We start from the raw sequence: 72,089 nt of genomic DNA on the forward strand, positions 1-72,089 counted from the left end.
TCATGGGCCAACTGCTGCAGAAATGAAGTAATAAATTAAGATAGTTTTTGATGCAAACAAGGATTACAATTTTAAAACTACATTTTTCAAACTACCAATTAAATAAAAGTATCAGTTTAACAAACCATCATTATAAATCAGTCACTTAAATTATAAAGACACTGACAAAAGCTGTTTGATGTTTACATACCTACCAAAACTCTTATTCGAAATTCTAGAATGACGAAATGTTAGAAGGCAGAGGAATTTCTTGTGATCACCTTGCAGACACAACATGGCCTGTAGCCCAAATTTGGTTCTAATGTCAAGGCTGCTGATACAACAACACACATAGCAAGAGAGTATGGAAATGTTAATTACTTCCATGATTGAGATTTCTGAGGTGATTGAGGCAGGCTTCCCAGGAAGATCCAAAATGGCTTGAGAGAGCAGGGAAAGGCAACTGGCTCAGCATTTTTATTGTGGCTGTGGACGCCATTGAGCTGTGAGTTCCATGAAGGGCCAAGGGCTTGCATGTTTTAAATCTCCTCCTTGCACCAAGGAAAAAGCACCCAGGGTTTTTTATCAGCTTGCCCAGATGTAGGGCAAAAAAGAAAGCAGTGGGTCTAAAAAGCTTTAGCAGTTGAACATAAAAAATGGGGTCAGGCTCTTTGTGATGGAGTTCTAGCTAAATTAAGGAGGAGTATGTAGAAATTAGGAACGTGCAAATGCTGGAATCAAACTTATTTGTTTTATTCCCTTTTCTCCCGCGTGCTAGATATCTGACCTTGGGAAAATTACATCATGTTTTTGTATCTCTGGATCCTCATCTGTATAATTTTTATAATTAGAGTATTTATTTTTTAGAATTTCGTTAGGAGTAAATATTTGCAAATTATCCAACTATCTGAGTTGTTATAAGTACTGAAAAAAAAAAAAAAGTGTTTTTTTTTCCAAAACCCATGAAGGCTAAGTTATTTGCCCAGGGAATATGGTGGCAGAGTTAGGCTAAAAATTAAATGTTGGATGTTCTAGTCTATGTTATTGTTACTACACTGTGAAACTATTCTCCAATCCCCAGAATTAGTCTCAAAGTCACCATTCTCCTCAGAGCAAAAAATATACCACGTATCTGTGACTCTAAATCATTTTGCCTGGGCTACTTTACTCATCTTTGTGACTTCAAATAATACTTTCTGCTGAAGAAATCCAAATCTGTATTTTTACCCCATACCTCTTTACTAAACTCCTAAACCATATATAAAATTGCCTATTGTAATTACCATTTTTATATTTTTTCTACCCCACAGGCTTCAATCTTAATATGTCAAAAACAGAATTTATTATCTCTATTCCTTGTTCATTGCCTCTGAATCTTGTCACACAAGTCAGAAATCTGGGAATTCTCCTAGAAAACTCTCACTTATTGTTAACAATATGGATTTTGCTTAGATTATTTCTTCATAAACTCTGTATTAATTTTAAAAATTGTATTCTAGTTCAGCTTTCAAACCCACCTCTGTCTTTTATTCAAAGCTAATCAAAATAATAATAGCTATTATTTACTATGATTAGTTGGGTCTTTCTTAAGGTTTTATTTTATAAACACTTTACCTCATGTAACCCTCTCAATATCTCCATGAGATGGGTACTATAAATGTCTACATATGACATATGAAAACAAATCCAATACAACCTATTAGGCCATATGACAAGAGTTACAGATAAGTCCAATTGTAGAGCTAGGATTTAAACCAACTGCACCTCATTTCTGCAACAGTCGACATAACATTCTGCTTCTCCTTGTATATTCCCTCCACTTAACCAATCTAAAGTTTCACAGTTTTTATACAATCACACAGAAACCTCTTGATACGATTGATACTTAAGGCCCTCTAAGCTGTGACCTCTGTTTGACTCTCGGGCTTATTTTTAGCTTATTCACAGATTAAGTTTAGTTATATTGAACTCTTTCATATCTTCATTTCTTTGCCTTTGCTTCCTCCATCTCCAACATGATGGCTGCCTTGAGGGCCAGCTACATAATTTGTGGGAATCAGTGTAAAATAAAAATTCAAGGCCCCTTGTTCAAAAAGCTAGAAAAGAGTGCTCTTAGTAGTATTAAAATATAAAGCTTTTTTCTTTCTTCTATGGTATTTTTCTAGACATGTCAAGTTTCTTTTATTTTCTATTTAATTTCATTCTAAAACTATTTAAATTAAAAACTTTTAGCAAGACTTTTCTTCATTCATCTTTACATTGCATAATGTCAGTTTTAAAGGTAAAAGAGCAGTATGTCAAATCATCAAAAGTATACAGTTCACATTTTGTAGCTCATATGTGCATTATGTATTTCTTTCTTATCAAAACAGAGGAAATGCTTCACAAAAGTAATTCAACTGCATTTATTTTACCTCTTGATATGCAGACAATCTACCAACACTCTACCTTGGACTTGGTGATGAGTAGGAAAGGTCCGAAAGGAAAAGGACGTATGATTTGCCCTATCTTTTGTTTCCTCTTTATGTCATCATTTTCAGCATAAATGATTGGAAGTAGCTTCAGTAATAAAGGAAGTAGCTTAAGTAATAAAGGATACAGGGTTCTTTGGTCATTTGTGTTTCTTGAAACATGATTAATCATTTTCTTTCTGCTTTTGAATGAAGTTTTGGTTTAGAAAGAAAACAAGACAACAATGTCATATGCTTACTTCTTTATTCAGAGTCTTGCTAAATTCTGACCATGGGTTCGCTAGAATGCAGTATTCATGGGGCATTGTGAACTTCATGTGAAAATTGGGGTGCAAAGAACAGTGGGCCTGGTTAGTATGAATATCTTTGACATATGTGCTCTATTGTCACTTTGGATTTCACTTACAAAATGTAAGTTGAAAGATATAATTATTAAGAATTTTAAGATGGTCACAGCAGATCATTAAACCAAGGGCAAGGCCCTTGAAATCGGCTCTGGCTGCCTGGTTAAGATCTACTTCTTTTTGAAGATTCAACTTAGCTCAAACTTTATTTTGTCTTGGAGCAGTCCCTGAATTCCCATTTGTAAAATTAACCACAATCTCTTTGATCCCAAACTGTACTGTAAGTAGTCATCTGTCTTAGCATCCATCATTAATACGTTAGGTCTACTAGCCACTCTTCCTACAAGATTTGAAGACCTTGACAGTGGAAAACTTGCTTTATTTATAGTTGTAATTTTCCTCTCAGCAGAAAATGTGTTGAATAAATAAATAAATTGATATCTAATTGTAGTTATAATGATATGGTTTGGCTGGTGGGAGGCAATTGAATCATGGTGCAGGTCTTTCCCATGCTGTTTTTGTGATAGTGAATAAGTCTCATGAGATCTGATGGTTTTATAAAGAGGAGTTACCCTGCACACATTCTCTTTTTGCCTGCCACCATGTAAGATGTGCCTTTTGCCATCTGCCATAATTGCGAGTCCTCTCTAGCCAAGTGGAAGTGTGAGTCCACTGAAACTCTTTTTATTTATAAATTACCCAGTCTTGAGTATGTCTTTGTCAGCAGCATCAAAATGGACCAATATATATAGTGATTTGTATCTCAAGTCCAAATTCTTAGATCTATAACTTTTTTTCTATATTAATCTTTAATACTAAGCAATATTATGTTTCCAGGCTGTTATTAGGCATTCTCAAAAATGTTATGAAGAACTTATGATATATGCTATGGACTGAATGTGCCCTCCCAATATTCTTATGTTGAAGCCATTACTCCCAGAGTTATGTTATTTGGCTGTGGGGTCTTTGGGAGATAATTAGGTATACACAGGGTTTTAAGAATGGGGCCCTCATGATGAGATTAGTGTTTTTATTAAAAGAAGAAGAAATGAGAGCATGTGCCCCCAACCCTGCCCACAAAGTGAAGACGCCACAGGAAGATAGCCATCTGCCATCTACAAACCAGGAGGGGTGCTCTTACCAGGAATTGATTCTGCTGGCTCCTTTATCTTTGACTTTCCAGCCTCCAGAACTGTGGGAAATAAATTCCTGTTGTTTAAGCAACTTAGTCTATGGTATTTTGTTATGGCAGACTGAGTTCATTAATACATATATAAACTTCAGTTATGGACTGAGTTAGATAATAAGTAAATATCATTGACATACTATCTGTATCAGTCAGTTCTTGCACTGCTGTAAAGAAATATCTGAGACTGGGTAATTCACAAAGAAAAGAGGCTTAATTGTCTCACAGTTCTGCAGGCTGTATAGGAAGCAGGATGCTGGCAACTACTCAGCTTCTGAGAAGGCCTCAGGAAATGAACAATCATGGTGGAAGGCAAAGGGGGAGCCAGATCTTCACATGGCCAGAACAGGAGGAAGATAGAGATGGGGGAATGTGTCATACACTTTTAAACAACCAGATCTCATGAAAACTTACTATCACGAGAACAGCACCAAGGGAATGATGCTAAACCATTCATGAGGAACTGCCCTCATGATCCAGTCACCTCCCACCAGCCCTTACCTCCAACACTAAGCGTGATAATTGAACATGAGATTTGGGCAGGACACACATTCAAACCATATCACTCTTTGATTCTTACTTTATTGTCTTATTCTGTTTAAATACCAAATTATTTTAGTTCTTAAACAGTAATTATCTGCTATTCTCCCATTTTGTTACTCAGTGGATATACATAAATGGTAGTGACAAAGTGCTATTTTGAAAGAGTCATAAAATTTGCCAAGATTGTATACACACTCACATTCACATCCACATTCACCACCCTTCCCACACACATGTTTAAATTCCATGGGTTTTAGTGACGATCAATATGATAAATAAATTATGTGTGGGTTTAAAAAATCTTCAAATGCAAAAATAATCAAATAAATTTATTCAATTCTCAACAAGAGTTTTATAATTCAAAATATCTTTAGTTGGGTGCACAGCACAGAATTTATATGTATGTAAATGTATATCTAAGCAAATGCATGTATGTATAAATTATGTATATACACACAAATATGCATAGGCATACATACAAATCTATCTATCTGTCTCTCTACTGATTGATGGAGAAAGAATTCCATAGTATTTGTTATTGTTTAATGTAATTATTTTGGTGGAATTATTGATTTTTTAATTAATCAGAAACATATACAATAAGATATTTTTGACAGGTCTTATAGAGAGTGGCCCAAAGAGTATATTTTAAGAAGAGATTCTCCTTTATCTTTGTGCCTAGAACTTTATTTACTAGAATTTCATTATGTTATAATTCATTTAGGTTCATAGATACAGCAAAGAACATGTATCCCTGAAGATAAATACAGAGATAAATGTAAACACATATAAACAAATTTTCTGTCAGGTAAATGTTTCTCTGTTTAAACCTGAAGATGAATGATTTTGAAACATAACTCACTCATTCTGCCTAAAAAGCCTGGTCCACTTTGAATGACACTTGTTTTTCACACACAGTTTTACATTTGCTGGCTAAGTGTAAATATATAATCTCTTAACAGATTGGATATATTTTTCATCCAAAATGCTTCTTTAGTGGGAAACTCTATTCAGAGTAAAAGAAAATCTCACCATATTGTGGGAACACATTTCTAAATACCGTGTCAGACAAATATTTTCAAAACACATCATGCTGTTAGTTTAAAATTAGGCCTGGCCTACAAAACTGTAGGAAAGTACAGCTCTTATCATTCAGCTCAGTTCAATCTGCCCCAAATTTCAGGTTCAGTTAGGCCAATCGCCTGGCAGTTCCAGCCAAAACTTTCCCACCTTCCACCTCTGACATAGAACAAGTCTCTCTGCTCAGATAGAACTTATTAGATTCTCCTAAGGTCACACTGAAATTCTTATCAAAAATTAGATGTGCATACTTTAATGAGAGTGACCAGTAATTGAAGTCATTTTCTCAAGATGGTGCTACCAAGTTACCAAAGGAATTAGATACCGGAATTATCAATGACTTCTCTGACCTGAAAAGGAAGTTGAGGATTGATTTACTTATTTTCATATGACAGAGAAATAAGTCCTTCTGTTGAGGGGGATAAGTGACAAATATTTATATACTTCTACGACCATCTTATAGATATGCAGAAGTGTTATTTGTGTTGTTCTACTGACATAATGAAATAAAGTTGGGACATTAAATTCGAGTCACTGAAAAGAATGACCAAGAATTTGGTATGGCAAACTTGGATGGAATCTTGGCAAAAGAAACAAGTATCTTATCACATAAGCAGACTTACGATGCCTTTTCCAATCCCCTTTTGATGATGCCAGAGTGGAAGACCCTCCTACTGCAGCATTTTCTCTTGGTTGTGTAGATGCCAGCAGTAACTTTAGCATGTTGTGAAGTGTCCTCAGCTGTAGAACCTGATCTTGCTGAATGGCTGCACATGCAGATATGCAATGAAAGCTTGTTGAATGAATTTATTCATATTTGGCAAGACCAGCAATCCTAGGCTATATCTTTTTTAAAAAATGTAGGTTGATAATTTTATCAAGCTACATGTCAAACTAATAATATTTTCTATTTTTCTATAAATAATATCAAAATGAAAATGAATCAATTAAAAATACTAAGTAATATTTGGCTATTCCTTAAAGTATGATTAAATTTTATTTGATAAACTGTCAGTGTTCAGCCTTTCTAATTTATTGCAGTATGAATACAAAAATTATCAATTTTCTATGTTGCATTAACATGGATGTTTTCTTACATCTGTCTGCACTAAGAAGGTGTAAATGGTGTATAAAATAAGTCAGTAATATTCTAAACATTAAACCTGTCTGAGAGAATTAAAATGTAATAATGCTAAATATTAGAGCAGTACATGAATACTGAAATATAGTAAACATACATGAAAAACAATGGCCTGGTAAGATGACGATACATATTATTAGCAAGAAATAACAAATCCTTATGTGATTACTATTCAAATCTTTTGGAAGATTATAGATCTCCAAAGGTATTTTTAGTTTATTTCCGTAGAAAGGTATCTTCACACCCACACAAAATTTTTCATGTATCTGAACGTATTTGTGAAATTATATGGTGCAATGAAATTATAATGCTAAAATCTTAGGTTCATGTTTTAATGGAAATAACAGCAAAATATAAAACATTTGAGGAAAAATGCTAATTTTATATAAAGTTATGAGTCATATATCAAGAAAGTCTATGGATTTAAAATATTTATATATGTCAAACATGTATTAAAATCAGTTTACTCATTGAAAAATTAATATTCACTAAACTACCATATTTTTTCCAACAGAACAAATTAATATCCTTGATTAGAATAATTATCTGATAGTGTAGTATAGTCTTAGTGTACTGTATAAAAATTTGCATCTCAAAGAATAATATAATATGGTATTACATAATTTTGCATAATATTTATCTTTTGTTATAGGTTTATCAACTGGTGAACAAGGGAAACTTGCTTGAAAAAAGATTTCTTAAGATAATAGTATGGAAATGATAATATGTCCATAACTTAAGCCACCAGCTTTGCACCATGGTTTCCTTCTTTTAAAAATAAAACTATCCTGCATTTGCTTTAAATTATTCTGAGGGCAAATATTCTTTTCATGAAAGCCAGCTGTGCTGAGTAAATGAAAATATGTGTCATATCACAGTTTACTGAAGGGACGAAGCCAAAAACAAAACCTTTTGCTGAACTAATTAATTGTGAATCAAAGCTTCATCAGAGACTATTCTCTGTTGCTATATGAAAATCTTCTAAGTACATGGAATAGTTTAACAGCATGCCATTTTAAAATATATATATGGCATATATATATTTGGAATATATATATAAAATATAATATATATATATATATATGAGAGAGAGAGAGAGGTGAAAGCAAATACAGCACCGACAAACTATAATCTACTGAAAAATGGTCATTTTTAATAACTGAAATACTTCAAATTAAGAGCTTGTGTATGTGTAGATTACAGTCTAGTTGCAAATCAGTCCCAATGGCCTTGAGTGGTTACATCATTAAGAGGACATATTCATATTGGCTGTTAAGTGCTACTTCCTTCGATTTAATAAGTCATTTCAGCAAAAATTCAATTTCAGACAATCTAAGGCATGTTCTGTAAGTGAGGCATGATGGGAAAATACAATATCAAGGTTGCTGTGTTACAAAGCTTCAGGGGGCACAATTTATATACATTATTAATGTGACTCTTTAATCATAATATATAATCTTCTCTGAATAAAGTCCCCTGAGGCAGTGCACTACACACTCTAGGTAGTCATATGTAGTGGCCTTTTTCAACAAAAACAATAATTGCTTAGAAAGGACACTATGGGAATGCAGGGATGGGGAAAGAAAAACTTGACATTTCTGGGAAGAGTCAAATAAAGTTTTATAGAGGAGGTAATCCTTTTGCTTGGCGTTGAACCATAACAAGGGATTTTTTTTTTTCTAGGATGAGATGGGAAAGATATATTCTGGCAGAAAGGACATGTGCAAAGGCAAGAAAGCTGAAGTTGTATGTTCAGAAAGTGACAAGAGATTAAGTATGGCTCTGGTAGGGAAGAGTGGGTAGGGATTGATATTGGTTAGGGATTGATATGATAGGTAAGGGTTAATATTGAGGGATTTTGTGGAATATAATTGGGAGAATGATGCCATCATTTTTGTAGTCTGGGAAAAATATCAGTCTGGCCACAGTGTTAAAATAGAATGGAGACACTAGATACAGCGAAACAAATTAGGAGTTTTGCCATAGTTGAAGCAATAAACGATAAGGACGGTAGCCTTGTCTGTCTTTTTCATCATTATATTCCCAGTGACAAGAATAGTGCTTGGAACAGAGAGTTGAACTAATGTGCAGACAGGAGGAGGGATCCAAGATGTATCTAGAAAAATAGAGCTGACAAGACTTGAAGTTCCAATGGATTGGTTCAGAACACTGCAAACTACATTTTATGCCAGCAATATTAAGTTAAGTGCGACTGAGATTTGGCCCAAAGACCAGCTGTTGTTTCTGGTCAAATTACAGTGGCCCAAACACCCAAACTGTTCAAACTTAGTCACTTTCCACAAATGTTTACAATGTATTTCTGAGTGTATCCAACATGAGCCAGCTTTTACTGATTCACATACCCTTTTGTGTTCACCTCTTCAGAACTCTGTATCAAACTACTTCATGTTGGTAATTTGAAATCGCCTATATGGGACCATTTACACAATGAAATTTGGCAAATGCCACAAACTAGGGTTTTGTTTTTTCCCCGAAATTCAGTTTTTAGACATTTATCAGCATATCATTGACTACATGAAATCTGTGCTTCTCCTTTCCTGACCTTCCTTCTGCTATTACTCAGCAATTTCCACAAATTATGAAGCCTCAGCAACCATACATTCAGAGCTCTTATTGCCCAGTATTCCAAAGCCACCAACTTCAGAGTATCACAGTAGTTCAGGATTCTGGCTCAAAAAATATGCTTTCCTTTGATGTTTAATTTTTTAATTTTTAATTTTTATGGAGGCAAATTGTTGTACATACTTATGGAGCAATGTGATATTTTAACACCAGCATACAATTTGTAATGATCAAATCTGGGCAATTGGGATATCCATTATCACAAACATTTATCTTTACTTTGTGTTGGAAATATTTCACATCTTCCCTTCTAGCTATTTTAAAATATACAATGTTACTGTTAAATATAGTTGCTCTATTGTGTTACTGAACACTAGATCTTACACTTTCTGTCTAACAATATTTTTGTACCCATTGATCAACCCGTTTTTATCCTTTCTCTCTGCTACATTTCCTAGGGTCTGGTAACAACCATTCTATTCACTATTTCCATGACACCACTTTTTTTTGGTTCCCACATCTGAGTTACAACATGTGATGTTTGTCTTTCTGTGCTTGTCTTACTTCACTTAACATGTTACCTTCCAGTACAACCCGTGTTGTTGAAAACGGCAGGATTTTATTCTTTTTTATAGTGAAATAATATTTCATTGTTTATACATTCCACATTTTCTTTGTCTATTCGTTTTTTGATAAAAACTTAGGTTGATTTCATATCTTTCCTATCACGAATAATGCTACAATAAACGCTACAGTGCAGAAATCTCTTCAATGTAGGTATTTCCTTTCTTTTAAATATGTACCCAGCAGCAGGAATGCTGATTTATATGGTGGTTCCACATTTAGTTTTTTGATGAGCGTCCATACTGTTTTCCATAATGGTTGTACCAATTTATAATTTCACCAACAGTGTATGAGTTTCTTTTTCTCCACATCCTTGCCAGCATCTGTTGTTTTTGTCTTTTTTGATAAACTGGATATGCATATATCATATGCATTTAGCCATTCTAACTGGGGTAAGATGATTGTGTTTTTGATTTGCATATCCCTGATCGTTAGTGATGCTGAGCATTTTTTTCACATACCTCTTGGCCATTTGTATATCTTCTTTTTGAGAAATAGATATTCAGATCTTTTGTCCAATATTCATCAATTTATTTATTTTTTTTTTTTGGCTACTGAGTTGTTTGAGTCACTTATACATTTTGGTTATTAATCCATGTCAGATGATTAGTTTGTAGATATTTTCTCTTATTCTATAGATTTTCTCTTCAATGTGTTGATTGTTTCATTTGCTGTGTGGAAGCCTTTTAGCTTGATGTGATTATTTTGTCAATTTTTGTTTGGTTGCCTGTTCCTTTGAGGTTTTACTCAAGAAATCTTAGTCCAGACCAATGTCTTGAAGTGTTTCCCCGATGTTTTCTTTCAGTAGTTTTATAGTTTTGGGCCTTACATTTAAATTTTTAATCCATTTTGAGTTCACTTTTGTATATGTTGAGAGATAGGGGCCGGGTTTCATTCTTCTGTATATGCATATCCAGTTTTCCCAGCGTCATTTAATGAAGAGACTCTTCCCAATGTATTTTCTTAGTGCCTTTGTTGAAAATGGGTTGGCAGTTAATGTGTGGATTTATTTCTAGGATCTCTTTTCTGTTCATTTGTCCATGTATCTGTTTTTATGCCAATACCATGATGTTTTTGTTACTATAGCTTTGCAGTAAAATTTGAAGTCAGGTAATGTGATTCCTCTAGCTTTATTCTTTTTGCTCAGAGTTGCCTTGGTTATTCTGGATCTTTTGTAATGTCATATATAGTTTAGGGTCATGTTTTCTATTTCTGTGAAGAATGTCTTTGGCATATTGAAGGGATGGCATTGAATCTGTATACGACCTTTGGTATAGACATTTTAAAACTGTTGATTCAACCCATGAGTATAGGATATATTTCCACTTTTTAAGTTCTCTTCAATTATTTTTCATCACTGTTTTATAATTTTCATTGTGGAGATCTTTTTCCTAAGTATTTTTTGTAGCTATTGTAAATAAGATTGCTTCCTTGATTATTGTTTTCAGATTGTTTGCTGTTAGCATATAAAAATGCTACTAATTTTTGTATGTTGATTTTCTATCATATAATTTTAATGAACTTATTAGTTCTCATAATTTTTTGTTAGCCTTTAGATTTTTCTAAATATAAGATTATATTATCTATTAATGAAGACAGTTTGACTTATTCCTTTCCCATTTGGATTCCATTTATTTCTCTTACCTAAGTGCTCTGGCCAGGATTTGAAAGTCCTTGGCCTAGTTTCATACTTCTGCATATGCATATCCAGTTTACTCAGGGCCACTGAATAGCTGGTGAAAACAGGAATTTTTGTCTTATTCCAGGTTTTAGAGAAAGGCTTTCCACATTTTTTACATTTAATATGAAACTTGCTGTGGTTTGTTATACATGATCTTTATTGTGTTGGCATACGTTCCTTTTATACTTAGTTTGTTGAGAGTTTTTACCATGAAGAGATACTGAAATTTGTTGAATATTTTCTCTGAATCTATTGAAATGATCATGTGGTTTTTGTCCTTTATTCTATCAATGTCATGAATCACTTTTGCTTCTCTGTATACGTTGAAACATCTTTGCATCCCTGGGGTGATCCCATTTGATCATGATGAATGATCTTTTAAATGTGTTGTTAAACTCAGTTTGCTAGTATTTTGTTGAAAATTTTTGCATCCATGTCATCAGTAATTTGCCTGTAGTTTTATTTTCTTAGTCTTTGTCTGGTTTTGAAATCAGGGGAATGCTTCCCTTGATAGAACGAGTTTGAAAGTATTCCCTCTTTGATTTATTGAAATAGTTTGAGTAGAATTAGTATCTATTCTCATTGATTTTTTTTTTCTCCAGAATTCAGAAGTGAAGCCATCAGGTCCCAGCTATCCTTTGAGGGTAGACTATTATTGCCTCTATCTCATTACTTGTTATTGGTCCGTTGATGCTTTAAATTTCTTCATGTTTCAGTCATCATAGGTTGTATGTGTCTAGGAATATATTTATTTATTTTAAATTTTCCAGCTCATTGGCATATAGTTGCTTATAATGGTCTTTAATGATCATGTGCATTTCTGTGGTATCAGTCTGCTTTTTCATCTCTGATTTTATTTATTTGAGTCTTCTTTTTTTGTTAGCCTAGCGAAAGGTTTGTCAATTTTATTTTTCTTTTCATAAAGTCAACTTTTATTGTGTTTTGCCTTGTATTTTTTAAGCCAATTTCATTCATTTCTGTTCTGATCTTTATTAGTTTTTTTCTTCCACTAATTTTGTGTCTGGCTTGTTCTTTCTTTGTTCAGTCTCTAGGTCTTTAAGGTATAGTGTTAAGTTGTTTATTTAAAGCCTTTCTACATTTTTATGTAGGAGTTTTTTGTTATAAACTTTCCATCTTTCTTTGCTTTTGTATCATAGCTCACACTCCCAAGTTCTACTTGTTCCAGAGTTTTCTAAAATAACTCATATTAAGTACTGCATGAGTCTTTATACCTCGTCCTTCAAACCATAATGACTCACATTTTATCCTAGTGGCTTAGAGATAGGCAGACATCATGAAGGTCCCTATTGTCCTTCTTTCTCAGACTCTGCTGCTCAACATTTACACTCTGCAACCACCACCGCCACTTTCCATAGAAGCAACAACAAATCATGTCAAACACACACACTCAAAAATCATTTTTAAAAAAATAAGGCTGTTGTAATAGGAGGGTAACAGCTCCACCCCAGCCAGCTAAATGCCTTCTCATGTTGTTATTATGAGGACTCCGGTATGTTATAAACTACAGTGTTGACCACAGTATGGGCTTATACATACTAAGTATTTAATATGGCATCATATACTGTAAGCCTTAATGAGAATTATTTCAAAACCATTAATGTGTGAATAAGCTATTTTATCTGCCTGATAATGTAAACTCTACTCCTCTGAGGTGGATAAAATATAAAATCAAGTGTAAAAATTATAATAAATTTAAATTCTGCAAAATTAAGCCTTGACACAAACTAGGTGATATCCTTGGAGAAGAAGCAAAATCTTGAAATAAAAGTAATTTACTTTTACTTCTGGGTGACTTTTACTGTTTTGAGACCTCTTCTTGCTCATCTTTGAAAAGTTGAGAAAAATTCACTCTTCTGTTCTAACACAGATTTTGTGAAATTTAGGAATAAATGCATGTTTAAAAATGCCATAAACTATAAATGCCATACATATGTTATTATTGCAAAATTCATTGCAAGAATTTAGTCAAGAAAAAATATTGTTTTAGAAAATGAAACATACAGCTTTCACACCTCATTAGGCTTTCCCAATGTATTTGACTTTTAAAAAGATTATACCATCCCCTAATATGCTCATTTTGCATTAAACGAAAAAAGTACCTTCTTGCTGGAACTGCCTATTCACGTCAGTCTGAATGTAACCGTGTCTGGTTTATCAACAGTCTGGTTAATTTTATTTGACCAATGCAAAGAGCTATCAAAATAGTCCAATGTACATTAAATTTACATTAACTGCTTTACTTCTACAAACAGTCAAATGAAAACTTCCCTCAATACTCAGACAGTTTAAGATGTTTAAAATCACTACACAGGTTTACATTCACAACAGATCTAGAGTGGAATACTTTTCTTTTTATTACTTAATGGAGAAGTTCTCAAATGAGTCTGATTCCTCTGTTTTGAAGTACAAGTAATATTACCCTCCTCAATTATTTCTGTGAAGGTTTTGAAGAAAAGTTTCAAAAACTTGAAGCATATCACACATACTAGTTGCTGCATGTACATAGGCAACTTTTACCAAAGAATGACAAAAACATATCAAATCTGTTAATGTTCGTAATCTACATTCTATTGTTATAGGTTTCTAATGTAAATTTCTGATTTACTAAATAAAGATCATTAACAACTTGTCTTTTGTTTGTTCTTTTTACTACTGGAGTTCAACAGAAGAAATATGATTATTTTATGACTGTCTGAGATGTTGAATAAATATAAAGTTTAATCTAGCCACATTCATAAAAACTTCATCATATTTTTCTGTTGGTTGAATAATTTTATGCTAATTAGATTTATGCCAACACTATCTAAAATTTTTTGTTAAATATTGTCACATTGTATATGTGAAATAAACCTGTATCCGGGAAAGGAAGTAATTGAAAAAAATCTCTAGATTATGCTCAAAATATTTGTGATTACATAGAACTTTTACTAGTGAGTTTTTGTCTGAGATAAAACACAATTCCTAATGTGGGTTTGATAAATTAAAACATGAAAAATGGTACCATTCAATGATTAATATAAGTAGTATCTTTCATCATTGGAATTGGCATTGCTTCTGAGATCACTATACAAATAAATTTTGAAATGATATAGTTCAACAGACCAATAAAAATGGTTTTTTCTTGTATTATTGTCTGCAATGGTAGCAGCGATTATAAAAATTAAAGATTGAGACCAGAAAAAAATTAATATAATTAAGAATTTCATGAATTGTATACATCGTCCAATTTATTAAGATTTTGCTGAATCACTTTGTAATTTGTATTCCTGTCTATTGCTTTTAAAATAGTTGCTCATTGTATTAGTCCATTTCGCACTGCTCTAAAGGAATACCTGAGATAGTAATTTATAAAGGAAATACGTTTATTCGGCTCACAGTTTTTCAGGCCATACAAACATGACATGAGTATCTGCTCAGCTTCTTTTGAGGCCTCAGAAATCTTACTCATGGTGGATAGCAAAGCGGGGAGCAAGCATATCATATGGCGAGACGAGGAGCAAGAGAGGAGGACGTGACAGGCTTCATTAAACAACAAGCTCTTGCACGAACTAACAGAGTGAGAACTCACTTATTACTATGAGGAGGGCACCAAGCCATGAATAAGGGATTCTTCCCTGCCATGACTCAAACACCTCCCACCAGCTTTCACCTCGAACACTTGGGATTGCATTTCAACATGAGATTTGGAGGGGACAAATATTCAAACCATATAAATTGTTACATCAACAATTACAAACTTGCCAACAATTTATAGCACACATAGTTGTAAAGAAAAAAACAGAACACTAAATTTTGCCATACAAATATTCCAAAATTAATCGTACCAACTCCTCTTTGTATCTCTGGCAGAATTCAGTGAATCCGTCTGGTCCTGGGCTTTCTGTGGTTGGTAGGCTTTAATTTCTGCCTCAATTTCAGAACTTGTTATTGATATATTCAGGGATTCTTCTTCCTGGTTTAGTCTTGGGAGGGTGTACGTGTCCAGGAAAGTATCCATTTCTTCTAGATTTCCTGGTTTATTTGCATAGAAGTGTTTATAGTATTCTCTGTAGTTTGTATTTCTGTGGGATCAATGGTGATATCACCTTTATCATTTTTTTATTGTGCCTACGTGATTCTTCTCTCTTTTCTTCTTCCTTATTAATCTGGCTAGCAGTCTATTTTGTTAATCTTTTTTAAAAAAACAGCTCCTGGATTCATTGATTTTTTGAAGGGTTTTTTGTGTCTCTATCTCCTTCAGTTCTGCTCTGATGTTAGTTATTTCTTGTCTTCTGCTAGCTTATGAATTTGATTGCTCTTGCTTCTCTAGTTCCTTTAATTGTGATGTTAGGGTGTCGATTTTAGATTTTTCCCACGTTCTTCTGTGGGCATTTAGTGCCATAGATTTCCCTCTAAACACTGCTTTAGCTGTGCCCCAGAGATTCTGGTACATTGTGTCTTTGTTCTCATTTGTTTCAAAGAACTCATTTATTTCTGCCTTAATTTTATCATTTACTCAGTAGTTACTCAGGTGCAGGTTGTTCAGTTTTCATGTAGTTATGCGGTTTTAAGTGACTTTCTTAATCCTGAGATCTACTTTGACTGCACTGTGGTCTGAGAGACTGTTATGATTTCTGTTCTTTTACATTTGCTGAGGAGTGTTTTACTTCCAATTGTGTGGTCAGTTTTAGAATAGGTGTGACGTGGTGCTGAGAAGAATGTATATTCTGCTGATTTGGGGTGGAGAGTTCTGTCGATGTCTATTAGGTCTGCCTGGTACAGAGCTGAGTTCAAGCCCTGAATATCCTTGTTACCTTTCTTTCTTTTCTTTCTTTCTTTCTTTCTTTCTTTCTTTCTTTCTTTCTTTCTTTCTTTCTTTCTTCTTTCTTTCTTTCTTTCTTTCTTTCTTTCTTTCTTTCTTTCTTTCTTTCTTTCTTTCTTTCTTTCTTTCTTTCTTTCTTTCTTCTTTCTTTCTTTCTTTCTTTTTCTTTTTCTTTTTCACAGAGAGTCTCACTCTGTCACAGGCTGGAGTGCAGTGGTGCAATCTCAGCTTACTGCAACCACTGCCTCCTGGGTTCAAGTGATTCTCCTGCCTTAGCCTCCCAAGTAGCTGGGATTACAGGCAACTGCCACCACACCTGGCCAATTTTTGAATTTTTAGTAGAGACAGGGTTTCACCATGTTAGCCAGGATGGTCTCGATCTCTTGACCTCATGATCTGCCTGCCTTGGCCTCCCAAAGTGCTGGAATTACAGGTGTGAGCCACCACACCTGGCCTATCCTTGTTAATTTTCTGTCTCATTGATCTGTTTAATATTGACAGTGGGGTGTTAATGTCTCCCACTATTATTGTCTGGGAGTCTAATTCTCTTTGTAGGTCTCTAAGAACTTCCTTTATGAATCTGGGTGCTCCTTTATCAGGTGCATGTATATTTAAGATAGTTAGCTCTTCTTGTTGTACTGATCCCTCTACCATTATGTAATACCCACCTTTGTCTTTTTTGATCTTCGCTGGTTTAAAGTCTGTTGTATCAGAGACTAGGATTGCAACTCCTGCTTTTTCTTTTTTTTTTTTTTTTTTTTGCTTTCCGTTTGCTTGGTAAATATTTCTCCATCACTTTAGTTTGAGCCTATGTATGTCTGTGGACGTGAGATGGGTCTCCTGAATACAGCACACCAATGGGTCTTGGCTCTTTATCCAATTTTCCAGTCTGTGTCTTTTGATGGGGGCATATAGCCCATTCACATTTGAGGTTAATGTTCTTATGTATGAATTTGATCCTGTCATTATGATGCTAGCTGGTTATTTTGCCCATTAGTTGATGCAGTTTCTTCATAGTGTCGATGGTCTTTACAATTTGCCATGTTTTTGCAGTGGCTGGTACCAGGTTTTCCTTTCCATATTTAGTGCTTCCTTCAGGACCTTTTGTAAGGCAGGCCTAGTGGTGACAAAATCTCTCAGCATTTGCTTGTCTGTAAAGGATTTAATTTCTCCTTTGCTTATGAAGCTTAGTTTGGCTGGATGTGAAAATCTGGGTTGAAAGTATTTTAAGAATGCTGAATATTGTCCCCTACTCTCTTCTGGCTGGGATGCAAGGCTGTTCAACATATGCAAATCAATAAATGTAATCCATCACATAAGCAGAACAAATGACAAAAAAACATATGATTATCTCAATAGGAACAGCAAAGGCCTTTGATAAAATTCAAAACCCCTTCATGTTAAAAACTCTCAATTAACTAGGTATTGATGGAACATATCTCAAAATTATAAGAGCTATTTATGACAAACCCACAGCCAATATCATACTGAATGTGCAAAAGCTGGAAGCATTCCCTTTGAAAACTGGCACAAGACAAGGATGCCCTCTCTCACCACTCCTATTTAACGTAGTATTGGAAGTTCTGGCCAGGGCAATCAGAGAAGAGAAGGAAATAAAGGGTTTTCAAAGAGGAAGACAGGAAGTCAAATTGTCTCTGTTTGCAGATAACATGATTGTATATTTAGAAAACCCCATCATCTCAGCCCAAAATCTCCTTAGGCTGATAAGTAAGTTCAACAAATTCTCAGGATACAAAATCAATGTGCAAAAATCACAAGCATTCCTATACACCAATAATAGACATACAGAGAGCCATCATGAGTAAACTCCCATTCACAATTGCTACAAAGAGAATAAAATACCTAGGAATACAACTTACAAGAGATGTGAAGGACCTCCTCAAGGGAAACTACAAACCACTGGTCAAGGAGATAAGAGAGGACACAAACAAACAGAAAAACATTCCATGCTCATGGATAGCAAGAATCAATACCATGAAAATGGCCATACTGCCCAAAGAAATTTATAGATTCAATGCTATCCCCATCAAGCTACCATTGACTTTCTTCACAGGATTAGAAAAAACTACTTCAAATGTCATATGGAAGCAAAAAAGAGCCTGTATAGCCAATACAATCCTAAGCAAAAAGAACAAAGCTGGAGCCATCACGCTACCTGACTGCAACCTATACTTCAAGACTATAATAACCAAAACTTCATGGTACTGGTACCAAAAAAACAGATATATAGACCAATGGAACAGAACAGAGGCCTCAGAAATAATGCTACACATCTACAACCATCTAATCTTTGACAAACCTGACAAAAACAAGCAATGGGGAAAGGATTCCCTATTTAATAAATGGTGCTGGGAAAACTGGCTAGCCATATGGAGAAAGCTAAATCAGACACCTTTATTACACGTCATACAAAAATTAACTCAAGATGGATTAAAGACTTAGATGTAAGACCTAAAATCATAAAAACCCTAGAAGAAAACCTAGACAATACCATTCAGGACATAGGCATGGGCAATGAATTCATGACTAAAAGATCAAAAGCAATGGCAACAAAAGCCAAAATTGACAAATGGGATCTAATTAAACTAAAGAGCTTCTGCACAGCAAAAGAAACTATTATCAGAGTGAACAGACAACCAATGGAATGGGAGAAAAATTTTGCAATATATCAATCTGACAAAGGGCTAATATCCAGAATCTACAATCTATATCCAGTTCTATAAGGAACTTAAACTAATTTACAAGAAAAAAGAAACAACTCCATGAAAAAGTGGGTGAAGGATATGAACAGACACTTCTCAAAAGAAGACATTTATGCAGCCAACAAACATATGGAAAAAAGCTCATCACCACTGGTCATTAGAGAAATGCAAATCAAAACTAAAATGAGATACCATCTCTTGCCAGTTAGAATGGTGATCATTAAAAGTCAGGAAACAGCAGATGCTGGAGAGGACATGGAGAAATAGGAACACTTTTACACTGTTGATGGTAGTGTAAATTAGTTCAACAATTGTGGTAGATGGTGTGACGATTCCTCAGAAATACCATTTGACCCAGCAATCCCATTACTGGGTACATACTCAAAGGATTATAAATCATTCTACCATAAAGACACGGGCACACGTATGTTTATTGCAGCAGTGTTCACAATAGCCAAGAGTTGGAACCAACCCGAATGTCCATCAATGATAGACTGGATAAAGAAAACGTGACACATATACAGCATGGAATACTATACAGCCATAAAAAAGGTGTGTTCATGTCCTTTGCAGGGACATGGATGAAGCTAGAAACCATCATTCTCAGCAAACTAACACAGGAACAGAAAACCAAACACCACATGTTCTCACTCATTAGTGGGATTTGAACAATGAGAACAAATGGACACAAGAAGGGGAACATCACACACAGGGATCTGTTGGTGGGTGGGGGGCTAGGGGAGGGATGGCGTTAGATGTTAATGTAGATGACAGGTTGATGGGTGCAGCAAACCACCATGGCGCATGTATACCTATATAACAAACCTGCACATTCTCCACACGTATCCCAGAACTTAAAGTATAATAAATAAATATATATGTGTGTATATATATATATATAATTCATTCAATTATCACAAAATGAAATTCAGATTTCTACCACATGTACAAAAAGAATATTAGTTCTGCTTGTTTTTGGCTTTATAAAAATGGAGCCATATAGTATATTTCCTTTTGTGTCTAGCTCTTTACCTAAACATTATTTTTAAGAGAGTCAGCTAACCTGATGAGTAGAAGCTCACTAATTTTCACTGAACTCTTTCATTACAAGAATATACCTCCATGTTTTATGCATTCTTGTTTTGACGAACAATTGTTTCCAACTTTTTAATGTTAAAAATAACACTTAATGAACATTTTGCAATTTCTTTTGAGACAAATGTGTATTTCTGTAAGTATAGAGTACAGTGGAAGTACTGGGTTATAGGAAATGCACAAATTCACTTTCGTAGATATTGGCAGTTTCCGAGGTGGTGGAATCAATTTGTATTCCTACCAACCACAGTATATGAAAGTTTCAGCCAATCCAAACTTTTATTAATTTTCTTTATTTAGACATTCTACACTAATAATAACTCATTGTGTTTTTAATTAGTATTTATCTAATGAACAGTCAGAATAAGTATCTACTTATAATTGTATTGGTCAGTTGTTCAATGATTTTTTTCTTATTGATTGATCAATTGATTGTATGATGGTTAAGTATAGGCACAACATTATTCAGTAGATTAAACTTATGCATCTTATGTAATTGAAACTTTATACTCATTTGACAGCAACCTCCCTTTTCCTCCTCTTCTCAGCCTCTTCCCAAACTCTACTCTTTCTCCATGAGTTTGGCTATATCTAGATAACTCATTTAAATAAAATTGTGCACTAGCTCTCTGACTCGTTTATATCACTTAGCACAATGTTCACCCTTTTTTGAAGGGCTTGTTGAAGTTCCTTGCCTATTCTAAAAATTGTTTTCCGGCCAGGTACAGTGGCTCACGCCTTTAATCTCAGCACTTTGGGAGACCGAGGTGGGCGGATAACCCGAGGTCAGGAGACTGAGAACAGCCTGTCCAACATGGCGAAACCCCATCTCTACAGAAAATACAAAAATTAGCAGGGCAGGGTGGCATGTACCTGCAATCCTAACTACTCAGCAGGCTGAGGCGGAAGAATCGCTTGAACCCGGGAAGCGGAGGATGCAGTCCGGTGACATCACACCACTGCACTCCAGCCTGGAAACAAGAGTGAAACTCTGTCTCAGATTAAAAAAAAAAATTGTTTGCTTTTCTTCTTGTTATTGATCTTTTTGTTGTTTTAAATATTGTAAATCTCTTTTCTCATTCATTTCAGAAGTTTCTACCCTTAATGTCATCCAATTTATTTATAGCTTTGCTTATGGTTAGTGCTTTTTGGAGCCTATCTCATAGTCAAAGAAATATTTTCCTATGTAGTCAAGAAGATATTTCTTATTCTAACACCTTGATTACCCCACTTTTCACTTTTTTTAATCAACAATTCATCTGAACTGATTTTCAAAATAATGTAAAGACATTACATTTTACTTTTTCTCTATATATCTCACAAATTCACCCAATAACAAACACAGAAAAGGCTATCCTTTCACCACTCCTCTGAGTATCTATGTATCTATCTTTTATTAACACTTTATTTCATTCCACTAGTCATTTTTTTACACTACTTATACCAGTGCCACATAGTCAGAATTACTGTTGATTTATAGGATTTTCAATTGCTTACACTTTTTCCGTGTATTTTTTCCTAGGAAAGTAAAAAAAAATTCCGTATAAGAAAAGCTGCTCATATTTCATCAAATCTTTAAATAAATTAAGGGAGAATTGATCTATTTTTAATATTGACTCTTTATAATTGTTGACATCATTCTATTTATTGAGGTCTTCTTTAATATCTTTTAATAATATTCTACAACCTGTGTAGAGACCTTACACATTCTTAATTAGGTCTACTCCTAGGTTTTTAATATTTTTCTTCTAGTCTAAAAGCTATTTTTTAAAACCATTATTTACTAAGGGTTTGCATAGAATACCAATAGATTTTTATATATTGATCTTGTATCTAGTAAACATATGATAGTAAGTTATTAACTTTAATAATTTACTCATATATTTATTTGGAGTTTTACTACAAAATAATAATAAATACACTCAAATTGTTTGCTTACTATGACAGTTAAAATTCTTCATTTCCTGCCTGCATACAATTTATTTATTTTGACTGTCTGATTGCACTGACTACAATCTTCAGCAAAATTTATAATAGAAAAGATGATAGCAGACATCTTTACTCATTTAAAGCATCAAAGAAAATGCTTTCACAGTTTACCTTTAAATAGAAAGTTTAGGGGAGTTTTTAAAGATATGCTTTATCAGATTTAAGGAAGTTGCTTATAGTCCCAATGTAGTAATGATTCTTATCATGTATGGAAGTTTATCATAATGCTGTTCGGAATCTGTTGAGATAATCCTGTATGTCATCCCTTTTATTGTGTTAATGTGATTAATCATACGATTAATTTTTATATGTAAATAAACTACAGCTTTCTAAAAAAGATTAACTTGACAAAACTGACACAATGTTTCTTGGGTTTTTTTTTTTTTGAGACAGAGTCTTACTCTTGTCGCCCAGGCTGGAGTGCAGTGGTTCAAATCAGCTCGCTGCAAATTCTGCCTCCTGGGCTCAAGTGATTCTCCTTCTCAGCCTCCTGAGTAGCTGGAGTTACAGGTGCCCACCACCACGGCCAGCTAATTTTTGTATTTTTAGTAGAGATGGGATTTCACCATGTTGGCCAGGCTGGTCTTGAACTCCTGACCTCAGGTGATCTGCCCACCTTGGCCTCTCAAAGCGCTGGGATCACAGGCAAGAGCCACCGCGCCTGGCCAAAGATTTTAAAAAAATATTTATAGTATTAAAATACTCATGTTCAATGTTAAGTCGATGTACTTGGTTATATTAATGTCATTCTGTATTAATAGTATTAATGAAATTGAAAAGCAAGAATTATAAATATATGTCAAACATAGATCAGAATAAGAAAATACATTAGAAGAATTTCTCTAATCTTCACTTTTTCTACCAAAAGCATTCCTAATAAACTGCACTATTTCAGGTTTAGGCATTGAGAGATGTTAAATAAATTTTAGATATTTCTATGTATGTATCTGTAGGTATTAGTGATTGAGTAAATGATAGGGACAAGTAGGAATAAAGAATTAGTGATTGATCAGGTGCTAGGAATAACTGAACCTAATTCCTAGGTTTCTTCTTCAGCAGCCATGAGAAGGGTAAGGACATGGGCTGTGTAGGACAAAAAGGTAGAAGGGAGATAATTAATTCCAGTTTGAACATTTTCTTATGGTGATCTGAGACATTAAAAAGTTATTTTGATAACAGACATGCAAATAAGTTTGTCTTGTTTTTATATTCATATTTCCTATTATTTTCCACAATTCTACAATGAGCATATATTATGTTTACATCTAGAAAAATGATAAAATATGTCATCCATGATTACTCGAAGAATTTTTATATCTGATAGTGATTGTGAAAGTCAAATCAGATACACCAACAATAATAACTCTTTGCTTTTGCCTATTGATATTTAATCAGTAAAAAATCATAAAGAGAATAATATAAATGAATTTTTTATATTTCCAACTTCCTAAGAAACACTAAAATTTTAAGATTATTACTTAAAAATTCTTTAAATCCTAGACATTACTTTTCTTAGTACTATCTAGCCTGCTAATAATTTATTAAGAAGATTTTTACTTTCTGTAACCACTATTTTATTTTCAAATCCATCTACACTAACAGTGATTAAGAGTATGGAATGCACGTTTCTATGGTATAAGAAAGATTGTATCCCAATACTGGACAATTATGTATATATATTTCTATGGTGATTTAAATCGAGTTTTATCTTGAAATCCTATGAGGTATTTCCCAGTCCCAAGGTTTAATACACTAGAGATGGAATTTCACCTACCATTACACAATATCCTTTTTATTGTCTCTTTGAAACAAAATAGTTCTGTTTCCTGAGCTAAAGTCATGTAGTGTTCTAAAAATATATTCAAGAAATAAAATGTGGATTCTATTTAAGCAAATATTATAAATAATATAAAACTATTTTATTTCAAATAAACATTAAAATTTTAAGAGAATTATAATATTAAAAAATTTGTTTCTACATATGTCAAATACACTGTTAAGTCTGAGGGTACTTCTAGACCTTGGGGTTGCCAAAATAATGATGAATATTTTACTATAATTGAAAGAAAGTGCTGACTTGAGAACATTTTATAGAATACCATATAACATGGGTTTACCATATTTTGTCATTTGGGCATGTAATTTTTCTTTATTTTGGAACACTATGAAAAGTAAATCATACCACTGAATTTGGAGAAAAGCATAATGTAATGGTTGAGATGGAGCTATATTGTCTGAACTTCAAGTGATTCTCCTGGGCTCAAGCGATCCTCCATCTTCAGTGTCCTGAATAGCTACCACTACAGGTGGTTGCCACCACAACCATCTAATTTTTTAAACTCTTTTTTTTTTTTTTTTAAGAGATAGAGTCTTGCTTTGTTGCCCAGGCTAGTCTTGGAGAATGCATTTTGCTCTTTAAAAGATCCCTAACATGAGGTGTGTTTAGGCTGAAGTGGGTATGTGCATGCTATTTAAGATTACAATAGTGAAAGGATGTTGGGTGCCAAATTAGGCATAAAGTTAAAAGAGATCTCCAACACCTACAACAATATTGAAATTCAGAAGTAGAAAAATCAAAGCTCCGCTCATGCATGTCAGGGAATGTATAACATATTAATAGAATCCATGTCAATACTAATATTTAAGTTTACATTACCATTATTGACTTAACCTAATGCCAGTGTCACAGTGTTGTTATTTTATGCAGTAAATGCTTTAGAAGTGGTTCATGGCTGGCGGTGATTGGAAGAAGATAATATTGCCTGAAAGTAAAAATCTATATTCCATTGTGAAATCTCAGCTAATACACCACTTTGATCCATTATTTAAGATCATTCTATAAGGAAATATGAAAAATAGCAACAAATTTATAATTTTGTTATATGTAGTAGGATACATCAACTAGAAAATATTTAATGAATTTTACAACTTTGTACTTCTGTTACTTTGTTAGATATAATTTTCACAGCAGTTTTGAGTTTTATTTTTTGTTATACGTAACTTATTACAAATGACAGCCACTACTGTGGATTAAGCTTTTCTGATTCTTCCATAAAATGTTGTTTGAAAACAATTTCATATCCTTTGTGTTGGGAATAGAATTAAAGATTTAATAAAAATCCTGTAGAGAATACTAGATAGCAGATAATATTTATCTTTACATATATACACATGCATTTGTTTTTTTATTCTTAGTTACTAGGATTATTTCGCTACTGAGAGATTAAAAAAATAGTAGGTACTATTTATTTGAGGGCTACCATATTCCAAGTGCCTTATGTGCATTTTCTTGTCACAACATCTCTGCAGGCTAGTTTTATTTGACACAGTTATAGATGAACAAACAAGCTCAGTGATATTAAGCAACTTGATCAGGCTTAGCTTCTAAAAGAGTTCTTGCTTGTATTAGTCTGTTCTCACTTTGCTAATAAAGACATATCCGAGAATGGGCAATCTATAAAAGAAAGAGGTTTAATTAACTCAACAGTTTCACATGGCTGGGGAGGGCTCACAGTCATGCTGGAAAACGAAGGAAGGCCATAGGGACATCTTACATAGCAACAGGCAAGAGAGCATATGCAGGGGAACTCCCCTTTATGAAACCATCATATCTCCGTGACACTTATTCACTATCACGAGAACAGCACAGAAAAGACCCGCCCCATGATTCATTTACCTCTCACCGGGTCCCTCCCACAACAGCAGGGAATTATGGGAGCTACAATTCGAGATTTGGGCGGGGGCACAGGAAAGCCATATCAATGCTATTTCCAGATAGCATGTTCTCTTTCTAAAACACTGTGCCAATCAAAATCCTGGCGAGTAATATATGGCACATTCAAATAGGTAGTTTGAGGACAGCTTAATGAAGAGATTATTTACATATATGTGGATGGGTTTAGGACAACAAGACATGAGTCAATAGCCTTAGCCTCATAATGCAGGAATGAACTGCATAGTAAGAGGTAACACATAGTAGCTATAGCCATTAAAGGAGGAATGCAGCAAACCCATGGTCACTTGACTGGGAGACAACTGAGAAAATAAAGACCCAGAGCTTCATCTTCTATTGTCCTCAGCACTTTTGCCGGTGCCTCATATTTCCAAGCTGGAGCATACAACAGCCCACTAATGTAGTCCAATTGTGGACATAAAATATTTTGGAGACAATTGCTAGACCATTTTTTAATTAGAAGGAAGTCTGTTCTTACAACATATGCAAATTATTAACCATGTTAGTTTTGGTTTTTCAGACAGGGAATAAAGTGCTAATTAAATCTAAATCTCATATAAAGTGGTGTGTTTGCTAGAACTGAAAATGCATTATAATCATTGGGAAAAAAAAAAGCAGTTGACAGATTTGAAGTCATACTCTGAGGAAATCAAAGTTGCGCTTTCCCTTCACCACTTGCTTTTTCATCCATTTCTCACTTTATTTATTTATTCAGAAACTGCCAATCCCAAAATGTAACATTATGTTTTGATGAGGTAGTGAAGATACAATACTTGCTTTGTCACCCAGGATAGAGTGCAGTAGCACCACGGTAGTCTCAAACTCCTGCACTCAAGAGATCCTTTCGCCTCAGCCTGAGGAGTAGCTGAGATTATTTGCAGGCGCGAGCCATTAGGGCCAGGCTTATTGCATTACGAATATGTTTGTATTTCAGGTAAAGTTAAAGACCTGGTTTGATGGGGGTGAACGGGAAGCAATCAAGCTAGAATGCTCATTCTTTCATGTACTACGTTGCACAGTTGTCAGGGGGTCCTAGCAGAAGAGACTCCATCTTGAATAAAGGCTGGATGAGGCCAAACCTGCCGGGATACATTCTCAGAGGGGTTAGGCACTCTTGGTCACAGATGTTTATGGTTGAGGGAAGGAGTTAATTATGTTAACTAAATAAATAAAGACTCAGAACTTATGGAAACTTCTTGATATTTTATGAACAAGAAGCATTTAATAATTTAAGTTTTCTTAAAAATAATAGTACACTCGTAAAGTCTTGCTAACCTCGATAGTTACACAGGAAAATAACAATACTAATAGCCTGTCACAAGCTGAGAACAAGCTTTTATAATGAGGTACAATATTCTTAGCCTTAATATCCTATATAAGCAAGCATTATCTTTAAGGTAGCGGCCTTCTTTCTCTTGCTTTCTGGGGATGCCTTACTCTGTAATAAAGTGATTTCTAATAAACGGTGTTAACTTTACTGTACTCTGCGACTCACACACGCGAGATCCAAGAACCCGCTCTTGGAGTCTGGAAGAAGACCCCTTTTTCGGTAACACAGTGAAAACCCTTAGACTTACTCCTACTTTCCAGAATTGTTCATGAATCTGATAGATTACGACGTGATTTTACCACACTGTTGCAGCTGTACACCATGTGACTATTTATATGAGAAGTTATCAGGTTGCACAAGTACACCAATGTACGACCTGATAGCCCTAGTTGCATATTTGAAGGAAAAAACACAAATCCGAAATATATATATATATATATATATACACACTTGTGTAAGATATAGGAAAAATCTCCTTGACCTATGAAAAGATTCGACAAGAAACAAAACCTAGTAGGACTTTTCTTGAATACTGAGAAAAATATCTTTGAAAATAATTTTGTCCTGAAAAAGGGTAGGTAAAAGTTTAGAAAAAAATATATATAATTGTTTTAATAAAAGTGCAAATAGCTATTCCTTCTATAAATTAGCACAAGAAAGCAGGTCGAGGTATATAATAAATGAATGAATGTCATAAAAAGAAGAAAAATTAAGAGTAGAATTTAATAGAATTAAAATATGCATGTAAAAGGTAAAAGTAGAAATATAGGGAAAAATCTAGTCTATGATGTGGAGGAGAAACATGAGAAGTTCTCAGGTAATAGATTAAAAAGTGAAAGAAATGTTAAAAATTGAAACAAAAAAATTACAAGTAAAACTAAATGAAGAAATAGAAATACAGTCTAACATTTATAAGTGTGCATATAAAATATTTTCCTAATATAAAAAATATTCAAGATGTACTGAAAAACTATGACTAAGTTAAAAAGTCCTAAGTCAAGGACCCTGAGCAGAATAATGTATTCAATGTTTAAATTGTTTAAATAAAGATTTAGTTATAGCCTGTAAACTTAGTGTTAACATTTGTAAATGTTAACATTTGAAGAATGTTATTCTTATATTGTTATATTCATATTGACTACAAAATATATATGCTCACCTAGTTCTCCTGTAATATAATAAAAAATAAGATGCTACAGTCTAGAAGTTTTGAAAGGACAAAGATTTAACTAAAGAATTCTAAAGGCCGGGTGCAGTGGCTCACACTTGTAATCCCAGCACTTCAGGAGGCCGAGGCGGGCCGATCACGAGGTCAGAAGATCGAGACCATCCTGGCTAACACGGTGAAACCCCATCTCTACTAAAAACACAAAAATTAGCCTGGCGTGGTGGTGGGCGCCTGTAGTCCCAGCTACTCAGGCTGAGACAGGAGAATGGCATGAACCCGGGAGGCGGAGCTTGCAGTGAGCTGAGATGGCGCCACTGCACTCCAGCGTGGGTGACAGAGTGAGACTCCGTCTCATGAAAAAAAAAAAAAAAAGAATTCTAAACTCAGATAAATTTTCATACACAAAGACAATCAACAATAATACAAAAAATGCAAAATTCAGAAAACTAATTTTATTCTAATTACAAAAGATATACTTTCTAAAAATATATTGTTATTTAACAGTAATTAACAGTTCAGAACTCAAAAATATTATGTTATTTAACTGTTATTTCACAGTGCAGATCTAAAAAAGATCATGCTGTTGATGCAGTTGTAAGATTTGATATCAATTAGCAGAAGCTTAAATATTTTTAATGTTTAAGAATATGGCAAAAATTAGTTCTACATTCTAAATACTGTAAACTCTATAAAATATGGTAAAGGAATAAATAACTGAAGAAAAGATTTGCAAGCTTAAATATAACTATATAATAAAAATCTATTCCATACCCCAAATAAAAATTTCAAATTTCAGATATTTAATAGGTGGTATATAGATAGATATATAGAACCTGAATTCCTATTTAACCTAGACAAGTGTACAAATCACTGTTTTATTCCAAAAGTGTACATTTTGATACATAGATCATAAACATAAATAAACCATTAGGAATGAATAAAAATAGGTTTAGTTTCCCAATAATTGCAGAAGACAAAAGCAAACAATATGTAATTTTTGTGACTAACAAAACAAAACCACAGGAAACATAAAATAAAGACATAAATAGGGGAAAGCTGTCAACTCAAAACATAAAAGTTATTACAACTTTTAACATCCTCTATTTAAAGGAAAGGATGTTCTGATTAAAAGCAAAGTTTGAATTGATACTACTATTAAAATGAAGTTTTTATTTTAAAAATAAAATGAAATCAGTAAAGAATAGAATATATTCTTTAATAATGCTGAAGCAGAGTGGCTCCCCACAAAGTGTCATGGAGCCTCAGAGAAGGATGTCTTATATGACTCTGTCATCCTTATTATTTTAACTGATGACAAAACATTGGCATATATGTGTGTCTAAATGTACAATTTGAGGACTATAGCTAAATAAAATTGTATTGTATTAGATTTTTGTTAAATAAGTAGATTTTAGCTGTTCTATTTGTTTTACCATAGTAACCACTTAAATAAATGTAATCCACATCATGTTGTAAACCTCAAATATATACAACAAAATTTATTTTTGAAAGTCAAAAAATAAAACAAATTAAATTTATGAAAAAATAGAAAATGGCCAAACACACAAAATTAGGAGGCAGGTTTGAGAATAAATAATAGAAGTGTTTATTAGGCAAATGGGATAATTTTATATTGATAAGAATTTAAATCCATAACAAAGTAAAAATAGTTATTAATCTCCCTTTACCTATAAACTCAGAATATATATTGAAATTTTATAAGAATAAATTGATAAAAACATTTTATTGACAAATGCAGTGTCATTAATCTATAAATTCATAGACTAGTTAATAGTCAGATAATAAATAATTTCAAAGTAGATAAACATCATAACTCTAACAAGATTAGCCTAAAAGAGGGAGAAGAAATGAATCTATTCCCCATGAGTGTGGTTTCCGTGATGCTCGGAAAACCAAGTAAAAGTTACCTCCTTTTATTCAATAACTTTAATTCTAGGTATCTATAGAAAGGCAATCGTTAAAAATGTAGAGAACTTAAGAGACACAGATTTACAAAGTTGTCTCTTTCAGCATTTTTTACATGGCAGAAATTGGGAGCAGTATACAAATATAACATTAGCGGAATTAAATAAATTATGATATACATGCACAATAAGAAAATTATTCATTAAAATTATACATAGAAACAAAAATATTTAATAGCCTGATAGCACATTAAAAATAATATTTGACCAGGCACGGTGGGTCACACTTCTAATCCTGTCACTTTGTGAGGCCAAGGCAAATGGATCACTTGAGGTCGGGAGTTCGAGACCAGCCTGGCCAACATAGTGAAACTCTGTCTCTACCAAAAAATACAAAAATTAGCTGATCATGGTGGTGTGCACCTGTAATCCCAGCTACACTGGAGGCTGAGGTGGGAGAATCATTTGAACCAGGGAGGCAGAGTTTGCAGTGGGCCGAGATTGTGCCACTACACCCTAGCTGGGTGACAGAGTGAGACCCTGCCTCAAAAACTAAAAATAAAAACAATAAATAATAATAATAATATTAAGTTAAAAATCAGGATGTAACAGCGTAATCTCACCTAAATAAAGACAAATTTATATTTACTTTTTTAAAGATTTAGACAGAAAAGGCATTATACTGGCATGTTATATTGATATTACCCAAATGTTAGGATTTTAACATCTGTACTTTCTTACACTATTTCCTAATTTTCTATAATGAATGGATCTTTCTTTGATAAGCAAAAAGAAAATTGAAAGCAACGGGGTAATATCCTTTATTTAAATAAAATAATATAGACATATAGATCATATAGGCATATAGATGTTTATGTTCATATAGACATGTAGATATTTAAATATGATTTGCTACAAATGAAATTTAAGGAAAAGCCTCACCATTGTGAATATAACATTTGTTCCTGAAAATCACTCATACAGAGATGAAAAACCCAGTTTATTGGGGAGTGATCATATATAATTAAATGTTCACACACACACACACACAAATAATTGTTATTTATGATCTCAAGTCTCATCTGTAGTTGACTTTTTTAATCCATCATATTTTAAATTAAATACAAATAAGTTCTTAACAAATAGTTGAACCAATCACTTCTGTTTGGTTTAACAGTCATACATACTAAGCATATTTTTTGTTTGTTTTTCAGGTTAGGGACAGTATTTTTCTTATTATAATATGACTCTTCAATTATTATAGTAATTATCAATCTCTCAGTTATTTAATAAAACTTTATTGAATAAATGAATTAGTAAATTTAATACATTGATAAATTGGTATCATTCATTACTCACTAAAATTTATAGATATTAAAAAAGAAAAATTTCAGATATAATCATTAAATCAGTAGGATCATATGTGTAATGGTGGCAAGGAGTATATGAATGTATCTTTTTATGATGTGTTTTCCAAAGTAGGCCTGAAACAAAAAATAAGTTGCTTATCTATTACCTTTAATTTCTAATATAAAGTACACACACACTAAAATTTCAGTAGAGAATTTCAGATTACATGTATTATTCTACCAATTTACCTTTCCAATTTCTTCTGTTTTGTCCATAACTAAAGATATGAATGGTGTTTACAACTGACAATTCTATTTGAATCTCACTTTTTCTAACTAAAGCCATAAAAGATACATTCATATAAAATGTTACATAATAATCAAGACAGTTTGATTGCATATTCTTTTCAAATTCCACATGCATGCACACTTTCTATTACTGTTAATGAGAGCTTTGCATGTGTTTTGATGGTGACTAGCATTTGGTAATTTTAGGAAAATGCACATATTGTTAAGTTCTCTTTTTCTCTTCTTTTTTGGTCCTTTGTTGGTTGTTGAGGGAACAAATTCATGGAATATTACAATCTTCATCCTTCCAAAAGGATCCTTTCAGTGCTTTTAAAATTTAATTATATAACACATAATGTGTTTAAATCACCTCCTCTCATAATGTAACCCGTTAAAAAACAGTTGGTTTAGTAACTTGTTTTTATTGTGTGAAGATGAGCAATAGTGTATCATTATCTGTTTCAAATTTGGAATATCGTGGAAGACACTGGCAGCACTCAACATTGAAAACTTCTTAAGAGTTACTCTTAATACATCTCTTTTGAAAACCAATACTGTGGACTTATTCATTAGGAAAGAAAAGAACGTTTTCAAGTGTGGTTGCAAACAAAAGAAAATAAAATTTTATGGAAACTTTTATGCAGTTCTCAGCAGTGGCTGCTCATCAGAATAATTTGGGAAAATTACTTTAAGAAAATATTAATACCTGTCTGGCCTGAGTATCTAATCAATTAAATCCACATCTGAGTCCTACTTTGCATGAGTAGGCTCCAACTTATGAGCTCTTAGCAATCTAGCTCACAAGATTGTGGTGAGAAATTATATATTAATTTACCCATGTAGAGGATAACATTATGATAACTGTTCACGATAAGAAAATACTGTAAGTCTTCAATGTCATAATAGGTTCTCAGAAACTGTAACTTGAAGTAAAATGACATATAATGAAGCCAATTTCCCATAGGTGAATTGGTATTAACAAAATTTAAGTTCTTACAATATAGTCTGGTCATAAAAACATCACCAAACTTCCAAACAGAGACTTCAAATGCTTCTAATATTAAACTTCGAAATAAATAAGAGGTATACATACATTAAAGAAAGCAGAGAAGATGATTACCCAAATTTTGTTGAGTCAGTGAGTGACAGTGGTCATAGTGGTGGTGGATTAAATAAAAAAGCAAATGTTTGCAAAGCTAAAATTGTCAGGAGTATTTCCTACTACCACACAGTCCACAACCAAACATGAACAAATATGGCCCATAGAACGTTGTCCTACCACATTGTTTGCTGTTCCGCGTCAGTGTAATTATCCTATACTCTCTGAATTTTTATCCAACAATAATTTGTATTCATTCATTCATTCCTTTTCTAATCCACTCATTTCAGCTCTGAGTCCCAGATGCCTAGAGTCTATTCCAGCAGCTTAGGGCATAGAGCAGGAAACACACTAGACAGGATGCAATCCCATGGCAGGCTGCACTCACACCTACCCACTTACACTCAGAAGAAACCATGTAGACAGGCCAATGAACTTAAGGGACACGTCTTGGGGATATGAGAGGAAACTAAAATACCTGGAGAAAACCCATGAAGACATGGGGAGCACATTACCAACTCCACACAGACAGTGGCCTCAGCAGGAATCAACTATTTTTCTCATCAATGTCATAATATTGAATGAAATGATGCTATTCAAAACCTGCTATCTCCCTGTATATGACTTTGGCATTCTTGTAATTCACAGATTGCACATGGGGACTGAAAGCAAATAACTGACTCTTTTTACACATGAAGGGGGGTTCAAGGTAACAGCAAATACACCTATCTATGTAACATGAGAAAAATGCACTTGATCTAGAATGAAACATGGGCTGATTCTTTAAGACAATAAATAAAATAAAATAAAATAAACAGTGAAAAACTTTCCTTTCCTTCTATATTTGTGAAATTACCATTTCTATGCCTAGAATGGAGGATACAGAAGAATATTTATTTGAAAACCTTGTTTCTCGCCTCTCTTTTCAAGTCTAATTAGCCATTTTAATATTTTTTTCATAAAAGCCTTGCAACTATTTCAGTTTATCCTTTTCACTCACAAGGAAAGAATTGCTATTCATCAATCCCAATTTAAAGCTAAAATTGTGTATATTGGTTAAATTCATTATGATTGGCAAATGCTTTCTTTTTCCTTTCTACTGTATTTTCAGTGGACATAACAGGTATAAAACACAAATTTCCCTGCTTTTAAGAACACATAGGGTTAGAAACAGCATTGATGGGAGTTGTCAGTCTGTGCTCATAAACTGCTTATTGACCTGTAATTTTGATATGGATAAAGTTTCTTGTCATGTTCATACATGTTTTTAGGTTTGTGAAAGTACAAATGAAAGTTCTATCTGCATCTGTAAGATGTGGCTTTCTCACACTGTTAAATTTAGCTCTTTTTTATTTAGAACTGATTCAATTTATACTCCTATAATCAGAGATGATTAATTCTTCTTTCTAACCACTCACAGTCTGTAGCACAGTTGACTAAGACTTAAATATCTTAATTATTGCTTAATTTCTGGTAAAAATGTTATTGAGGAAAACTGGTTATTGTTATTAAGAATTCATTCTGGAAAAGGTAAGAATTATTAGGAGGTCTGTTCATGGAGGAATTAAATTGCAACACTTTCGAGCATCATCATGTTTCCTCAGGAAATTTGCTTTCCCTTTGCGATCTTTCCCATCTTTATTATAATCCATACTGTGATATCAAATAGCATTTTTTTCTTCAACTCACTCTTGATTGACACCTCAATTGAGAAATGGTCACTTCATACTCTCATTTCTGGCTCTGATTCCTGATTCCATTTCTTGTATGTTACATTTGCTCCCAGCTCCAAACATACATCTATTTTTGAGCCTTGTTATTGTCCTAATAGGTTAACATTTCTCTTTCAAGACTTAAGAATGTCTCTATTCTTAAAATGTGATTATCTAGTAATTATAATATAGTAATATATTATGTATCGGCAACTAACATTTGTATCTATCCTGTTGTGGTTAGAATGAAAACATGTATAGCATTTTTATTCTGTTAAGATCGCAATATTTGTATTATAGTCACCAGTCCTTAAAATATGGTTGTAAGTACACCTAGTGTAGAAAGGCTTATTATTAGCAAATTAAAATCTTTCCTTATTTTATTCTCCAGAAGCCCCAAAGCAAAGAAACTTACTTACGAAGCATATATTTGAAATCATTTTCACCTTTTAGTTTTACTTACCAAGTGCTGAGGTAAGAGCAGGCAAACAAGCAAATAAACTCCATAGCAGCATTACAGATCTATATGCTAATATTTGAAAATTAAATTTATAAATATCTGCAACTCAGAAACAACAACAATAACAAATTATATTTTGAGACAAATACATGTGAAAAAGCATCTAAGAGTGAGAGCAGACCCCTCAGCAGAGTAGGAGGTGGGGACCCAAAGAATAGTCCACCATGCATAGCTCTAAATCTAAGTGGAGGAAATTAAAGGTTAGATTAGATAATCATACTCTTAAGTATCTTTAAATATCTGTTTGTAGACTTTAATAAAAAACAAAAATGCATTCAAAGGCCTTACTTCTGCTTGCAAAAAAAGTATTGTTCATAAATTAAGGCACTGTAACCATACTAGCATGTAACTCCTGGGAATTTTTATTTCTAACTGATATTTATACTATTTACACTAATAATCACTCATACTTCATAAAGAGGGTGCTATCATCATGTTTTCACCTTTTAATGTGATTGTGCTAATCATATAAAATTAGAGAATAAATCTGTTAATGATAACAGGTGTGCTTGTTAGCATGCTTAATGGATATTTTAATTAGTTCATATCCAAAGTATGCAAACATTTTTGATTACCTGTATATAGTACAGCTTTATAGCAAAACTCCAAGATGAAGTCAAAGGATTTGTGAATTGCAATTTGCAAAAAAATTCCTCAGGTTAAAGCAACACCTCTAAGAAAAAGAAAACAAAATATCTGCAGGCAGTGCCATACAGAGTTTAAATTTGAAGATGTTATCTGTCTACAAAATCTGTCAGTGAGCTCAGTTAGCAGCCACACATAAGAATTTGAAAACCTAATGTTTTATCTTGTTTTCATAATAATGATATTCACAAAGCTCTGTATGTTTAACTTAAATTTGAGTGATGATTTCAACAGTATATTCATAATCACATAATTAGGCAATAACATTAATTCATGTTGGCAGTCAAAGTTCTATAATGATCAACTTTTCACTATTTATATAAATAAATACTAATGGATAATAAATGCCCTATTATTGAATTTATTCTATTTTCTTTATATAATACATTTCAGACATTAATGTTTCTAAGCAACGTTTGCTCTTTAGAAATACTTGTGTTTATGGTTTATGTGGTTATGAAATAGTCTTTAGAGAGACGTGACAGGCTCACTGTTATTATAAGGTTGCATTTATTGATATATTAAGCAACAAAAGCTTTGCTTATTCTAAAACATCAATCCATTATTATTGAAAAGTTGTGTTTTTCTTTTTCTTCTCTCTCAACAGTAACATATTAATTGAAAGAATAATGTAAAAATATATCACAAATGCTAAAAATGCTACATTGAACTTGACCAAGAAAGAGAAACTTATAATTCTACAGATAATACTCTTGACTGAAATTTTACTTCATTCTAAATAATGCATAAATATTTAAATTTTATAAAACCTATATGAAATTGATTGTTATAACATCTAGTTTTAGATTTCATTTGATGATGTGAAAATTGATGTTCAAGGACATTGCCCAATGAAACAAGACTAAAAAAGAGCAAAAATATTTTTGCAACACTACTTATGTCAATACTCACTTTGTGAGATATAAAACTTCTCTCTCACTTAAATTTCATTTACATATACTTTCTCACATGTAAAATAAGGATAAATCCATCAATCTCATATATGCAAAATTAGCAGAAATGTGGCTAGCCATGAGTTGCCACATGTTTCATGGCATAACCAGTGAGTTGAAGCCATCATTACTATTATTATCTTCCCTAGGAGAATTTCCATGTTAGTGGATGTATATGAAAACCTAAAGAGGCCAAAGATGGTAAATTTTTGGGAATTTATTAGTGCAAAAGGATGTGTTGACTATTAATCTTGCAATATTCCTAAAATCATGCAATGTTTTAAATAATATCTTGTGTTTTCATAACCGTGATAACATATGTGCTTCTATATCAAAAGTGGCTTTTTTTTTGTTTGTCAAAAGCTCTGGTTTTTATGCTTTCACATATAAGTTTGAACAGTAAATGAATGTTCTTATTGTTGAGCTCTTTGTCCTCTAAGATCCACTATAAAAAAGTGATAATGTGCTTACCAGTATAAACACATACTTAAATCCTACTCATGTAAAGAAATCTGCTCTCAAAAGAGAATAGTAAACAAAACATCAAGCAAACAAATACATAAAAAAAGGCCTGGGTCTCTTTATAAGTAGCTCGAAACTACTTGAAAGACCATCGTGGACTGGGATTTCTCCCTGAGAGACCTTTCCACTTGTTACTTAGATTTTTCTCATCTTACAGCTTTCCAGGCTCACAGCACCCTGTGATTCAGGATCCATCCTCAGAAATCACAGCATGTGCTGTGCTGTTCATGTCATCTGCTTGCTGACTGGCCGGAGAGCAATCTTGTAAAAGCAATAATCTTTAGACCCATATTAATCTCTCACCCTCCAAAAATCCCATTAAGTTCTAATGAGGGAACATTCCTCATACAAGGCAAGGTACTTTCTCGATAATAAAACATAAGACTTTCCTGTCTAAAAGTCATTGCTATTGTCTTAAATTATAGTTTTATCTATTCTTTAAAGATTTAAAGGCCGGGTGTGGTGGCTCATGCCTGTAATCCCAGCACTTTGGGAGGCCGAGGCAGGCGGATCACTTAAGGTCGGGTGTTCGAGACCCGCCTGACCAACATGGAGAAATAACGTCTCTACTAAAAATACAAAATTAGCCGGGCATGGTGGCCCATGCCTGTAATACCAGCTACTCGGGAGGCTGGGGCAGGAGAATCACTTGAACCCCGAAGGCGGAGGTTGCGGTGAGCCGAGATCCAGCCATTGCACTCCAGCCTGGGCAACGAGAGTGAAACTCTGTCTCAAAAAAAAAAAAAAAAAAAAAAAAAAAAAGATGTAAAAAGAATAATAAAAGAGAAGGGAAAACTATTTTAGGGAAGATCTACACACACACACACACACACACACACACACACACACACGCTTGTATATTGCTGGTGGTTTTATAGAAAAACAAGTGGTAGAAGATAGGAATTCAAAACGCAGTTGTGTGGTGGAGTGTTGACAAAGCTACATACTTAATCAGACTTGTTGCCCTGACAATTACCTTATATGACTCATCTTTTCTTCCCTTTTATAATTCCTCCCACTACTCTCCCCATCTCAGGCTTATGTAAACTCCGTATCTGCCTTTTGCACACTTATAACTCCCAGATCAGGAGATCCCATAATCCCAGACAATGAAATATATCACTAGAGTGTTTGTTCCCTAGAGCAACAGGCGGAAGACATTGGACCAGTTTTTGGCATTCGGGGCAGGATTGCTGAAGAGTTTCATCACAGAATCACTATTATTTATAGAGCCTAATTTTTTAATACTGTTTGTGAGGTGTTACATTTTATTCATTCATTTCTGTATAAATAAAAATGTATACAGTAATGCTTTAGATCAAATATATCATCAGGGAGTTTGCATTCTGGTAAGCAGATAACAGTGTGATATAAATTGCACATGGCCGATTGTAATATATAATAGTAAAACTAGAAATAATATACTACATCAAGTTCAGGAAATTTATAATAAAATTATGTAAGTTGGCTTTTAAAATTAAACTCTATTGATACCGTTTTCATTGAAAAAAACTGTGGTCCTATTTTAAACAATAAACTAAAAAATTAACTTTTTAAAAGTAAATACTTTATACATTAGAAATTGCAAAGTCTTGAAAAAATGTTCTGCCCAGCTATTATTCTTTTCAATACCATTAAGTAAATTAGTTAAGAACTATATAAATATATTTTCATTATCTTTTTAATTATCTAAATTTTTGTTTTTAAATTAGTTTAAAGAAAGCTATGTAGATATACTGAAATTCAAAAAAAATAAGAGCAATGAAAACTCTTATGGTCTCCCATGTGTCCACATAAGAACAAAAGAGTAAAAACAAAGTGAACATTTTAAGTGATGATTTCCTATACCGAGTGGTTTTTAAAAATTAAATAAATGAAAGTCCCAACTGTTGAAAGTCACTTAAAAATGAAGAGGGAATTAGAATAAGCCAAAATTTTTACTTGTACTGTTTCCTTTTCATGTTAACTCTTAACTCTGCCTTTATTATTAAACCTACCCATGTTTTTCAGTCATTTCAACTATTCCAATCATTATGCATACTCATTAATATATACGGTATAGTTTAAAAATTCACTAAATTTTCACGAATATTAAAATATCAGGCAAATAAGAGTATTTGATTTACCTGAAATTATTTCCATTTTAAAAGAAAAGTTATATTGGATATTCATAAATGAATATATGTGTATTTACATGAATGCATATGAACATACCATTGTGTGTAAACTCATACCCCATTATACTTTACAATGCTTTACAATAACTTTTCTTACTTGTTCCTCACAGTAGCATATTGACCTTTCTCCATGTGTAAAATAATAATAACCTAAACACTAAAAGCAAAGAGAAGTGAAAGGCTTTCCTAGGTAACAATTATCTGACTCCAAACAGTTTTGCTATTCAGCTATCTTATTTAAATAAGGCATTTAATGAGTTATTTTACAACACTATAAACAACTTGTCTACTCTTATATAATTTTTTGTTTTGTTGTTATTCATCTGAATGGTTAATCAGTCTGAATAACTTCTATAATATTTTCACTATAAAAGTGTAAACCCTTTCTGCTGCTGACTCAAGTTATCATGACAGCACTTCATAAATGTACTGTTGAATATTTTAGGAGAAAGTACAAATTATTATTGCATAAAAATATGGTATTAGATACATTTTTGTTGACATTTATTTAATAATGTTAAGTAAATTATATATTTTTTATATATATATATATTTAGTCATTCACCACATGATGACATTTTGGTCAAAGGTGAATAGCCTACATGATAGTGGTCCTATAAAATTATAATAGAGCTGAATAGTTCCTATCACCTAGCAATGTCACAGATGTTGTAGCATCATAGCGTAATGCTTTACTCACATGTGTGTGGTGATGCTGGTGTAAATACACCCACAATGATGCTAGTCCTATAAAAGTGTAGCACATATAATTATGTACACTACCTAATGCTTGATGATGATAAGTGGCCCTGTTACCGGTTTATGTATTTACTATACCTTTTATCATTGTTTTAGAATATACTCCTTCTACTTTAAAGGAAGTTAACTGTAAAACAACTTCAGGCATGTCCTTCAGGAGGTTTTTCAAAGAAAAAGGATTGTCATCATAGGAGATGACATCTCCATGCATGTTGTTGCCTATGAATAACTTCCAGTGGGACAAGAAAGATGCAGAGGTGGAAGACAATGATGATGATTCTTTGTGTAGGCCTAGGGCAATGTGTATGTTTCTGTCTTAGACTTTAACAAAAAGTTTAAAAACTAAGAAAATAATAGACTAAATTTTATAAAATAAGGATATAAAATATTTTTGTACAGCTGTAAAATGTGTTTATTTTAAGCTAAGTATTAATATAAAAGCTATAAACTTAAAAAACAATGAAAAGTTCATAAAATCTTTAGAGAAATGTCTATTCAAGTCATTTGCTCATTTTTTAATTGGGTTACTTCTCTCTTTGTTGTTGAATTTTAAGAGTTCTTTATATATTCTGTAGTCTAGACCTTTATCAGGTAAATGACTTACAAATATTTCACATTCAGTAACATATCTTTTTTCCTCATCACAGTATCTTTTAATGCACAATGGTATTTAACTTGAAGTCAATCTGTTTTTTTGTTGTTGTTGTTTGTTTTATTGCTTGTACTTTTGGTCATATCTAAGAACCCATTACTAAGTCCTAGTTCAGGGGGATTTAGTTTCTATTTTTTAATAATAATGGTTAGCTATAGATCTTATATTTAGGTATTCAACCCATTTTAAGTTAATTTTTGTATATGATGGAGGTAGGGGTACATTCTTATTCATGTAGACACCTAACTGTACCATTTCTGTTTGTAGAAAAGACTATTTATTCTTCATTGAATTGTCTTGGCATCCTTGTTGAAAATCAATTGATAATAAATGTATATTTTTTTTAGACTCTTGTTTTTATTCCATCAACAACATGTCTCTATGCCAATTTCACAATGTTTTTATTACTATAATTTTATTGTAAGTTTTAAAATTGGGAAGTGTGCATTGTCCAACCTAGTTCTTTTTCACGATTGCTTTGTCTATTTTGGGGCCCTTTCAATTCCATATGAATTTTATGTCCAGCTTTCCACTTCTATTTCTGTGAAAAGTAAAATAAAACAGGATAATTTAAATTTTGATAGAGATTGATTTGAATCTTTAAATCAACTTGAGGATTATTTCATTCTAAACCATATTATATTTTTAATTTCAGTAATTTGTTTTTACATTTTTATGAAGGCTTGCACTTCTTTGGATAACATTTTCCTAAGTATGATATGCATATTTAATATATTGTTAATGAAATTATCTAACTTTTATTTTCAGATTGTTTATTGCTGATAACTAGAAATACAACTGATTCTTGAGTAATGAAATTTATCCTGCAACCATTTTGAAAATGTTTAATAGTTTTTTTTTTATTCTTAGGATTTTCTATATATAAAGTTAGTTCAAATGGGAATACAGATTATTTTACTTCTTCCTCTCCAATCTCAAGTATTATTATTATTAATATTTTGTCTATTTGCTCTTACTAGGACTCTATTTGCTCTTACTAGGCAATGTTGAACAGAAGTGGTGAAAAGAGGCATTGTTTTCTTGTATCCGAAATTAAGTGGAAATTTTTCAGTCATTCACTATTGAATATGATAGTAATAGGTTTCTCAAAAATGTCATTTATCATGTTTAGATATACACTTCTATTTCTAGTTTGTTGAATGTGTGTATCATGAAAGTGTGTTGGATTTTGTCAAATGCTTCTTTTACATCAATTAAGATACACATGTGTGAAAGGAAAGTGATGGCAACAAGATAATGGAAGGAAGCCCTGGACCCTTCTTTCCTCAGCAGACACATCAATTCAACAGTGATACATGGAACAATTCCCTTTATAACAAATCCATAAACTAGTTGAGAAACTTCTGCATCTGAGCTAGCATGAAACCAGTTACCTTGAAGCTGGTAGGAATACTTGAGATACCCTCACATCTTACCCCTAGCATGATGCCATATAATTAGAAGGAAACTCCTAGTTTCACCCTATGAAGGAAAGAAAAGTACTGCACCAAATATCCAATATCCTAATTATCCTGAGGGTTGCCTGAAAAAATGACTTCTACCTCACTTCTGTCATATCGCTGACAAAACCTTTTACTCTAGTCACCTGAAGGTCACTGAGAAAAATGACTATGGCTTGAACTGTCAAGCTAGCACATTCCATAGCCACACTTCCAGGCTCAGCTCAAAGTAAGAAAGTGGGAATTCCTCAGCTCCCAGCTTCTCCCTAGGGAGAGAAGAAAAGACCACACATCCAATGTTCTGATTTTTTCTGAAGACTACCTGAGGCACTGGTTTCTGTCTTTCCTATCTCAGAGCACTGGTGTGACTTGCTATGCTTTAGTCACCTGGAGGCTACTGAGAGCAAAGATTTACGTTTCAACAAGCAAGTTAGAATATGCCTTAGTCCCACTCTCTGGCTTAGTGAAAAGTAGGTGGGGAAAACAAAAACAAAAACAGATGCCAGCATCTTCCAACAGCAGGAAAGAAAGACTAGACCATGCCTGCAATGCTAAAATATTACTGTGTGTTGCCCCAGGTACTGGCTTCTGGTAGATTTCTCTCAGAGAGCTGAAGGGATCTGGCACAGTCTGGATACCTGAGTGCCACTTAGGAAAAAGATGGAGGTTTGAAAGTGCATAAATTTTTGAGATGTCCCCAGAATCACTATCTGGCCAATTGGTGAGAGACTCCCTTTGTATGGGACCAGTTGCTGAGGACTAGAAGTGGCTGTTTTTATAATGCATAGACCCTAAACAGAAATTGTTAAGGAAAATTAAGAAACAGGAAAATATGTTCGAAATAAAGGAATGAGATACAACCTCAGTCCCATAAATCAACTCTAATAAAATGAAGATATGAGAATTCAAAAAAACCATCATAAAACTGCTCAGTGTAGTCAGGAGAACAATGCAATATCAAAGAAATAATTAAAGCAATAAAATAATATAAATCATCTATAAAAATTACTGAACAGAAGTCATGGTACTGATGAAGACAATGACTAAAGAGAAGAATCACGCGGTTCAACTGGAGAATAGAGTAAGAAGAAGAAAGCATCAGTAAATTTTTTTTAAAAAGTAATTAAAAAATATCCAGAAAGAGAAATGAAAAGCAAAAAAGACAGTGAAAAAGAGTAAAGAAAGCTTGAAGAACTTATGGAAAACCATGGGGAGGACCTTTAGCTACATTGTAAGAGTTCTCAAAGGGAAAGAAAGACAGAAATAAGAAAAAAGCTTATTTGAAGAAACAATGACCAGAAATTTCTCAACTCTGAGGAAAGAAATAGACATTCAGATCCAGGAAGGCCAATGAATCTCAAAAAAGATTAACCAAAAGTAATATACCAAGATACATTATAATCAAAATGTCAAAAGTTAAAAGACAGAGACCTTTGAAAGCAGAAAGTGTAAAGCAACTTGTAGTACATAAAGGTATTTCTGTGAGCCTATAACTTACCAGCAGAAACCCTGCACACTAGAAAGGGGTGTGACGATATAGTTAAAGTGTCAAAGGCACAAAACTGTGTTAATAAAGAATAGTATACCTGCTAAGGTTGTTCTTCAATAATAAAGGGGAGATAAACACTTTCAGAGTCAAACAATACATGAAAGAGTTCATCGCCACTAGATGTGCCTTAGGAAAAAAAAATGCTAAAGGGAATTCTTTAAGTTGAAATAAAAGGATACTAAACAGCAGTAAAAAGCAAATAAAAGTATAGCAGTCAAAGGTAAAGGTAAATATATAGACAAATACAGAATATTTTAACACTATAATGGTGATGGGTAAATCGCTTTTCGTTATAGCATATAATTTAATATATAAAAGTATTAAAATAACTATAAAATACACTAATGAATTCTTAATATGAAAAGATGTAAATTATGATATTCATAACATAAAATGGGGAGGAGAAGTAAAATTGTGGAGGTTTTGTCTGTGACTGAAGTGAAGTTGTTATCAACTTAAAATAGGCTGTTATAACTCTAAGTTGTTTTATGTTAGCCCCATGGTGATCATAAAATAACACCTATATAATACACATGAAAGAAAAAAAAGAAAGCATATAAATCCAAAAAATTAATGAAACACAAGAAAGGCAGCAAAAGCAGGAAAGAAAGAGAAGAGAATTACCAGAAATATAGAAAATAATTAATAAAGTTTTAAAAATAAATCCTTGACTATCAATAATTACTTTGAAAATAAATAGATCAAACTCTCCAATCAAAACAACTGGAGTAGCTGAATTAATTAGAAAAAAGACAATAGCTAAGTTTATGATATATAAGAGATTCATTTTAGTTTTAAGTACTCACATAGGCTGAAAATGAAGGATGAAAAAAGATATACTATGCAAATGGTAAACAAAAGATACTGGGAGTATTTATGATATCAGGCTAAATATGTAAAAACTTTAATAAGAGACAAAATAATATATAATAGTAAAAGGGTCAATTTAACAAGAACATATGGCAATTATAAACATACATGCATCTAACATTACAGCACACAAATATATGTAGCAAACATTGGCAGAACTGAAGGGAGAAATAGTAATACAATAATTGTAGCAGATTTTAATATTCCACTTCCAATAATGAATAAGACATCCAGATATAAAAACAATAAGCAACAGATGTGACTAACGCTATAGACCAAAAAGACCTAGCAGACATATACAGAGCACTTCACTCAGCAGAAGCAAAACACACATTCTTCTCAAGCACAACTAGGATAGGTTGCATGTTGGGTTACAAAGCAAGCATAAAATTTAAGAAGACTGAAGTTTCGCCACCTATCTTTTCTGACCACAATGGAAAAAAACAAGAAATAAACAACAGAAGCAAAATGGGAAATTTCACAAATATGTGGAAATTAAACAACAGAATCTTGAACAGCCAATAGTCAAAGAAAAAATAAAAATTGAAATTGAAAAATATACTGAGACAAATAAAGCAAAAACATCATACAAAAACTTTTTCTTTTTCTTATGGTTTTTTTGTAAAATTAAAACCATGGCTGAATTACAAGTGAGACCGAAAAGTTGATTATTAAGGATAATATATATTTTGTTTTTACTGTGTCTTTTCTTCAAAGACAAATACAGTATTCTTCCTGTGACAGGCAACTTTGGCTCAGAGTCACAACCAGTGTTGTGGAAGAATATGGTATTTGTCTTTGAAGAAAAGACACACACAAAAGAAAATATGTTATCCTTAATAATCAACTTTTCAGTCTCACTTGTAATTCAGCCATGGTTTTAATTTTACAAAAAACTGTAAGGCTAGGTCAGAGTGAAGAAAAGGAAAAGCTTATGAGTAGCCTGCTGATTAACCAAGAACAATTCTCCATCTGCCTGTTTCTTGAAGAAACGTGATGGCATGCTGCTCTGGCACACATCATAACTATTCTTAGTGTCAGGATTTATTCAATAATCATCTAGACAGTATTGATAGCATTGCTATGATGACACATGCTCAAGTAAACTCTCAAAAATAATAATTAATGGAAATGATTGTAGTAATGGGATTTTGCAATGGACGGGGAAGGAACAAATGTGATTTAAATAAATTGAATCTATTAACACGTTGTAACAAGAATGTATTAACTGTTTACTTGTTATTAATGTATTGAGTAAACAGGATAGTTCCTAAAATATTTCCTGACCCTACTTTGGCTTTCTCCTTTAAGGTACAATTTTTAATAGAGAAAAAAAGATATTCATCTATAAAGCCAGAAGAAGGTGTGATACCTTTATTTTAATAAAATGTAACACAGTAGTATAGATAATTATATATTAACAAAGTGAAACATTAAAAACAAAATTAAATTTTATAATACATTTAGTTTAATTTACATGTTTAAATATATAATTTCATCTAACAAAATACAGAATAATACATATGTGATTTTTTATGTAAAATTATAAAATAAGTATATGTTAAATAGACATCAATATATTAACATATCCATGTAATCTTTAAATATGAATGCACTTTTACTTCTCTATAAATATATGTAATTCTACAATATCATAAATGTTAAAAATTAGTTATATAAAAATATATATCAAAATGCATTTTGTAATATATGATTTAATATAATATATACAATTAATATGCATTTTATTATGAACATAGACATATTTATTTTGACAGATACATCTTCACATTTTTTAGTAACTATTGGAATTAGACTAATCAAAGAACATTTAAATGGTTGCCATTAAGCTTGCTGAGACAGCCTCTTTGCTCTCTCTTTGGCCCAAGGGCCATATACTTCCATTCACATGGTTTTCAAGTGAGCACTGGATATTTACACTTACATTTACTGGGTAAAGTGATCATGGAAAAATGCTTTTTAGTGCTTTATATGAATAAGCTAAGTTTTTATTTAAATGAATAACAGATTTCGCTAATTTTTAATGGCAGGTTTGTCCACTAAACCACTGTCTTCATTGAATATGCTGTATGATATTTTGTGGCATTAAATAACTTTTTTCCATCTCCAAACATTTTACCTCAGAAGATTCCTTTCACTGTTTCTGGTTGCAAAAACAATTTGGTTCATATGTTACTATATCACTCCTTGACATCTTAGCTTCATGCCATTCTTAAATTTAGTCAATAGGTAATTGATATTTTTTACCCAATAATTGATAACAATATATTTTAGGAGGAGTACAGGTATATAGACCCTTTAAATTGGCAATCTAAATAATTCAGAAAAAGTAATGGCATTTTGAGTGATTATTATGCGTCAAATCTTATACTGAGTTCTCCAGGTAACATTTGCAAATTCTTACAACAATGCCTCTGGTTAATATTATTAGAATCCTCTTTCATAAATGATAAAACTAAGGCACAGGAAGGTAAAGTACTTTGCCTGAGATAAAATATTTAGATGGTGGCAGAGTAAGGATTCAACTATTAGCAACTGGGTTCCAAAGTTGGTATTTTAATTTTATGCTATGTTGACATGACCATCAATAATATTCCTAATTACAGTATTACTTATAGCACACGTTTACCCTCTTTTTTGAAATCAAATTATGAGAAACTTATTAGATCATGTGCTGAAATGTAGAAAAATATCTACATTGTCACGTCTGCCTCTTAGGCAGTTGTTTACATAAGACGTAAACTGGAAATATGCTCTCTAATAACTTTTGGAAAACGTAGACATGAATAAATAAACCAAAGCATGGAGACTCAGTGCATGACTTTGAAATCAGATTACTTGGTTTGCTTTAGAAGTTAATCTGGCATGTCTCATTTTTCCAGGACTTATGAAGGCTTCTTTTCCTCTGTTCCTATTCTTAAATCATGCTTTCATAGTCTTGGCTACAAATAGTCACTGACAGTAAATATCTATCATTTAAATCTGTAATTTCCTCTATTTTTTAAAACCAGGACAGCTATCCATTGCTAGTTTTCCAGCAGCTTGTCTACTCTCTATAATTCTTTAAACATCATGAAGAACAGTTCAATCATTTTAACTTAGGCTTTCTCAGTATTCTGGGAAATAACTAATTTTGGCCAGGAGACAAATTCATTTAGAGCAGTTACCTGGTTTCATACTATCTCCTCACTTATATCAGGCTTCAATTCACTCTTTCAATAGTTGGGTCTGAGTTTCGTCCTGATGTTCATTCCTGTTGACAGAAAAGATGGAGGCAAAATAGTTGAGTAATTCTACTTTCCATTATCTGCTAACACGACAACATGAGGTCTGAACAGCAGACCTGATCTTTCCATTATCTTTATTTCTTTTGTTTCTGTGTTACAAATATCAATTTTTTTAGTTTTTTATAATGTCGGTATTTCATTTAATACAATTTAGTAAGTGCTAGGCACCTAATGTTATACAACAGAAAGTCTTCATACCTGATTGTGACATCAGAGAGCATATCTTGAGTAAACATGCTTCAAGTTGAAAAGTTCAGTTAAAAGGAAATGCATATTTGAGGACATGCACAGGAAGAAGTGACTGAGTTTACTATGGAAATCTGGAAGGCTTCAAAGAGGAAGTGACTTTTGAATTCGGACTGGAAAACAGTTTTTTCATGCTTTCCCTATTTTATGTATATTTTGACTTTTTAGAGTCAAAACATATATATATATATACATATACACATATTCATTTTTTTTGCCGAAGTGCTTCCACCTTGGCTATACCTTGTAATAATAATCTCTGTTTATATAATTCTTTTTACCTTATTAGAATCCTTACTGTCTTCGTATGCTTCAGGGCTTCTTGACTTTTTCTCCTTTTCTGTTTAGATCTGTGGTTCCTAAGATTAAGGATTCATTCTTAACAACATTCTCAGTGCTCTTGTCCTTTTTACCATTTGTTAAACCTATGAGCAAAACCTACACTGGAGGAGTGCAAAATGCATACCTCTTGTTATGCTGTGAAGAAAATCTCACTGTTGGGCAGATCGTGACAATAAATTTATGCACACCACTGTTTCAGTTTGTCAGAGGTGCCTTAACAAAGTACTACAAACTGAGTGGCTTAAACAACAGAAATTCCTCGACTCAAGTTTTAGAGCACAGAAGCCCAAAATTAAGATGTCAACAGGGTTGGTTCCTTCTGCGGACTGTGAGGGGAAAATCTCCAGAGTTCTCTCCTTGGCTTTGGCTTGAAGAAATCTGTCTTTTCCCAGTGTGTCTTCATGTCATCTTCCTTTTATGCATATATTTCTCTTTGTCAAAATTTTTCTTCTTTATGAGAACACCAAGTATATTAGATTAGGGCCTATACTAATGACATTATTTTAACTTGAATATCTGTATAAAGACCCTGTCTCCAACTAAAGTCACATCTTGAGGTACTGGTGGTAAGGGCTGCAACATTTTTTGTGGGGGAACATAATTCAACCCATATCAGAAACCTCAATAATGTGCCTGGTAACTATGTTTATCTGTATTCCAATAATTTCCCATTGCATCAAAAATATTTCAAATATTTCTACTCATTTCAAAATGAAGGGCCAGCTTCAGAGTCACTATGTCATTTTAGCAGATTCTCTGTATTCATGCCTCATAGAAAAGAATATTTAAAAACAGCAGTAATCAGGAAGAAAGATCAAATAGACATATATATATATATATCATTTGTCTCTTTCTCCTATAATTTTTATATTAATAATAAAGAATAAAGGATGTGTTTCTTCTGCTACCTAAGAATAACCTATCTAGCTGGGCTGTAAATATATATTTTTTCACATTTCACAAATTCTGTGTTCTTGATTATAAATTTTTATTTTCAATTTTCATTTTCTACTGCCTTTTCCCCATTAGCAGGTAAACATGCTCTAGTCTCTTTCTTGTTAAAACAAATACTCAACTAGATGTCTTTGGTCGTTTTTATTATTTCACTACCTCTCAGTTGTTATCCAGACAATTTCAACCTGAATTCCATATACATGACTTGTCATAACTCCCTAAAATTTTCAGTGGCCTCTGTGTTTCTGAATCCTGTTCTCAATCTTTCAACAGTGTTCAGTATAGCTAATCACTGCATCATTATTATACTTTTACCTTTTGTCACTTTGATCAGACATACCTGTGGCTTTATTCAAACTTTCTGTTCACTTTTTTCTTTAAATTCTTATTTTCTAACTAACCATAAATATTGAAATATTTTTCAGTATTTTTCCTTTGGTCTTTTTTGGCTTATTTAAGCTCTCTTACTGATACTGGTGGTGGGTGATACATCCTGCACACTCCATGGCTTCAATTGCCTTCAATATGTCAACTGTACTCGGAGCTTTGAACCTTATTAATTCCTCTTCTTGGATATACATTGGAGTATTCTACATATTTCATGAGTATCTCAAATTTCACGTGTGGAGAACATTAATTAGCTAATCTGCAAAGCATAAACTTCTTCCCCTGTTTCTCATCATGGTAAATGACACCACCATTTACCCCATTGCTCAAGTAGAATTTATTTAAGACTGTATTGGACATAAAATTAGTTGCCTGTTCTTATATCCCTTTAGCATTGTAGGGGAATATACTCCATATGGAGAGGATTTTGACCATTGTGAAACAAGAATGGGGGAAAATTAGGCAAATTCGCTTTCCCCTCACTCTTGTGAAAAAAGTCTTCAGCAGTTTCTTTGTGGAACCCATTTGGAGAAGTTTTATTAGATCAGTGAATATAGCTACAGGGCAAATTCCTGCGTCTCTTCAGAGATCATCTTGAAAGGTAATTAATAGTGTAGCCCCTGCAAAGTGGCTATTTCCTAACCTCATTCCCTTTTTTATTGTCCTGCAGGTGTACTTCTGAAATAAAGCATCAACAATTTAGTCCTCCTCAGACTGTTTTCAAAAGAACCTGGGATAAGATATCTTCCTATGCCTTCATATTAAATTTTGTTCTTTGGCCTCTAAGTAACTGAATCCATCTGCTTCTCTCTTTTTCTACTGATATTACTCTAGTTGAAAACATCACCTTTGCTTGTGAAGGATATTACAACGGATTTCTCACAGCTTTCCATGCTTTTAGCATTCTCTCTGTCAGCTATTTCCCAGAATCCAATTAGAATGACCTTAGTAAACTTCAAATTTGATATTGCCACTCCCATCCTAAAACTTGTCAAAGGCTTCCCACTGCAATTAAAATAAAGGCTAACCATCTTTAGAACTGCCTACATCAAGGCTTGCAAAATCTTGTCTCTCCCGTCCTTGCTTTTCTCTTTTTGTACCATTCGATCTTTTTCTTACAACTACATTCCATCCATATTGGTCTCTCATAGATTCCTCCAAGACGGCGTATTCTTTTGTTCTTTTTTCTTTCTGAAACGCTTCTCTCCCCTCCTCTCCCTCATCATATCACTTCTAACTCTTCCTCAATTGTTCAGATATAACTTTCACAGGGTTACCTTCAATAATATTCCTGTTAAAATTTTCAGTGATGGAAAAAAAAAAAGAATTTCCAGTGACAAAGGATTGTTGAATCTCAAGATTTCTTAAGCTCTCAAAAGAGTTCTCTTAGTATCTATATCAATCTCTCCTTATTGGCCTTTATAAGTTTGAATTTAATACTCTCTTGACTATCTATGTAGCGTTAGAGAAGTATCTTATTGCAGCAATGTCCCAAATTCCTTTCTCTGATTTTCACAAGCTCTAAAATGACATAGTCACATTCTCAACTGTTCTCACGTCAACCTAATCAAGAGATTTTCTTTTGCTATTAATAGTCAACAGAAGTATTTTGGTTTAGTGCTCCTTTTGCCTTCTGAGAAATTAAATGACCTCTTGCTAAATATTTTAGAATCAGAAAAAGGTTCGTAATCTTCTTTCATCAGTTAGAATATTACATCTATAAAATCAATTTTATGGTGATTTTAAAAACACCTTTACATGTCAATGTGATGGCATCAAGAGACACTGAAACATTTATTAGGATGCCATAAACTTTATTGTTCTTAAAAAGTCAGATAAAGAAAGTCCATATAAAAAAGTTAATATGTTATGAAGCTGACAAAGGAGTACAGCAGCAAGCGAGTGAAAGATTTAAAACAGCTTTGGTTGGGAACTGCAATCCCTAGGTGGTCTAATTCGAGCAGAACATTGCCACAAGGCACAGGACCCCAGCATTGTCAGAACCTACTCAAGTCATCTGCCATTTTGTCAGATGGAGGAGCTTCCCCACCTCGTAGATGAAGCTCATCACAGCCTTGACAACATTGGGTTCCACATCATTAGTTTCCATTTGATTCTATAGCAACAAAATAAGAGAAAATTAATTATAGTAGATGCTGGAAACCAAATAGTGGAATTAAAATCTCAGCATTCTCATTTAATGGCCAGGAAACAAATTACACTATTACAGCAGAACAGCTTTTTTCACCTCCTGTGCTGGTTTCTGTATTTTGTAAAAATGTGAAGCTTATACTCTGAAATAAACAACTTTATTAAAAATGAATCCTGGAACATTACTGTGGAGAATTCAGTCAGTGATTTTCTCCAGTATGTGAAGGAAGAAACCACTTATACATTTGTGGGAAAATACTACTTACCTCCCTCTGTTTGCTTAGTAAATGAAGTAACCTTTTTACTTCAAAATCATGTCTTCCATGGACTCAAGCTGGTGAGACAGACTGGCAAACATTGGCATCATCAAATGATTATGCATTCCATTCCAATTTCACTCTAAGGCTGATTAAAATAGGGAAGTGTAAACAGATCCCATTTTAAGTGGAGCTGATCCAAATTGCTGGCTCAGACTAAGGTCAAAATCAGAAATGGCTTGAAAGGGAAAGGCTGTAGGTAAATAACATGACTAAAGAATCTCTTTCAGCAGAGACAAATCCTGATTCTTCCAACATAACAATGAAGCTGCAAAAGAATAACTCTTTCAAGAAAGAACTTTATATGAATGCCTGGCTTCATTTCCTACCCATCATTATCTAATAACATTCTACATTAAGAAACTGCATGATAAACTCTCTTAGCAATTTGAAAACAGGGTGTGCTAAATGGCAAACAATATACTCAAAATACTTTCAAGCTTGCCACATTTTTGTTCTAGTCTTATCTTCAGTAGAAAGTATATCGTTTCCCAAATGCTTAGTCTTCAGGTCTGTCTCTGGAAAGTGGCTATATATTCCAGCTCTGCCCTGCCAGGGCTCCGGGAGAGATGATCATGGATGTTTACAGTGTGCCTCTCACAGGATACTTCCTTATCCAGGTTGATGTTCTAGTGCCTACATGTCTGACCTGTAATCAGGTGTCCCTCTCACAGGAACTTATTTATACTGGCAGATACCCTTGTGGCTCTTGTCTGACCCATGTCTAGTTTATTCTACTCAGATAGCTACTCTCTGGGAGAGCCCTGACTGCGAAGACAGTTAGATTTAAGCATGTCAATCAAATAAGACACAGAGGAAGAAGCACACCGAAACACGTGAAATTAGAGAAGCATCTTTTCTATAATACTTGCTTTTGCTTTTTAAAAATTGTATTGTTAATTGACAATTTATAATTGTGTATGTTTATGGGGTACAAAATGATATTATGATTTCTGAGAACAATGTGAAATAATTCAATCAACCTCAAATATTTATCATTTTTATGACCTCAAATATTTATTATTTTTTGTTTTGAGAACATTTGAAATTTACTTTCTTAGCAATATCGAAATGTACAATACACTATTATTAACTGTATTTACCCCCGTGCAATAGATCTCAATGAAAACTAACTTATTCCTCCTGTTTAACTTAGATTTTTGTACCCTTTGTCTATCATCTCTGCATTCCTCCCAAATACCCTACCTCTGTATCTATCATTCTACTCTCTGAAGAAGCATTTTTTATTACAGTTCCCAGAAAGAGGGCAGCATGCCTTACAGGGCCATGGGGAAGGGGACAGCCACTCAGAACATGCATGCTCAACCAGAAGGTGAGGAGCAAGAATGGGGAGAAGGAGGGAGGGACCTGAGGCCCAGTGACTTTGATGGGGTCCTGCGTGTTACCCAAGCAGGTTTCCCTGCATGGAGTTCTATTTGGTAAGTTAATAGCAAGCAGGTGCAAGTTCCATGGAATCATGATGTCACCAAGAAATGGTCACTATAGCATATTTGTGAGGATATGGGGCTTGGTGGGGGACTCAAGTAGGTTGTACCAAGCTTCCTGTAGGGAAATGGTCACCAGGAGGTGGTTGTATAAGACAGACATCTGGATCTACCATCTTGAGGAACTGAGAGGAGATGGAGAGCCAAAAACTGTGTCAAAGATGACTAAGCCCTATTTCTTGCATAAGAAAGTTCAACTTACATTCAAAATGAATGCTGAGGCAAAATAAAATTATAAGACTTCACTATAGGTTTATAGACAGACAAATAGATAGGAAGGTGTGGCTTTCAGGTACTATAATGTAAAGCACCACATAAAAGCCTGAAAAAATATATTCAGTTTCCAAATAGGCTCTTTTGTCATTACCTATCATTTTTGCATTTCTGTTTTTCTTTCTTTCTTTTCTACTACATCATTTTACTTCCCAGATGTGTATCTATTTGTATACAGATTATATAGCTTTATTATATTGGGATAAATGTATCTACTGCTTTGTGACTTCCTGAAGTTATTTCTGTTGAAGATCAACTATCCAGTGTTTCCTTCTCTTTTTTTTAAACTTCATCCATGTAATAAAAACCTGTGTAATTTTTTTCGCTGTTGTTGTAAAGACAAGGAAAAGCATAAGAATTACTTCTTGCCTTTCTTATTATTATTGTATCAATGTTTACTTCATGAATGATTCTGAGACATGTTTAACTGCACCCAAGACACAGGTGACCTTACTTAATTCACACAAATAGATATTTAAATCCAACTATTTTCAGGTTAGCTACATAAGTGTTAAGATTATAATGATTACAATCACTATGGTATAGAGTAAAAGACTCAAAAACATTTAAATTGGAGAAATTATGATTGGGTTACCTTGTTATGATAGCATATGGTTTGAGGGAAATGGGTTTGGTGCTGTGTAAAAATTGATGTGTAATGTTCAAAATAGACATTGTATTCGGAATAGTATATCCGTTTAACAAATTGATCTTCAAGTAACCTTGCAAAGTATGTGTAGTCATTCTCATATTCAAGACAGAGAAGTTAGTAACTTGTTAACTGTCAGTTATTAGTCGTTCTTATATTACTGCATCCTTACTAGAAAACAATATTGTTGGCAAATTGTTTTATAGGAGAACTTTCTCAGTCTTTCCAAACTAATCATTATTTGTGACTCATGTTTCCACCAAGACATACACAAATGTCAGTAAGCTATAACTGAGGTATGATATTGTAGAGCTATAAATTCAGATTTGGTCCAATGCCCTTTGATGTTTTACACTGACCCTCTTACTTCCAAGCAAGGATGCAATTTAGGCAGAATAAACACAGATAAGCTTACCGGGGAAGACTTAAATATTAGTTATTCCTCTTGGGAACTACACAGATTGTGATTAGATTAATGGTAACCCTAATGAAACCCAGATGATTCAAATGAACTCTGACTATAAGACTCTATAAAAACAGCCAGCCACTGCTGAGTGTGATTTGAGGTTAAGTAAGAATGCACTCTTTCCTTCATCCAAACTAAGCTCCAGAAAATCCAGGCTAGTGTTCCTGCCTGATGGAGAAAAACACATATTTGCACAGATGGGAATAGAGCCAGGGCAAATATATTCTTAGCAAAACCCTTTAGATCACTTAGAAAGGTAGCTCACCTGACCCAGTATCTAAGACTTTCTTTCCATGAGGTATTAGATCATTTTGAAAGTCTATCATTAGAAATTTAGCCTTTGATTTTAAATAATGTATACTATTCTATTTCTAAAATAGAAGGAATACTCTAAGTAATATCATGACATTCCCTTCAATGTGAATGGTAAATCCTCCATATGGTCAGTATTTCCCTTCATTGGGAAGAAGGGAGTAGGATCCAGAAGAAAGAGATTGCAGTAGAAAGGCAGGCTTAGGGGGGGTACCAAAGAATGTGTGATTTCACTCATATGAGGAAGCATAGAAAAAGGAAAAGACATTGGAAAGGAAGGGTGTTATAAATGATTTTTCACTACATAATCTTATCAAGTATTAGTCTAACCAGATCATCAAAACTTGCCGATGTTTTCAAAAGAACAAAAATAAAATGTTTTCTTATATAAAATTACACTTTACATTAAATTTTCATGGTGGTTTGATAATATTGCTTTTTCCTATTTATAGATAAAGAAACTGAGAAATGTTTTTTCAAGTTCTTTGTCTGTTTTTAAAATTGGGCTATTTGTTTCTGTGCTATTGAGTTGTATGGGTTCCTTTTATTTTTGGAAATTAACCCTTTATCAGACATATGGTGGGCAAATATGTTCTCTCATTTCATAGCTTTTCTTTTCCTCATGTTTATTGTTTCCCTTGCCATGCAGAGGCTTTTTAGATTGATGTGGGCCCACTATCTATCTAGTTTTGCTTTTGTTGCCTGTGCTTTGAATGGATATTTTTCCAAAGAAGACATACAAATGACCAACAGGTATAACAATAGGTGTTCAACATCATTAATTATCAGGGAAATACAAATAAAAATTACAATGAGATATCACTTCACACTTGTTAGGATGACTATTATTTAAAAAGAAGGTGTTGGTTAGGATATGGAGAAATTAGAACCTTGATTGCTGTCGGTGGTAATATAAAATAGGGGAGAAGCAATGGAAAAGAGTATAGAGATTCTAAAAAAATATTTAAAAGGTAGAACTACCATATAATATAGCAATCCCACCTCTGGATATATATCTAAAAGAATTCACATCAGAATTTCAAAGAGATATCAGCACTTCTATGTTTATTGTAGCATTATTCACCACATAGCTAAAATATGGAAACAACCCGTGTCCATTATGAGTGTTCTACTGAAAACTCTCCAATAGCTTTCCATTTCACTCAGAGTAAAATCCAAGGTCTTTGCCCTATTAGTTGATAATCTGACTGCCTTTTATTTCTATCCTCCTTTTCTACTTCTCCCCTCCACTCTTACCCTACTCCAATTGCTTCACCCCACATGCACGAACCTTTTTGCTATACTCTAAGTACGCCAAGAACCATTCCATTGTAGGATGTTTCCACTTGTTTCTTTTGCAGACAACACACTTTCTCCACATATTGACATGCTCACTTCTTCAAGTCCTTCAGGTTCTTGATAATAGTTATTTTAATAGTACCTTGTCACACATACATCTGGTTATTTCTTCTCGCTATATTTTCAGTTATATCACCTGAACGATATGTATTTGTTACTTTTTCCACTTTGAGCACACACACACATGCACATTTCTTGGCTGTAACCAGTAGAATATAAGTATATAAGGCAAAGCCTTTTCAATTATGATCACCACTTTATCACCAGATACTAAAGTACCTTCTTAATCATTCCATATATAAAACAAAAATAGAAATTATGATCCATAAAAAATAAACAGTTTATTATCATCAACTAGTATATGACTAAATAACACAAGAGGAAATTCAAATTACACTGAAATTAGAGACCTTAAAATATAAACCAGTGTTCACCAGTATATTTTTTAAAGTGATAAGATTTCTAATATATATTTGAGGCCAATGCTTCCAATTTCCATAATTAAACTAAACTCAGATTCTGATCTCATATATGACAAATCTATTGTCTATGATAATAATCCTGAAATATTTGGAATATAAATATCAATTTCCTCAATTTATACCTTTGGTTAGTGATCATATAATTAAATAATAAAAGTTAAATTGTTTAATCAAAAATTTTCCATATTTAGATACATACATTTGTATGTATTTTATTACTAACCCATATAAAAGATGTAAGAAAACAAATATCTGTTAAGCATCCATTAAATTTTCTTAAAAGTTTTGGAAGTTCCATTCTGGAAGCAGAATTGAATAGAATCTGATTTCCATTTGAATCTTGCTTCTTTTTTCCTTGTATGCTATGGCCCACTCATATAACTTTGAGTTCCAGTTTCTTCATTTGTAAATGAGCATAATAAAAAGCAGAGAAAATGTATGAAAAGTACTAAATACATAGGTTGTATTCAATTAAATATGGCTATCAAACACACTCAGAGTTTAGATTTCATTTGAGCAGGTCAATTTTATCACTTTTCTTAGATTAAAAATAAGTACAAAAGTTAAAACAGTTTGTTCACAGTTTAGAGATAATGAATGAGAAGACACATTCTATGGAAGTGTTTTTACCGAAACAGAAAATTGAAAACAATTATAAATATATTGTATCTTTCAGTTTACAAAACTGGAAAGTGGGTTATTGAATAAATGTCTAATTGATTGTAATAATTAGAAACAATATCTAAAATTTCACTTATCTAGGCTTTTATGACATGCCTATTTAATTATATAAAACTTATAATGTGATATTTAGACATAATTTCTCTTTCTTAGATTTTGATTTGGAAGAATATCCATAATACTAGGTTTATTTTAGAATATCTATTTTTGTGGATGCTTCATTACCTTCAACTTCTTTAGCTGTTTAGTTATATAGTCCTTATATAGCTAGCTTTCTCATTATTTTCATCAAAGTTCCTTTTGGTGATAAATACACATGAGATTTCTCTAACAAAACTTTCTGTTTGAATATGACTTAATTAATTTGAACATGGTACATAGAAACTAGTCTTTGGAATAGCTTCAACCCATTCTCAAAGCAATAGCAAAATAAAATGCCGCCTAACCACAAAAATTGTACTTTGATGAGACCTTTAGATAAGGAATTGACCTACAATGAACACAAATGTTCTCATATACCTTTCTACGTTGACTAAAAATGTCTTCAGTAAATGCCTAACTTCGCCTATATTAATCACTTAAACTTAACATATTCAAATGAATGTTCTATTATTATTAAATTTCCCAAACAAGTTACTCTAGTACAAATTAAAAAGGCAGAATTTATGCATGACCTGTGGGTCCAACTCATTACTTTTTAGCCATGTTTGCATATTGCTACACTTTTTCTTGGATGTAATTAATTGAATGCTATTCTTATTGCAAGTAAATTTGCCCCTACTCACTGCCCATTAAAAGATGGAATGGTATATGATACTAAAATTGCCGAGGTATTTCAAGAGTTTTCAAAAGTTTCATGGTAGTAAATTATGTTCCTGTTAGGTAGGTAGATAGACATTAGCAGCTGGAAGGGGCAAAACAGGAAAGCAAAATGGCTGTCACTAAGACAGTCCTTGGCCCATCTGAATTCAGCCCCCAGATAGCCTTAACTCCACCCTAATGGATGGAATCTGTGGTAAAGTCTGTGGCCAGCACATCCTGGAGAAAGAAAAACTAGGGCACAGGTGAAAATCCCCTAAAGTGGCACATGCCCAGTAACCTAAAACTGTGTCAAGTTAACCCTATGCTCATTATGCTATCATTATAATAAAATTTACATGTGGTTTCCTTCCCCCCCCAGTGGGCTTTTCTGTATGAATTATGGGTAGGAACATGTGCAGTTTAGTTTTAGTTACATAACCATAAACTGCCAATCAAACAACATCATCCTGTCCCTCAGACACAGCCCAATTTTCAACTCCTTCCCACAAACCCCATAAAGGCATCTTGAGTTTTGTAAAGAAGTGCTGATTTCACTTCAGAGAAATCAGCCCACTCTCCCTCTGAGAGTGTTTTACTGTGTTTCAATAAACTTTGCTTTAAGCTTGCATTTTGGTGTTTGCAATTCTTTGCTCATTATCACAATAACTGAGATTGCTCGTCCAGAGCTCCAGCTCTGTTGATCTCCTTGATTAAAGGATTCATCTCAACACAGCATTCCCAGTAACATTCTAAGGAAAATAGACTAGTATTTGGGAAGATGGAATTTCTTCATGGCAGAAAGTTAAAAATAAATAGCCTACCATAAATGTGTACTACAGAAAATGAGTTTGCAATTGTCTTTTTTCTCTTAAAGCAAGATGATTGAGAGAGATTAGGAGTAAAGGAGAAGCACATTAAACTCATAAATACACTTTTTACCAAAAATGAGTGAAGAAAGAGACTTGAACATAGAAAATTAGTCAGTGTCCCTTTATTTCATGTTTCACTCTAATCCTTGAAAGGGAATGAGAGATTCATCAAAAGAACCGTTGTTCCTCCTCCCTGGGCTAAAAATGAGGCCATGGAATCAGTGTTGGACACTAAGAAGAATGTAAAGCAGCTTATACTTTAAGCCACAAGAATAAGCAGAAGAAATTAGTGGCAGCTGCATTTCACATATAACAAAGATTTCACACAGGCAGAGTTATTATAGCTCCATACTAAAATACCAGGATGACTAATGGGCTACTCTTCTACCACTGGGACCAGATTAACTCTGTTTGCTGCTTGTTAAGAAATCCTTGATCACATGGAGATGAAGATCGCCACCACAATCCTCGTGATTCAGACCATGTTATGCATTGAAAGTGTTCCCTGAAAATTCATATGTTGAAGCCCTACCCCTCAACGTGACGGTATTTGGAGATGGGGATCTGGGGAGTTAGTTAGGTTTAGAGGAGTCTTGATGGTGGGTTCTTGATACTGGGATTAGCACCCACTTAAGAAGAGAGTAGAGAGCTTGCTCTCCTCCTCAGCCCACCAGTGACGACACAGCAAGAAGATGGCTGCCTAAAAGCTAGGAAGGAGGCCCTCACCAGGAATTGAATCAGCCAGATGCTTGATCTTAGATTCTGAGGCATACAGGACTGGGAAAAAGGAGTATTTGTTCTAATATTTTTCACTTAATACGTTGTACAAGAAAAACAAAATGTTTTTTATGCAGAGTGTTGGTGCATAGGAGAAATCTAGTACTTTGTTACATTTCTGATAGATGTAAAAAGAGGGACATTTTCTCTGGAGAAAACTTGTCAATATCCATGAAAACTGATACGCTTTTCACCTAGTAATTCAATTCGTCTACCAAGAATTTATCCTATAAACCTACACAGATATGGACAAAATAAAACTGATGCAAAATATGCACTGAACACACAAACAAAAAGAAACAACCTAAATATTCAATAAGAGGAAACTTAAATAAATTTTAATATTTTATGAAACAAATGCCTTTAAATGTATAAAATGACATGGAGAATGTTTATTTTATATTTGGGAAGGGAAAGCACATTATAAACAGAATATTTAGTATCAGTCTAATGTGCATATAAATGTATCGAACATTTAATAGCCATCTATGTTTCTGTTATGGAAAACTTATAATCTGTTTTATACTGAAGTTTTCTCAGATGAGTGTGTATTGCACTTATAGACTAAAGAGTTTATCCAATTCACATTTTAAAATTGCTAATGTGTAAGTGCCATCTTTTATAAAATTTCTGCCAAAATATAATTAAAAAGAATTTTCAAAATGGCATTTTAAAAGCTAACCATAATTTGCCCTGGAATGCAAAATCCTTTGGGCAAAACCTGCTGAATGTTTAGGAAAATACCTAATGGATTCATGGGTCTTTCTCTCTCTCTCTCAACATCCTTTCCTCTTTTTATTTTTTCTTTGTATAGTGAGGCTCAGAGAATTGTGGTTGTCTCCTGGGAACACAAGACCATGGATATTCAATGACAAAGAGAGGGAAATAAAGAGAGTGGTACTTGGGATGACCATGGGCTCAACAGCTTGACAATTCATTCAGGTTTATGTAAAAAGGCATCAATAAGAGAACACTGCAGGCTACCATGACAAAAAAAAAAGAAAAAAACTTCAGGAGCATAAAATCTAATAGGGAATTTTCAATATGATCATTTAACAAAAACTTACTGATTATATTATATGTGTGAATACTCTACCAGGCAGCAATCAATATATAAAAGTTCCCTAGTTTTACAGACTTTTAATTCTAGTCTAGTGGGTTGAGAATAAACCTTATTTAGAAATAAATATATACATTACCAATATTGACTGGAACTATGAAGTAAATCAGCGGAGCATCAGGAAAAGTGAAAACACTTTTAGATTGGATGGTGAGGAAATATTTCTCTGCAGAACGTCTACTTGAGCACAATACTTGAGAATTTTAAGTGACACATAATGCAACATTTTGAGAGAGCATTTCAAGTAGAATACCATCAAATGCAAATCTCTAAGACTCGAAAAAAATCGTGTTTTATGATTTAGAGGGAAAGGAAAGCAAATGAAATTTACAGATTAGAAGTCAGATAATATAGGGCATTTGTAGTATGGATTTGGCCATTTTACCAACCTGCTTCTATTTCTGCTATCTAATAGGACCCTGAATTTCATTGCGGGCATTGAAGTGTTTCATCTGTGTGGAACTTCGGAGTGATGATAAATCAGAGATTTGCTCTATCAGTAAAAGTTCAAGGGCCCAAAGAGAAATTTTTTCACACAGAGACATCAAACATAATCACAAACACAAAGTTTAGACAATTAGACTCTATGATGATTGATTTTATGTGTAAATTTGATTGAGCTAAGGGATGCCCAGATTAATAATATTTCTAAGAGAGATTAGCATTTGAATTCGAAGACTGAGTAAAAAAGATCACCCTCACCAGTGAGGGCAGGCATCACCCAACAATTGAGGGCCTGAAGAAAAAAAATGGTGTAAGATGAGCAAATTCTGTCTGTCCATTTGAGCTAGGACATTCATGTTCTCCTGCCCTTGAACATCACTGCTCCTGGTTCTCAGACCTTCAGACTCAGACTGGGACTTTGGGTCCTTTGTTCTGAAGCCATGGAACTTGGACTGAATTACACCACTGGCTTTCCTGGTTCTGCAGATTTCAGATGACCAATTGTGGGACTATTCAGCTTCCATAATTATGTAAACCTATAGGTTTATAGTACATATATAGATAGGAATATGCATAAATAGAAATAAGTTTATAAATATACATATATCTATTTACATATATATTTATTTACATATATAAATAATATAGTAATATTAATATATGTAAATATCTAATTTATATACTACATAACTTTTATTCTATAATATTAATATATAAATATATGTAAATAATTACATATCAATATATAGTTATATATTATATAATAATATACAATATTTACATATTGTATCATATATTATTATATACTATTTATATTATTATATAATTATATATTAATATATAAATATATGTAAAAATATAGAGAATTTATGTAGAGAGATGTTTATATGTATGTACATACACACTATATGTATATATTTATTATAAAATAATAATAGATGTAATGATAAAAATAATTATTACTAATAATTTTAGTTATAATTTTATTGGTTCTTTTTCTCTGGGGAACCCTGGCAAATGCAGATTTTAACACCAAGAGTGGTGCTAGAGTAACAGAATTTTATGAATGAGTGTTCTGAATAGGTTATAATGGCATTTCTAGTATTGGCCCTCTAATCCGATGAAATGTAAAGATGCTAATGATTCTATTTTATTTCCAGTAGTAAAGAAATCACTGATAGTATTCTTCACATTAGAAGTTCTTGGATTATTATTTATTATTATTTATTAAGCACTTGAGCTGGAAATTTGAATCCCTGAGCTCCTCCTTTTCTTCCATTACTTTGTCCAGTGGCATTAAGATCCACCAACCAGTGTCATCATATTTTTTTTCTAAAAATATTTGAAATGCATACAGTTACTTAATTCTTTTCTTCATATCAGTAATTGAGTAGGAGTAGTCAATGCAGATATTTTGCTTATGTCTATTACCAGTTCATGCCACGTACTATGTAAATTTTCACCTAAAGGAGCTAGAAAAAAAAGAAGAAACCAACTCCAAAGCTAGCAGAAGAAAGTAAATAACTAAAATTAGAAAAGAACTTAATGAAATTGAGATGCAAACATCCATATAAAATGTCAATGAAACCAACAGTTGTTTCTTCAGAAAAATAAAATTGATAGGCTTTTAGCTAAATTAATAAGGACAAATAAAGGGAAGATCTAAATAAGCACAGTTAGAAATAACAAAGGTGATATTACAAGTGATTTAACAGTTATAAAAAAAGATTCTGAGAGACTTTATGAACAACACTATGCACAAAAATTAGAAAATTTAGAGGAAATAGATAAATTCCTACAAGTACACAGTCTCCTAATATTGAATCAGGAAGAGTTTGAAACCCTGAATAGACCAGTATCAACTTCTGAAATTGAATCAGTAATTAACAAAAACCTACCAACCAAAATGAATACAAGCCTTTGACCAGATGGATAAACAGCTTAATTCTGCCAGATGTACAAAGAAGTGATGCCAATCCTACTGAAATTATTCCAAAAAAAATTGAGGAGGAGGGGCTCCTTCCTAACTCATTCTATGTAGCTAGCATCAGCCTGATACCAAAATCTGGCAGAGACAAAATGAAAAAAAATCAGGCCAATATCCGTCATGAAAATAGATGCAGAAATCCTCAACAAAATACTAGGAAATCAAATCCAGCATCACATCAAAAAGTTAATACACCATGATCAAGAAGGCTTTATTCCTGGAATGCAAGGCTGGGTCAACATTGACAAATCAATAAATATGATTCACTACATGAATAGAATCAAAAGCAGGAACTATGTGATCATCTCAACAGATGCAAAAAAAGCTTTCCGTAATATCCAACATCCCTTCATGATAAAAGCCATCAACAGACTAGGCAGCAAAAGAACATACCTCAAAATAATAAGAGCCAACTATGACAAACTCACAGCCAATAACATACTGAATGGGCAAAAGCTTGAACCATTTCCCTTGAGAACTGGAACAAGATAAGGATGCCCACTCTCACCACTCCTATTCAACATAGAACTGGTAGTCCCAGCCAGAGCAATCAGTCAAGAGAAAGAAATGAAGTGTGTCTAAATAGGAAAAAAAGAAGTCAAACTGTTTTTCTTGGCTGACAATATAATTCTATATCTAGAAAAATCCCAAAGACTCTGACAAAAGCCTCCTAGAATTGATAAACTACTTTAGTAACGTTTCAGGGTACAAAACCAATATACAAAACTCAGAGGTATTTCTATACACCAGCAATGTTCAGTCTGACAGTGATTCAAGAACACAATCCCACTTACAATAGCCATACAAAAAAATGAAATACCTAGGTGTACAGCTAACCAAAGAAGTGAAAGATCTCTACAAGGAGAGTTACAAAACACTGCTCAAAGAAACCAGAGATGACATAAACAAATGAAAAAACATTCCATCTCACAAATCAGAAGAATCAATATCATAAAAATGGCCATATGGTCCAAAGAATGTTACAGATTCATTGCTATCATCAAACCACTAATGTTATTCTTCAGAGAATTAGACAAAACTATTCTAAAATTCATATGGAACAAAAAAACAGCCTGAATAACCAAAGCAATATCAACCAAAAAGAACAAAATTAGAGGCTTGACACTACTTGACTTTATACTATAAAGCTACAATAACTAAAACAGCTTGGTACTAGTACAAAAACAGACACATAGACCAACAGAAAAGAATAGAAAACTCAGAAATAATAAAGCCACACACCTACAACCATCTGATATTTGACAAGGCTAATCAAAACAAGACTGGAGAAGGAACTTCTTATTCAATAAATGATGATGGAATAACTGGCTAGCCATATGCAAAAGATTAAAGCTGGACCCCTATCTTTCACCATATACAAAAATTAACTCAAAATGAATTAAAAATTTGAGTGTAATACCTCCCGCTATAAAAATCCTGGAAGACAACCTAGGAAATACTCTTCTCAACACCAGCCTTGGCAAATAATTATTGACTAAATCCCCAAATGTAATTTCAACAAAACCAAAAGTAGACAAGCAGGGCCTAATTAAACTAAAGAGCATTTGCACAGCAAAATAAACTATCAACAGAGCAGACAGACAACCTACAGAATGGAAAAATATATTTGCAAACTATACATTCAACAAAGGCCTAATATCCAGAATCTATAGAGAACTTAAACAAATCAGCAAGCAAAACACAAACAACCCCATTAATAAATGGGCAAAGAACATGAATAGAATGAATAAATGGGCAAAGAATAAATAACCAACCCCATGAATAAATGGGCAAAGAACATGAATAAATAAATAAATAAACAACCCCATGAATAAATGGGCAAAGAACATGAATAGAACATGTCTCAAAAGAAGACATACAAAAGACAAAACAAGACATGCTCAAAATCAATAATCATCAGAGAGATGCATATCGAAACCACAATGGTGAGAATTCTCACACTGGTGAGAATGGCTATTATTAAAAAGTCAAAAAATAACAGATGCTGACAAGGCTGCAGAGGAAAGGGTATGCTTACACATTAATGGCGGAAATGTAAATTAGTCCAGCCATTGTTGGAAGCAGTTTGTTGATTTCTCAAAGACCTCAAAACAAAGCTACCATTTGACCCAGCAATCTCTTTCTTGGGTATACACTGAAAAGAAAATAAATCATTCCACCAAAAGGTCACATACACTTATATATTTACCACTGCTCGATTCACAATAGCAACGACATAGATCACCCCAGATGCCCACCAATGGTAGACTGATTTTTTTAAAAATGTGCTGCATATACACCATGGATTACTATGCAGTAATAAAAAGACTGAAATCATGTCCTTTGCAGCAACATGGATGCAGCTGGAGGTCATAATCTTAAGCAAATTAATGCAAGGACAGAAAACCAAATACATTTTCTCAATTATAAGTAGGACCTAAACATTGAGCACACATGGATATAGAGGTGGGAACAATAGACAGTGTGGACTACTAGAGTGTAAAGGGAGAAAGACTGGCTTTAAAAACTACCTATTGGGTACTATGCTCACTACCTGGGTGATAGGATCTGTACTCCAAAACTCACTATCACGCAATATACCCATGTAGCGCATACGCACACATACCCCCTGTATGTAAAATAAAGTTGAAAGTAAAATAAATGAATAAATAAACAAAAGAAAACAAAAACAAATCAGCATGTCTGTTGACACAGGGATTTCACATGGGTTTTTGCCTTTATCAAGAGTGTTTGTGTCCCTCTAATTTTACCTAAATAATTCCTCCTCAACCAATGGATCCTAGTGCAAATGTAATTTACTTAGGGAGTGTTTCCCTTACATTCCAGACTAGATCAAGTTCTTTTATAAGCTCTCACAGCACATAAATTGTACATTTCTGTCATAAATCTTATTTTTAATGTCTGACTGTCTTATTAATGCTATCTGCCTCCACCAAACCATTGCCATCACCATTAACTATAACCTCAATGAAGGCAGGGATGTTTGTTATCTACTTTTACTTCTGAAGTTGATAAATGTGGCCATTTAAGAAAAGCAACTGTTTTATGAATGGATACAGCAAATAAGAAAAATTTCCAATAAAAATTGAAAGATAATTACAAAGAGAAAAGAAAAAATATTAATTTCCTATGTACAACTTATTATAAGTATATAACTTATTGAAGTCAATCTATGGAGAGTTTAATCCCAGAGTTTCTGAGACAATATTTTATTTATATACAAGCATATAGTTTGCAGCTTTGCAAAATTCCACAATTACAGAGTGTCAATGCGATGATATCCTACTATGGCTGGTACTATAATGAATTTTTTATATTCTTAAAAATATATCATCACATATAATTTTTGTCCTTGAGAAATAAGGACATTTAAATATGTTAAATTCAGGACATGCTTAATAAAAGGCTGCTAGAATTTTATAACATATAAACACAGTTATAGCCTAGTATTAAAAATCTTCATAATACTAAGCACCAAAATAAAATTACCCTGGGAATAACATAGCACACACGTTTTCATTAGGAAGATCTCAGGGTGCAGAAACAACTGAAATCTAATATGCATCAATTTAAAAACTCTATTAAAATAATATATAATTATATTTTCAAATGTCAAGTGGCAAAGTGAGACTATTTTAAAATTCCATGTAGTAACTGAAATTTTTTAAATTAAAAACTAACGTAATATATCTATGTATTTTAAATATATATCTATATAATATAATATAATTGAGTTTTTAAAAAGTATAAATATTCTCCCATTATAGAGTTAGTTACTAATATTCTCCAGTTGGAGGATTTATATTTCCTTTAATAAAGAACTTTATAAAGGTCCATCAAAATGATTTTTATTTTTCATATATTACTTCTGGATCTCTATTACTTTTGTAAATTTTTTTTTAAAAACTCTTTAATCTTTCTTTAGTCTCCTTTTTAATAAGCTTAAAAGTCTGGGTGTTAAGCCAAAATACAAATTTATTGTAAATAAATACATTTTGAATTTAATTATCTGAATTTAGCCTTTCCACAATGTATATACATATATCAAAATGTATTGCATACTACAAATTAGTCTGATTTTTTGTCAAGTTAAAAATAAAAAAATAAATTTATGCATACGATTATAATAATGTGCATTGAGGTTTTTTGCAGGATATAAACTTCTACGGGTTTTAGCACACGATAGATTCACATAACCACAACCACAAATAGAATACAGAATAATTTTATCGCTTCCAAAGCTCACTTGTGCTGTTCCCTAAAGTCACAGCTTTCCTCCATCCTCTAACTCCTAGTAACCACTGAACTGTACTCTGTTGCTATTGTTTTGCTTTCTGCATATTCACATAGCATGTAATTTTTTTAAATTGTCTTCTTTCTCTACGTAACATATCTGAGGACTATGAGCCCTTAAGTACATATGGGATGTTATGTGAACATGAGTTTGGAACTTTTCAGAGTAAACATCTAGGAGTGTCATTGCTATTTCTTCTGATAAGCGAATCTTTAAGTTTGTAAAAAATACCTGAATATTTTCAGCGTTTGCTGTACTATTTTTTATTCCCTTAGCAATATATGAGAGTTTTGGTTGCTTTGCATTCTTGTCAACATGTGACATTGGTATTGTTATATTGTTCGCTTGTTTTTTAACATTGCAATAGATATATAGTCATATCTCATTCTGGTTTTAATTTGTGTTTCCCTAAGGCTAAAGATGTTTGACATATTTCCATCCGTCTATCTTATTTGGATAAGTGCCTATTCAAGTCGTTTTGCCATTTATTTATTCATGTATCTATCATTTATTTTTTGTATTGTTTGTTTCTTACTGTTAAGTGTTGAGTGTTCCTTAATTATAAATTCCAAAATAGCCAACCCCACAAACAAAATTTCGAATAAGTGGGAAGGCTAAAGATGCACATTTTTATTCATTAAGTAAATTGTATCTAAAATGGTAAACTTGGTTTTGTCTTCTTAAATTAATAGATTCTGATTGCTAACCTGATTACCATCTTTAAGGCATTGCTAGGTGTTGCAATATTTTTTTAAAATACGAAATCACTGATTCTCTACAAACATTTTAATCCATTAAAAAGGCTGAAAGATTGTCATTTTTTAATTCTGCAAAATATCAAGCTACTTAGGGAAAACTATAGTTTGTCCACGGAGCAATTATGAATTTAAGAAGTAATTCAGGAGCATGCTTTGATCACAAATTATGGCCAACAGTTAACACCATTATACATTGTTCTGTCTAGAAGACAGAAATATGTGTTTATTATAGATAAAATAATTTACCCATTTTACGATTATTAAAAATATAACTCTTATGGCAACAATATTCTCATGAGGTTTATTTCATTTATGGAGATAATTATATTATTTGGACATTTGGATTGTTTTCAGTTGTTTTTCTTTTCCTTTTTAATCGTGGCATTGATTTTGGACAACTATCAATTATTTTCCTTGTTTGCAATTGTAAATTTAAAAAATATAATGAACATATAAATAAAAGTTTTCCTGCATTTATCTTGTTTCTCCATATAGACTATTGGAAGTAGAATTACCTTGACAAAGAGACAATTAATTTAAGTAACTTGTTACTATAATGTAAAATAGACTATTTCAATGACTCTGTCCTATATATTATATGTCCTTTCTTCTTTCAAATATCACAAGCAATTAATCTCTATGAAGAAACTGAGGATAACGGAGAGAGTAAATGTCCTATTGTCACCTGCCAGAAACAGATACTTTGAGCTTCTTTACAAATAAGACCTTCGTGTACGTATTACTTATTCGTCAAATTTGCTTAACCCATAAATATCCATGTCTACCTCAGAGGCAGTGTGGAAACTGGTTAATAAGATCTGGAGACAAGTTGAGATGGTTTTGAATCTGCTCTATCAAATAAAAACGCTGCACTGTATGGGACTATTCTAATGCTAGAGGATAAGTGGTATTTCCAATGTTCTTTTCTTTTGAGTTGCTAGGACTGCAAGCAGAAACAGTCCAAATAGAGGGATAAATGGCACCTTAGAAGAGGGACCGCATGGACATGCGAGAAAATTGTTTTCTCTGCATGAGAAAACAATTTCTTGTTTTCTCTTAATTCCCTAGATTCATTTTTCTACCCACAAGCTGTGGTTCTTGAATTGCTTACCTGAAATTGATGTCTGTGTCTGTGTTGATGCTGAGTTGAATTGATGCCAATATCTGATCAGAACACACAATTATCTTTGTGATAGCTTGCTTAAACTTAGATTATAAGAGACAAATGACATCCATATGTGATAATTACTTAGATCCATCAGTGCTACACTTTCTGAAAAACTAGGTCTGAAAGCTGAGAACAGTCTTCACAGTTTTAGTATGCTTGTTTGGCTGAAGTATGTGAGCCTTCAGGGTCTTCAAAACTGGATGTAAATCTTGCCAAGAGTGGATTACACAATTTCAGTTCTTAACTGTATTTGTTCTTTTTGGAACATAGAAGTGCAAAGACAAGCAAAAATTTTTCATTAAAAAGTCTGCTGGACATTTTCAATTCTTCAGAAAAGTTCATGTCAGCTTCTGTTCTATAAATGTGCAAGCCCATTATTTTTCTTTTGGTGACAGCTGTTCTTTCACCTGTAATTCTGCATATAATTTTAGAAGCATCTGGGATCCTGTAAGATATGGAGAATCATGATGTGTATAAACAGATGTCTATATGAGTGTATTTCTTGATGGGCGAATGTTATGAAGATTTGGGTTGTTTTGGTTTTGTATGGTTTGTCATAAATCTATCCTATACACTAATAAGGAGAAACATATAATTAGAATAGTTGCATGTATACCATCAACACTCTTTTCTGCTCTACATGATAAACACAAGGATTAATATACCACTACATCTGATGAGGAAAAACATTCATATATATTTGGTTAATGTATTATCATGTAAGGCAATTTCTTCATAATGCCATAATAGGCTCCAATTTTCATAAGCAAGGTTAATTTTAGACTGACTATTTTGTTGGTTGGCTGTGGAAGATCCAATAGTTACTAAAACTACATTAAACATTCCCAGTAGTGTGATTGACTTGTGGGAACCTCTCCACTATTCATGAAGTCACAGTTTACTATATTTGGGTGTGTGCTACAGGGCAAAAAATATACTAGCATTCAAAGTAATGTCACCTTCCTAAACCTGACTATATTTTTTATGCTCAGCTGCCCCATGCCTTTATTTTTAGAAACCCGTTACCCACCACCTCAGACCAATTCTAGTCTCTATGCATTGGTTTAATAGGAATTAACTATGAAATTTGTTTTCAAAATGCCTCTTTTTCAGATGTTTGAAACAGTAAAATTGAGGTAGGACCAAAAAACTTTTCATTCTTACAGGCACACTGGGTGATTCAGGCATTAATAGAAATTAAAGTATGAGACAACTCATAATAAGAGAACTTTCGATTTCGATTTTCTTAAAATGGTTAGACCTTAACTGATCAAGCAACTGATTTTCTTGTACCTTTTACAAGCGTAGTACTCTTGTAGTTTTACTTATATCCCAGTCTGGTGATTTTACTCCTTTTTAGAACAATCACCAACCTGTCATTCTTCCTCTTAGCAGTGTCTGATAGTCTCTGGAATCAATGTCTTGTATGCGTCATATTGGGCCACT

The sequence above is a fragment of the Nomascus leucogenys genome, chromosome 11 (genome assembly GCF_006542625.1).
Source record: "Nomascus leucogenys isolate Asia chromosome 11, Asia_NLE_v1, whole genome shotgun sequence".
In the NCBI taxonomy this organism is placed as follows: Eukaryota; Metazoa; Chordata; class Mammalia; order Primates; family Hylobatidae; genus Nomascus; species Nomascus leucogenys.